This window comes from Elaeis guineensis, chromosome 6 (genome assembly GCF_000442705.2).
Source record: "Elaeis guineensis isolate ETL-2024a chromosome 6, EG11, whole genome shotgun sequence".
Lineage (NCBI taxonomy): Eukaryota > Viridiplantae > Streptophyta > Magnoliopsida > Arecales > Arecaceae > Elaeis > Elaeis guineensis.
This window is the reverse complement of record NC_025998.2, coordinates 34239168-34311256: the sequence shown is the minus strand read 5'-3', so window position 1 is coordinate 34311256 and position 72089 is coordinate 34239168. Positions and strand designations below refer to the sequence as shown.

Sequence of the window (72089 nt, the reverse complement as noted above, 5' to 3'; positions counted from 1 at the left end):
ATGTCAGATTGAAAAAAAAAAAAAAATTGAAGTTCGCTGTGCCCTATTCTGATCGATCGAGCGTGTGGTCAATCCTTCAATATTTTACCACCATAATCCAAATCCAATTAATACTTATCTTGTGGACCATACCTAATCAATGGCAGATGTGGGAGAGGCTAGTAGAGAGATGGGTGAGGGAGGAGGTGATGGTGCTTGTAGTTGGCAGCGGCTATAGATCAAAGAGTCAGAGGATGGACAAGGGGTGTTGGTAGCACCATTAATGGAAGTGGAGGTTAGAAGGAAGTGTGATGGCATTGGGGTCGAACACCAAGGGCTAGTCTGATGGCTTGGAGTGATAGTAATGGCTCGAGGGCCACCGACATCAAGGAGGAGAAGAGAGAGAAAGAATGGATGGTCACCATCAAGGTCTTCATTGTTGAGGTCACCACCATCTAGTTCATCACCAACTTCCCCTCCGAGATTGTGATTTAAGGGGTTGGAAGCTGGGTATGCCCTAAAACCCATCTGGTTACTTTTAAAAGTATAATTGAGAAATCATAGCCATCTCTTATCCATTCAGTCATATACACTACAAGTTTTGTCACATATTGGTCATAGATTCAAAAACGAGTCCATAAGTATTTCAAAGGTTTTTCCAATTAGATGAAGTATTTTTCATATGGAGAATTAGATATTTTTAAGTATTTATCCAAAAGGCTAGCTGAAAAATATTATTTGAATTTCTTAATCCTATATAAGTATTCAAGATATATCCTGTGTGTAGCTGATGTGGGACTAAACATATATTAACCTAAGATTTACCTAGTACGTAGTCAATACGGGGCTAAACACATGCCTGTATGAATCCTTAGAGCATCTATAAGAATAGATCTTAAGATAGATAATGACTTTGTGGAGCTCCTTCACTGAGATGAGACCACATATTGACACCTGGTGTGCTATCACACGGAACAATCTACACTAGGAGTCCACCTCATAAGGACGATCAAAGATAGAGGTGTGACTAAGATGCACGAGTTTTTAAGTAGTTCTTTAACCTAAAGGATAGGGCACAATGCTTGACTCTAAAATTATTAAATTTGCGGCCAAACCAATATATCAACCATGATACCTTAGACTTTGTGCGCTTGATGGGGAGCACCAATATACCAACCATGATACCTTTGAGTTTGTGCGCTTGATGGGGAGCACAATAAATTACCATATTCAGGTAAAAGTGAGGATCAAATTATCCAACTGAGAAACCAATATAATAGTATAGCATCCATATTAAAACAAAGGCAATGGTCAAACATATTAAACCAAGCAAAATCGTAACTTGAAATATTTTAAAAATAACTATATTGCAAAAATGTTATAGTTAATAATTATTATTTTTAAAAGAGATTTATGCAAACAATTTTCATAGAGATATGCAATATGATTTAAGATTCTAATGGGCCATGAAATTATATGACTAAGGAGTTGACAATTTTATACTCAATGATCAGATAGGACAATAGAATGCCGAAGGATTGAGCTGTAGGACGCATCTTATGTAGGTATAGAAAAACCAACCGGTTTTATCCTACTAGTGCAGGCAAATTGGTCCACAACATGTCAAATTATGCTTTTTAATTGCATGATAATACAAGAAGTTATCCTTGATTTTGAGGATGGCTCATTATTCAACTGTTGAAGAAATTACTGGCTTACATTGTTGAAAAGCTTTTTCTTTTTTTAGAAGCAGCAAAAACCAGCCCAATTCATTGAGGAAAATCTTGTAGGAACTAAATATATGTTTGAATGCATTACTTTTTTCAGTTTTTAATCAAAATATACCATCTTTACTCAAAGGCCTGTCCAGCTATAGGGTTAGCTGACACACATAAGCTGTAAAAACACTCTCCAAGATACCAAGCACGGCAAGTGATTACTCACAACCTTTTGGTATTGCCATTGCTTTGGTGTTTTTGTTTCTCTGCGAAATAGTGAAATACCAATAGATTGATATTAAAGATAGCACTAGTACAAAACTTCTGCTGCACTTCGCTTTTGTTTTCACTCCTTTTTGGAAGTAATAAATCTGTGCTCCCAAAGGTAAATTAAAAAACCAAAAGAGTTAAAAGATCCAGGTCATTCTGTCTAGTTCTTTTTAACTCTTGGCTTTATTTAAAACAAAACAGAAAACAAAAGCAATACCAAGCAAGTCCTTAATTTTTAGGATCTTGGCTTAGCATTAGATATCTCATAGGACCAAATGAAGTTGGCAAAAATTATCAGAAGCATTCAAACCCAAGGGAAACACCATTAGTTTCTGATGAACAAAGCTTGATTTGATATCATCTATTAAACAGGTCCACGGGTACATGTTACGCTTTGACACTATAGTATAGCTAAAAACAAGCACAAAATTAGAAGTTACATACAACCAGAACATCATGAAATCTTGTTTGAGTCACAAGTTATACCTGGCTGAAGGAAGGGCAATTCGTTTGTGTTCCAACACACACTTCTTGGAGCAGTGGATTTCTGTCTAATTCTGTCATCAGAACCTTTGCATGATGTGCATTTTTTTGTACAAGTTTTCATACTCCAAGGAGAAACCTTCAGAAGCTGCCTGTCACAGCCATGTTCCTATACTCCACTGCTGCTAAAAGCACAGGAAGAATCATCAGATTTCTTCCTGTTAAGTTTCAGCACATTCTCCTTCAGCCCCTCGACCACATTTGAGATGGATCTCATAACCACATCCGAGGCACTGGTATGCCCAACCCAAGCCCTGCTCCCCACACTCACAGCATAAGTAAGGGCCACCCCCTGTGTTCTCCGAGACCAAATTAAGTATGTGACGGTGAGCTGCATGGTGAAGAGTGCTCGGATAGCACTTGGCTTCTTCATCCATCCTTTCTTGAAGCAGCCTGATCTGAGCTTCAGTGAATGGAAATGCCATTTCCAAATGCAAGTTTATCAGATTTCTTCCTTCTCTTGTAACTGTTTTCCCATCAGGACCAATTATGATTAGAGCAGGAATTCCTTGGACATCGAAGTAGCGAGCCAGTGCTTTGGAGGACTCGCTATCATATGGCAATGCAAGCCATGGCATTTCACTGTAACATTGCAAGTACCCTGCTTCATCTCTGTCCATCGAAACAAATACTATTTCAAACTCCTCATTCTTTTCTTTCAGGTTGTTATATATGGATGCCAACTTTGAAGTAAACTTTGTGCATGGAGGGCACCGCCGAGCCGAGAAGTACAGTCCTACTGTCTTCCCTACCAATTCTGAAATTGGTACCTGCAACTTTTATTTACAGTGAGCATCGATCCTACCAAAAGGAAAGCACAGCTCAATCCTAAGTTGTGATACTTTTACCTGCCGCTTATGATTAATCACGCAATCTCTACCATTCAATGAAAGAAGCTTCTCTAAAGTTTGAGATGCATGTTTTGCTTCCTCGTCCGCCTCCAACTCTGCCATCTTCTCTGAAGTGAAAGGGAAAGCCCGGCATTCGTAGCGGTTGATAAGCTCCACACCGTCGGTCCGTATTAGTTCCCCTTTTGAATTGATTATTATTAGAGATGGAATGCCCTCAATTTGGAATCTTTGTGTCAGACTTCTCCTAGATTGCAGGTCGCTAAATGGTATCGCAGGCCATGGCATTAAGCTATGGAACCGCTCGAAGGAGGCATGATCTTCATCAGATGAAACAAATACAATTTCAAAATCGGACCCATCTTGTTTCAGCTGATGATACACATGGGTCAAGACTGGGGTGAATGCCTCACATTTCCAATACCAGTTTGCGGCGAAGTACAAACCTATGGTCTTTCCTTCTAATTCTTTAAGATCAACCTGTGAATTCTCATCATTGTCATAGATCAGACCAATAGAAAAAGAGATTTGGAGAGCAAATCCATGAATGGTATGCTTGCAATTTCTTTGTTTACAAATAAAAAAAAAAAAAGGGATAATAAAGTTGAATCTGACCGACAAATCCTCGAGTTTTTTTTTTTTCTTCTTCTTTTTTCCCTTGATTTAGCTCTATTGTTAATTGTTGCCTTAAATGGTTTATCACATGAATCCTTAGAGAACAGAACCATAAGGGAGCTAGAAGGCATGCAGCTAGATATTCCAAGAACCACAGAATCCCAAAGAAATAAAGGAAAATCCAATCTAAACATAAATTAGGAGAGAACTAAGAAAGATTTCTTTAAAGAATAGCAAACACTATACAGTATTCAATATCCTAGGAAGAGAAAACAAATATATGATCGAAGAGCAATCTATTCTTTCTAAGTCCCTGACAAAGCCTACATCCACCGGTGTGGCTTGAGATATAAAATATTTTAAATTCAAACTTATTTTCCCAAACCGTAACTAAAAGTACAAGAAACAAAAAGAAAACTTACAAAAGAGATAAATCCTATGAAGTTCAACTTTAAGTACTGAACATACCAACTTTTTCTTCATTAAGAACAAAACCATCGGGCGATTGCAACAAAAGATTACAGAAAGGAATCTATCACAAACTCTTTTATATATTAGGAAACCAAATCAACGACTTCAGGGCTAAATCGGCAGTGAGAAACTCTGATTAGATAGAGGAAATGATACCACTAGAAACAGCAAATAAGAAATAATGCAAACCTTGTTCCCAGAAGGAGAAAGCAGGACATCTGTGGACAGAACAGTGAAGAGGCCCATCCCATCTCCAGTAGTTGGAGCGTCCATCTTCCCTGTCTCCCCCTGCCCCCTGTTACCTCTCCCCCCTCTCTCTCCACCTCTCTCTTTCACAACTGTTTGTGCTTTATCATCTAGGGTCCTTAGATATGGTCACCTCCGGTGAGGCAGAGATAAGATTTAGACCTTTTTGTTTTTTTTCCAGTCCCCAGGTTCTATTTTTACTTCTTTTTCAACATATCACCTTTTTTTTTTTTTTTTCCTTTTTTTAATTTTTTCTGAAAACTATTTCTAAGTTTTTCTAACCGTACAATCTTAAAAAATAGAAAACAAAATTAATTTCTAAACACTAACATCGACTTTATCATCACCTCTTTCCGCTGCCGCTACCATCACTGTTGCCGTAGCCACTGACCATTGTTGCCGCCTTCAAAGATATTCTAAATTCTAAATGGTTATCAAAATATATTTCAAATTTTTAATTTTCAAAATAAAATAAAATTATGTTTTAATTTTAAAAATTAAAATTAAAAACTGGATGTGATGCCAAGTGTTATTTTGTTAGCTCGAGCTACCTTCAGTGACTGGTGAGATAAAATTTTAACACTAACTTCTGACTTGTTAATTCTGAAATTAGTACAGAGATTCAAAAATAATACATATAAATATAAACAAAAGTAAAAATAAGAAAACTTAAAACTGGCCCAACTAGTAGCAAAATTTATAAAAAATATTAAAAAATTAAAAAAAAAATTACATATCACAAATGGTGCAGAAATTCGCATATCGTCCACGATCATTGGCTCATATGTAAAATCGAATAGTGTGTAGAAAAAAAAATTATCGGCCTCACGATCAAAAGATTTCTCTAAAAAATAATAGTCTATCAGCTGCTAGGCTTGGACATGAATTTCTTACACACATAGAAGAATGCCAATAAGGTGTGAGTGAAGATTAGCTAGTCAAATTATGTAACTAATTCATGATGTTGCAGTAGTTTTATCTAGAATACCATTTCCATTCCAGTGACAGGATATAGTATAGATTTATATCGATTTACATAAAACGTTATTTGTTTATATGGAAAATGTTCATATTAATTAATAAATGTTTGCATACAATTTATCCATATTTACCACCTTAAAACTGAGAAAGCAATACATTATCGGGCAAAAACTTTTCAAAATCTATATAATTTATTATTAATCAGTACCATGCACTTGATGTCGTTTCAGCAGCTAAATTGTCCTCGGATTTTCGCTTCTAACGTCTTGGCTGTGGGACACTGCCGCCTTATCAAGCTGGAGAACCTATTTATATATTTTTACAGTAATAATAATTTTTTATTTTTATTGTAGGTATATGAACAAAAGAAATGTGTAGGGTAAAATTGAGATTGGGATCCCAGCCATCAATACTTCCTCCCATGATCATAATTGGTCATATTTCTACTCACATGCTTCATAGATGACCATCACCTATGTGGATGAAGTTATGATCTCCCCACCATTTTGCCACATTTGATGTAATTATAAAATTCTTAATGCGTATGAGCATTAAATCTATACTTTTCAGGTCATAAAAAGTAATAGTTGTATCATCTATATAGTGTTGTTTAAGGTCCCATATGCGTTACTCATACGATATAATGATGCTGCTTTTTTGTTTTAAAGATTAATTATCCCAATCTATTACAAATATATTCATAAAAATAAAAAATAAAATATTTAATAAATTAGAAAAAATATTTCATATAGTAATCTGCAACAAATATCTGTATAATTAGTCATATATATCATCATCCAATCCATGGTATTATTAGCTTTTTTATAAACATATATCACCTCATGGCAAGTAAATGATTCACCATTCTCCAACAATTTTAAGGACTAGCCTCTGAAGATGGTAAATCAAATACCCATTTAACCACTGTCAAAAAGACTTCAAATATAATATGAGAAGCCTTCAAAATATTTACTATATATTTCAAACATTCTCATGTAGTCAGTAGTTTTGCCATAGGAATTAGAGTATCAAATAGATTAAAACCTAATGCTACAACCAGCATATCACTAAATACTTATAATAATAAAGCCTGCTCCGCATGACTCTCGCTTATTTTGAACTACAAATTTTTTAAGCTATCAAAGATCCCTCTAATAGCTGCTCAATGAGGTAGTAATATTGTAGAGATAATGCTGGCTAAGTTATTACAATCTAGATCTTCAGTCAGAAAGATTAGTCGAAAGATATTATTTAAATTATTAAATTTCGTATAAGTATTTAAAATTTTTTAGTTAACAAATATGGGTCTTAACATATGTTCGTATAGACTTTCACATGCTCTTCCTGTTTAAGCTTATGAAATCCTCTTCAAGTTAAGAGTTCAAATCCATTCAAATCCAATTATAGATATCATGATCAGCATATATCAATCCAAATGATATTGTGCTCCAGTATATTATAATCTATATAAATTATGGACCGAATCCGTTATGATACTATTAATCACAATCTAGAACCTCATCTATAAGAGTTAGTTATAAGATAGTATTTGAATTTATAAATTCTATATAAATAATTCAAAATCTCTTCGATAAATTTTAATTAAATATATATCTATATAGCTCCTCGCACACACAGTCACATATTTGTTACTGTGATTCTTACAACTCAATAATTAAAAATATTGGAAGTATCTTTCTTTCTTTTCTCTCAAAAAAGTGAGAAAATTGACAACCAATGAGACGTGTAAATCGGGCTGGCTTGGTGACTATGTGGCAGTCCCATATTGTTGACCACATTGGGACGGATCAAGTCATCTTCAAATCTGGCCCGGCTCTTTTAGCTTTTTTTTTTTTTTTTTTTTTGCCCCATTATGATTGCCTTAAAAAAAGAAGCACATAGGCAATTAGAAAAATGGAACTTTTTCACCAAATCCGTCCATCCTTTGTTAATTACTATGTGGTTACAGGAATCAGCAACCCTATTAAAGAAATAATTCGTTCAAATCCCTTGGAATCTAAGTTAGAACTCGTTCACATCTGTTGATTTCTTCTTATCCTTTTTAGAATTTGGTCCCCTCCCACTCCACTCCAGATGGATCCATAAGAGGCTGGTCCCTCTCCTGTGTCACCGGTGGGAAGGGAAGAAACCCAGCATTTTTTCTCTCCAAGAACTCATGGGAAAAGGAGTTGCACAAAAATATTCCAACAGCACAAGTCTATAAACCACGCACTTGTGATGTTTTAGACGTTTGAAAGCAAATGACTCGAGAAAAGTTTTAAATAAAAATATGGAATATTTTTTTAAATAAAAGAAAAGCAGGAGTAAACTTTTTTTTTTTGTTTCTTTTCTTGTTGTTTCATATCAAGATTATTCTGCATTTTGAAAACTAAGGTTTCCTCCAATTAATGCTTGCTTCATCTTCGTAGCAGAAAGAGATTTCAAATTTAATTTTGGATGATATGTTTTCGGATATTTGAACTTGAATAATTATATTTTTAACAGTTCTTTCCTTTTCTGGGGAGACAACCTAAGTCACTACCCTCCCTCTCTTTTTTCGAATTATATATGATTTTTAAATTTTTGTATCATCTAAAAATATTTATTATTTTTATTATTATTCTTTAATAATTGTTTTGCAATGCAATGACTTGTGGGTGAGGTTATCATCCAATAAAATAGGAAAGGATTGATGTGATCGACAAGGTTTAGCATGATTTACCAAGATTTGACATCCATAACCATCAGGTTGGTGGCAGTCACATTGGCGATCGATCAGATGAGTTAGTGGTGTTGCATATTGATTTTTTTATAGTATATATCATTTATTGTTTTGATGAAGGTGATAATTATCCAACATTAAAGTTACATGTTAGCCTATGATTAACAAGCAAAATGAGATTCTTAAATGATATTAGGGCGCACACAATTCCAGATAACAATCTTAGAGCCGCACGTTAGTAGTCGATTATAGGTATTAGAAGATAAAAATTAGAAAAGTCAATTACCACTGCATGGGCTCTGGACAAATCAAGTTATGCTTGCTATTTTAGGTTAACAACTGCTTTTGTAATCTTTTCTCCATCCCAAATCCCATTTTTGTTAAAACACATCCTCTAACATATAGTTTAAAATTTTTATTATTATGAAAGAAGTGATAAGTTTTTGATTTTCTTTTTTTTTTTTTTAAGAAGAAGTTTCCACTATTTTTCAAAATGTACATGGATCCATCAAATATGTTATCTATATTATATCTTGAAAGGGAGACACCTTGTAATATTTGTGCCTGTTAAAAGGTGAAAATTAATTTTGGAGAGTTTTCTTCCAACCCGAACATGCTTTCCTAATGAATATGCATCCCTAGCACATCTAATGTGAATTAATTATATAGAAAATTGAGGGTGGGGCTTTTCTTTTTTTTTTTTTGAAAGGATTTATTTATTTTTTTTTCATGTAAAGAAAATATAATAAGAGAATTTCTTCGAGATAAAAAATAATTATTATATGTATAGAGAGAGAAATAAAGGATAGAAATAAGCATTAAATATATATCTAAGATAAAAATATAAACAAATCTAGCCACACATTTCTTATCAGATATTATGTGATAAATTTAGCAAATTTTGATCCTGGATGCATACCCGAAAAAAACTTTTTAATCTTGATCACACCATCATTTGAGAAATTACTAATTTGCAATAGAAAAATAGAAAATCTCTAAAAAATCATCAAAAATTTATTTTAAAAAACTTTAAAATTTTTTTACAAGAAAATATTATTTAAAATATTTAATAAAACTCATTATTGATGCATCACCGACAATCAAGTACTTATCTTTTATGAAACTCTATAAAATTTGTTAATAATAAAAATTTAGAATGAATTTGATTTACGGTCGAGAATGAAATGAATTGAAATAAAAATTAAAATATTTATATTTTTTTAATATATTTAATTTATGATTGAAATTTAAATTTAAATTAAAATAAAATTTGAATATTCCATGGGAGTTAAAACAATATCTTAAAAGATCGGAATATTTTTATTTTTTTTTAAAATTAAAATAAAAAATAATTTTTTTTCAAAATCATCCGTTTCTATTTTCGAGTCTAATTTTTTTTCCACTAAATACGGTCTGAAATCATTGGAGGATCCGACCGAGGAGTGAAGTGGGAAAAACAAAGTGGAGACATCCGGGACACGTGCACGCCTCGCGCACAGAAAGAGATTCCAAACGCAACCACCTTTGGGCGCAGGACGGTCAGAGAGCCCTCAAAGCCCAGCACGTCACGCACAGGGCCCACAGCACGAGACCCACGTGGCTCACGGGCCCCACTTGATGTTGTTGAACTGCTCCCCCCAACAAAGGAAGGGGCTCTTTCCCTCAACAAAGAGACAAAGCCGCAGGTCTTGGAGACACGTAGTCTCATGTTAGGTTTAGGTCTGCCTCAAGAGCTGGCATCAAGGGATGGGTTGATTTCATCCACAAATGATGGATTAGGTGCCATGCAATGCAAGGGCTCTTTTTGTGCCCACCAAGGAAGCTTGCTTTGATTTTCTTGTAACGCTTTTTCCTAGGCATCCTAACCCTAAATTGACGTGGCTAGAATTTATCCTCCACCTGTTTGAAAAAGGTATCACCGCATTTTAACCATCATGGATACTATCCTTCGGATCTAGGGAAGGAGTTTTCATTCAACCATAAGCAACTGCAAGGTTGGTTTATAATCTTTCACGTTCGGAGAATTTGAGCGATTCATGAATGATGATTCAAAACTATCAAATCTAGTAAAATTATAGGAGTTGCATCTCTAGCCGTATCGATCATTGCCTATTAATTTGTAATTTTGCTAGCTTCTATCTTATTTTAATAATTAATAGAAGAACCAACGGATCCAAAAAAACAAAAAAAGAAAAAGTTTTCCATCAAGACAATCAAGTAGGAAACTTAAAGTGGATCTCTTGATTGCACTCTTTTTTTTCATTAAATGTGAGATGATTTCATCATAATTTGTCTTGCAAGTAAAATAAATAAATAAAAAAGAATCTTGAACCACCACAACTTAACTCATAAAAGGAGATCCTAAAGATTCTCAAAGCCAAAACATATGTTAGGAACTTGGCACGCTTGCACTTGAAAATCTTTAAAAAGACAATAATATCTTTGTCTTGGATTATTTATAGGGTGTGATTTTTCATCCACAGCAATTGCATGGTGAGTGGTTTTTCAATGTTCGAGAGTTCGAATCAAACAAAGATGAGTCATAATTATCAAATCTAATGCAGTATAGGTGTTACCTCTTTAGATATTATCTCAAGCATCAATAGCACTTTATTCTGGTGTGACTGCCACCTGTCTTATTCCGGTAACCAATGAAAGAAACCACCTTATCTTGAGAATAAATTTTCCCCTAAGAAAATTCAACAAGCAACTTAAAATATACCTTGCTCATCTCTAGAACCCTATCCTGAAAGAAGATCCTGGAAAATCTTCAAAAGTTGAGAACCTAGCATCCAATCACTTGAAGGCACTTTTTTTTTCCTACTTTGGGAAGATCACTTGAAGGCACTTGAAAAGAAAAAAAAAAAAAAAAATCAAGGTCATTAAAATAACAATAGTCGTACTTTCACCACTATATATTAATCAAAAACAATAGTAATGGTAGTAGTTAACAATAATAATAGAAAGATATGCTTCGTCATAATCTAAAGTCATTGGATGCTAATATCAGTGACCTGGGTTTGAGTCTCGTCTTACCCAATCTCAACCAATCTTCTACCCTTCCTAATTCTATTTTTTGTAAAAAAAAAGAAAAACTCTAACGTATTATAAAGCAAGCTCTTTTTTGTATTTTCAATAGCTGTCTATCTCTTCTAGCTAGAGGATTTTGTGATCGTATACTTTTATATTGTATGTACACATCTTCTCTTAGCTTTTCTTTTTCATATAAATTGAATTCTTAGAAGTTCTAATTTTGAGATTATAGTCATTGAATTTGCTCATTATGTGCATCCTTTTTGCTCAACGCTAGTAATCAAAGCAATGTCAACATGAATAATAGCTACCACAACATAAGCAAGAAAACCAGTATACGATTCCTTCTATTAGTTTCCACTACCATTCAGGTAAACAATCTATTTCCTTTGTTATTTTTTTTTCTCTACATCTAATGTTGCAATCGTTGTTGATCAAGTCCATATCACAAACAACAGAGGCATAAGTCCTGACTAATATCTCTAGTTCCCTAATAAACAACACAAAGAGGTCTCATTGCCTATATTTTAGGCCCGGGTCCAGCCCAAACTATTGCCATTCATAACCCTTGGATCAGAATGGCTCGTCTTGGCCCGAGAAAGTGTCACCAAACAGTAGACGTACAACAGGTGTAGCCAAGATTTTGGGACACGCCACGTAAAGTTGGGTACGTGTCGAAGACCAGGGGCATCCACCATTTAAGTGGAGTGGAGACGGTGCCGAGCTTTTAGCCTAGCCATCTATTGCCAGAGACTATCAGGTTCTGCAGCCAAAATAACGATATCTCGCTCTCTAGAAGACCGCAAAGACTTCATCAATGAGTCATGGAGAGGTAGGTCATTCCTCTGCTGTTAATTACTCCACTCGTCTTAGTTTTCCATGGCTTCTTTGTGAATATTTTTGCTATCCTATGGCTGGTATGGTGATCAATAAAATACAGAACTTTCGACCAAGTACGATTTGATAAAAATTTTGACTCATGACATGCATGCTTACGATTTGATTAAAATTTTCTCATTCATCAAAATGATGGCTTTGTTTGAACACCAACACTGTCTTTAACAATTATCAACGTAGGACTTGTATCAGTTAAGTGTTGCTTTAAACTTAATACTTAATGCGACGATGCATAGAACTGCTTTAAAATATTAAGGTCCATCTAACAATTATGTCTTATTAATGTTTCATGTAAGGCGGTATACTCACCAAGCAATCTTAATTGAATTCCATTTCATAGTGGCTTATTAATCTTATTGTCATATCATGATAAGAGAGAGGAATAATGGATGAATATAACAGAATAAAATCATAAATGTTTGCGATCAGTAATGATTCCAGATATAATTTAGCATAAGGAGAGAGAAGAAAACTTCAAACTACATCTGAGTGAAAAAAATTGATACATTTTTGGCCTGCGTTGTGTAATGGTGTTCATGCTTCGCAGAACTGAACAGAAAAAGGGAAAAGTAGCGATCATTCTAGGTTATTTTGTTTGCAAAAAAACAAGAAGAAGAAGAAAAGAGGGGGGAAAAGAATCCAATTCATGTTGATAGTTTGGAATGCTATTTTCTTCAGTAAGGTTTTGCATGTTCAGCAGAACACTTTAGTTTGGAACATATATAGACTTAGTTCACTACTGTTCTATAAGTGTTCCATCATTTACTTTAGAACAGCTTTAGCACAAAAGCCTCCTCATTTTAACCATTGTCTTCTCTGCTAGGTAGGAACTCTGTATGATTCATCAGTATGCAGCACTGGAAAAGGCAAGAGTAAATCATCTATTAGAAAGGTCACATATGGCTTCCACTTGGTTGAGGGAAAACAAGGTCATGCCATGGAAGACTACCATGTTGCTGAATTCAAGCAGGTGCATGGCTATGAAGTCGGCCTGTTTGCTATATTCGATGGACATTCAGGTCAAGATGTTGCAAGTTACCTCCGTAATCATTTGTTCGACAATATCCTTCACGAAGTATATTTAGTTTCCTCCTTTTCGCTCTCTTGTTCGCAAAGTTTATTAAATTATTCAGAGGAAGAAAATAAAAAGACAATGTGATACTTCATACTTTGCAAGAGATTTATGTTGTTGATCTTTTGTAAACAGCCAGACTTTTGGACTGACACAATGAGTGCAATAAGAAGAGCATATCATAGAACCGATCGTAAGATTTTGAAGAGGAAAGCAAATGATGTAAGGAGAAGGGGAGGTTCCACTGCTGTTACAGTGATAGTGATCAATGGTGAGAAGCTGGTAGTTGCCAACATTGGCGATTCTCGTGCAGTCATATGCGAGGAAGGCGTCGCTAGGCAACTATCAGTGGATCATGAACCATTAAAGGAGCGAAGTCTAATAGAAAGCAAAGGTGGATTTGTCACTAATGAGATAGGTACCATAAATCTTACCTTGAAATTGGCTCAATATTATGTTCAGTTCAGATTCATATACTATTTTCAACAATTATGTTTTGGTCTAATAATCCCTCAGTTACTTCATTCTTTTTACCAATTACTGCACTTCTTTCTTACCTTTGAGTACATTCTTTTAATCAATTGCTGCACCTTTTTTCTCATCTTTGAGTAGGAAATGTGCCACGAGTCGACGGGCAATTGGCGATGTCAAGGTCATTTGGTGACAGGACCTTAAAGGAACACATCAGCTCGGATCCTGATGTTGTAATAGAGGATATTGATGAAGATGCTGAGTTCATTATTTTGGCCAGTGATGGTTTGTGGAAGGTAAAATGCTGCTATTGGTGATTGCCCAACTGTTCCATTTGGATAGTAACCTTAGGGTTCCTCATATGGCCCAAGAAATCTTTTCATGGCACCCCATTAGTTTTCCAACAGAATAGAGGATGATGGGGTCGCTTCAGACATTGTTCGACACTATTTAGGTGCGCTTGTAGACCGCAATAGGGTCCCTTCACATGCTGTACAATACCATTAAGTGGGTGTATAAAGGGCCACAAAAACTAGTCATCCATAACACAAGCTAGACTAGAACACATGATTAGTCTTCGCCCACTTGTATAATAATTTTCTAGGTCCAAATTTTTTTGGAGATGCACCATCTGAAAATTGAACCCAAAATCTCTGGTGGCTAAGTGAAGAAATGTGATATGATTAGCTAAGAAGATTGTATTATGATATACTATGTTGATAATTCATCTTTAAGATGCAGGCATAGCCTATACAGTAGGGTCCATGAAGTTGAGCTCTTTTGCATGAAACATTCTTATGATGCTTAAAGTTTACTCGAACCAATCTCCAAGGTAATGATCCTTGGTGATTTCTCTGCTCAGGTGATGTCCAACCAAGAGGCAGTGGAGACGATCAAGGACATCAAGGATGCTCGGAGGGCAGCAATGGAGCTAATCGAGGAGGCGCTTCTTAGGAAAAGCAAGGATGACATCTCCTGCATTGTTGTGCACCTATGCTAAATTCCATTTTAACTGCTCCTGGATTTGATCTAGAACAGAGACAATACCACTGGAATTGTACTAGAATTATAGTATGCATGTTATTCGGTGAATAGGAGAGAACTCGTCTAATATGCTTTGCTTTACTATAAGACTATCTCTGTTGGCCAAGTTCTAAATGATGTAAATGCTCCAATGGTTCAGAATCTTTACATTTAAAATTAGCGGTTGGATTGATACGAGTTCACAGGTTGTTATTGAGGACTTGATTAGCATCATAGTGAAAAGAGCTGAAAGGGAAAAGATAAAGCCGGCCAGTCCAAGACAACAATACCAGAGTAGAAAACAGAGGGTCCTGAGGGCCACTTTGCTACTATTTTCGGACGACACTAATATATAATATATGAGAACCTAACAGATCAGCTAGCGTATCTACGATTGACCACCCAAGATAATGACTACCAAAATTAAAACCAAAACATTTTTTTCCTCTTGTTTAATAGTTGGACGGCCATGGAATCATTCCTAACGTGCAGCATCAGGTGACAGTACTGTATCATGCTTTAACGTGGGGAATAGATGAGGAAAACTCCCCCTCTCTGATTCGTTGTGCATAAGAAAATGAGTCGGAGCTTTGTTTGGTTCATCACCCCTACTTAATAATAATCCCCACTCCTCACGAAACAACAAAACAACCCAATCAACCTATCTCCATCTCCAACGACCCGAAGACCTGGAGTCCTTCCACGGAGCCTCGTTCTTATCACTGTCCCACTGGTCCATAGACTCCAAAAGACAACGTTAGTACCCTCCATGATTCCTCTATGTAGAGGTATATAACCTCAAAGCACATATTATTTTTCTTGCATCACCATGGAGAATTCCCATTTGGACTTCGACGACGACACCGAGGTCTCGTTCTCGTGCATGGCCAATGGCCAGCTCCAAAACTTTCCCACCCAACCATGCCTTTCAACCGATCCCAACTTCGAATTCCATAGCTCCCATTCCATGTCTCCATCCCCTGCCGACCTCTTATTCTTCGATGGACATCTCTTGCCATGCTCGTACCCTATAAACAACCCCACCAAAAATAGCAGGAGCTCACCAACGTCAAATACTGCTAGTAGGAGCAATAGCCTAAGCAGTTCTGACTGTACTAGTGGCAGCAGTGGCGGCGGCAGTGCACGGAGGTGTTTGAGGAAGGGCGGCGAGAGGGTGCCGGCGGCGGAGCCAAAGCGAGTGACGTTTCAGCTAAGTTCGGTGGTGGATGGTGGGTGGCAGTCGCCGGAGCCAAGCTTGGCGACGACAAACTCTATGAGGAGTGGTTCAGGAAGGTGGTATAGAGCGGTGGTTGGGGGAGGGGAGGCAAGAGGCAGGAAGGAAGCAGGGAAGCAACAAAGAGGTTTGTTTGGGCGCATCGTGTCGGCGTGCCGTGAGTGCCATGCGCTGGAGCCATCCAAGGTTGTGGATAACAGTAACAATAAGATCATTGCAACCTAGATGAGGAATTTGGACAAGCAAATTGTTATGGCATCAACCTCTCTCTCGTCTTCTCTTTGAAGAATGTTAGCATGAATAGCTGTATCTGGTTACTATGATGGTTTGAGTCTATATGTAGTGGTTTGCATTGCCTAGCTAATTATATCTTAAAGAGGTTAGCATGATTGCCTACTCCTAGTATACTTCAAAGACTTGAAGCTTTCTAAATTGCCTGTCATCATCATCCACATGCGTGCCATTGTTCTTAGGGTCATGGAACTTGCCACCTGTCTCTAATCAACTAAAGGGTGGGGGTCAGCGTCAAAGGACCAAGAAAGTCATTAAAAGCATTCGTACCTTGATAACCGGGACAGGACTTTTCTTACAGAAGGAAAAAAAAATAAAAAATAAAAATAACGGGACCTCTAGTGCTACTGGCCATGTTTGTTCAGGATTCACCTTCCCTCCCATTAGTCACCGTCGGATTATGCAATATCTACTTTGAGAAATGTGTAGATGGATGAATGAAAAGATTCGGAATGCTTTGAGATCTGCGTGAAATGTGATCCAATGACCGGCGTTGTGAAAGAAAATCAGTCAAAAGATACGGCTCGAACCCGATTGCTGCTCAAGGGATTCGAATAGGAAATTATTATATTTGCTGTGAATGGTTTTTGCCAGCGCTAGGAAGCGGGTGGTTGGCGGACTTTGCGGAGGAAATCAAATAAAAAAAAAGGAGAAAATTATGAGGGACATCTTGTCGATTTATAAAATTTCAATGAACTCTTTAAACTTCGAAATTATTTCAAACTTGTCCTTCGATTCCCGACCAGCAGATGGCGTTCGCTTGCTGTAATATATGACTAAATTACTGTTGCCCTTTTTAGAGTGCGGCTAAAGGAAAAACTTCGAAATGCTTTGAGATCCATACAAATGTTCATTCTTATCTATGAACTGTATAGCAAGGATATTTTGAAATATATGTAGGTAGACGAATGAAAGAGTTTGGAGTGCCTTAAGATCTGCTCGATACTAATCCTTAACTATATATCATGCACTAAAAATGCTTTGAGATTTATGTAGGAGAATGAATGAAGAGGTTTGGTGTGTTTTGAGATTTGTATTACGGATAATCCTTAACTATAGCTCATATACCAAGAGTACTTTGAGATTTGTGTAGTAGATGATCTTTTTCTACAGGTTATATAGTAAGCATAGGGGTGAAAGTAGTATGGATATTTTTTATTCGAATTTGTTTTCGTATCTAAATTAATTTGCATATACACAAAAATTTAAAGATCTGACAAATATTCGTATCCATATTCGTTAAAGAAAAATGGATATGAATATGGATAGATAGTTATCCGATTCGTATCTGAATATCCGAATCTATATGTAATCTTATATAATTTTACATAGCACTTATTATTTTTTTAAAAATATAATTATATAAATATGTTACTAACTTGATTTATTATGTATTTAGTAATATCTTTGATTCTGTAATTATAAAGTTTAATTATCTAAATTATATCTTTAATTATATCCATACTTTCAGTATCTAAATTGTATCTGTATCTATTTAAAATAAATATGGATATAAATTTTTACATTTGAATAATATCTGTATCCGTATTTATATTCGTCGGATAAAATAAATATGGATATGGATGTACTGGTGTCCGACCCGTATCTGATCTAGCTAGGTTTAGCTTAAGTAAGCATGCTTTAAGATCTTTATAGCTAAATGAATGAAGGTGTTCAAAGTTCTTTGAGATCTGTGTAATTAGAGATGTTGTTACCCAAATATAGCAATCTAAAAGTGGGGAGCGTGAATTATATTTTTCAAAAAAAAAATTGAATCTTAAAAAAGTATATATTCAATTAAAATAAACTAAGGGTGCACTTTGTTAGCCATTAAAAAAGTATTTTTTTTTTTGATTTTTAAAAAGTAAAAATTAAAAAATAATGTTTGATAACATCATGAAAAGCCAAAAGTAAAAATCAAAATAATTATTTTATATGCAAAGCAAATTTTTTTTGCTTTTCAAAACTTGTTTTTCTATTTTTTTTGCTTCTCCGCATCTAAAACGCCAAATCAAAAAATAAAAAGCTCGAACCCTTCTCCTTCGTCGAGCTCTTCACCTCTCCATCCCCTTCTTCCTCCCTTTTCGAACCCTTCTCTTTCGTCAAGCTCTTCACCTACCGTTCCCAAACATTGCTTTTTCTTTTGTAACAACATAGTTACCAAACATACTTTTTATTTTTTTGCTTTTACTCAATAGCAAAAATCAAAAAAACAAAACATATTTTTTAAAAATTAAAATTAAAAATAAAAAAGTATAACTAAATGCACCCAAGTATATGATGGAAGTAATAAATATGCATAGCAAAACAAATAATAAATCAATGCATAAAATAAAAAGTAGAACAATCAACATAAACATAATAATTTATAGTGATTCGGTGCTAAACTCGACATCTATATCCACTCTTCAAATCTTCATACTTAAAAATTTCACCTTAACCTTTTTTATTATATTATGATTGTATTAATCGGGCTCACAATCAACTCAAGCAATTATTTTAGCGGACTAACAACCAATCTAGTTGATTTTGTATAAAAAATCAATCAAAATCTTTCCACCTAAGTTATCTCGAGACTTAGCCAATACAACCTCCAATTATGAACTTGAACAAGCCTATCCTATAAATTTCTATCTTAAAAAATTTATAAAGAAATAAAATATATAATAAAAATTAGAAAAAATAAATAAGAGCACAAGAAAAATAAAACTTGTTAAAACTTGATTGAAGTCGATAATAAATGCTCGTTGAAGCTTTGACTTCTCTTTTTCAATGAATGAGAGACTTTTCAATGATTGCTAAATATATTCTCTTGGAAGCTCACTTAATTAATTACACTTAATTCCTTTATCTTTGACTTACTTTAGGATATTTAATTCTCTCACTAATAACTTGAGTTTTTCTCTTTTCTTCACTATAGGATTTACCCCCTATATTGTAAAGGTTGTCCTAGTTTGATGTAAATCAATTTTTGAAAAGATATTTTTAAAATATTTTGATCATTATTTCAGATTTGATTTTATACATATTTGATATATGTAAATTTAATTTTAGATCTGAAATTAATGTATATGTGATGTATATTTGATTTAGATTTGAAACTACATATATTCGATATATGAAACTAGGTTTAGATCTGAAACAGTTTCAAGATCATAAGTCATTAATTGCATGCAATGAAATATAATCTAACAATCATTTTTAGATCTGAAATTATATTGTTGCATGTGGGTATGGGTTTAACAAATTAGGTCTAAGTGAACAAACTACAATTAGGATCTAATTGATTAGATTAGGCTAGAACCCGTCTTCGATTTTGAGTAGTTGATTGAACCTAATCGATGGATGATTAGGATTAGATCAAAGGGGCTCAAAGTCGATTTTAGTTGTAGTTGATCGCATCGATTCACATTTTGATGTGAGTTGATTGACTTAAGACCGAATTTGGCTCAATGATTCGGACCCATCTCAATAGGTTAATGTTGCCCAACTATGCAACCCAAGAAGGAAGATGAATTAGATTTTTGAAAATTTAAAATTAATTTAGAACTACAAGGATTAAGTAATAAAAGATAAGTTAGTTGAAGTGAGTGATTTAAGAAAAGTGAAGATATTAGATACAAGAGTGCAAAAAGAAAAACAAAATAAGATAAAGAACAAATAAGCACACCATAAACAACTAAGATTTATAGTTGTTCGGTGTCAATCTTGCACCTACATCCACTCCCCAAGCTCCTACTTGAAAATTCAAATCTACTAAACCGTATTCAATAAGAATACAACATCGGTATTTCTAACTCTAGCTATCCCAAGCTAGAACACTTATTTTTCAGGTACAAGCCAATCCAATACAATTCGATTCAAGGTTCGGATCAACCTTTCCACATTTTGAAACCCTTCCAAAATCAAAGATCAAGTCAAAATAGAGTATGTGAGTTAATCACACGAAAATACAAATTTAGCTCCTTTAATGAGCAAATAAAATTTTAAATGCACTTTACACAATAAGAAAGAAGCTTTTCTGATTTTTCTCAAGGTGATTGAAGATTTGAATGAGCTCTTGAGGGGTTGATGAACTTGAAATGAAAGCTTCTTAACTTCGAGAGAGCTTTTTGTGTAGGGCTAAATTGAATGCTTGAAAAGCCTCTTCAAAACCTTATTTTATTTCCTCCTTTAAGTGCCTTTTATAACTTCACTTGATGGTAGAGAGTAATCTGGATAGTTTTAGAGCTGTTGAAGATCATTAAATGAACATTAAATGCGTCAAAACTAGCTGAAAAACTAGCCGTTATGAAATTTTTTCATCGCAGGGGTCAACTCATAGGGTCGACTCATACACATGAGTCGACTCATGGGGTCGACTTCTATGGCACAGAACAGAAAATGATTGTTCTGTAATTTTGGCGTGCACAGCAACAGAGGTCGACTCATAGGGTCGACTCATGCACAGAGGTCGACTCATGAGGTCGACTCAATTGGGTGTGCCAGCCAAAGAATAGCATACCGTTCAGTCCCATTTGACATGAGTCGACTCATGGGATCGACTCAATTTTATAAATATTATTTTCTTTCAAAATATACATCCAAAAAGTGTAAAATTTTCTCTAATAGATTACAAATCTTCTGTTCTTGCTCTTGATGCTTTCGAGTTAGGACTTGATGAAATTATAATTTTACCTCAGAAAAATAATAAATCTTTTTCCAAGCCAAAATCATTAGTAACCCCCTCAAATACTTTGTAATCATCAAAATCAATTCAAGGAGCAACAGTTAATCTAATCGATCAATTTGGTGTCTAAGACAAGTATTTAGATGATGGTTATTTAATTGATTCCATTGTCTGATCTAGCCAATTTTGATTGGTATCTAAAGAAAACAACAAGAAAATCCCCATGCATCTTAACTTACCTGGCCATCTTGGAAGATTCAGTTTCGTGTTAGGTTACTTGTTGACTCAAGTTCACCCATGCCAACTAAGATGGTTAGACATATTGATGTGCTGACCTAATGTAATCAGTCGGATATCAGATCTGTTGATTTAGAAGAGACCTAAATCTAAATCTTCTCATTAAATATTAAGTCTAGAGGTCTTCCATCATTGTAGAGATGTGGGTACCTTCCTGGCATTGATCATTTTCGACTGGTTACAGTAGTTCGGTTGCATCGAAAAGGTACAACCACTCTATTGATATTTGATGTCCTGGGGTAGAGATGGGGTTGCGCCCAATAACTGTTAGATGAGGATCCCAATGATGGCTTTGCACCCGCTGGTGAATGATAGGTCTAACTTAACTAAGAAATATGTCAATAACCGTTAGGTGAGGCCATAGGACTTAGAGACCAAGCCTATTGCATCTTGCTTAATGAAGCAATGGACAAAGTGTTGTCTGCTCATCAGTCTGTACTCACCAAAAATAGTTAGGTGAGGTGTGTATACATTAATGGGACTACAGTACTCACTTGAAACCAATCGCGTATAGGTTTCTGTTTCTCCACCCGAGGAGTATGGGAGATTCGAAAAAATAGTGAGAGTCTTTGTTTGTTTTTAAAGTCCTTAGAACAAATATTTTTATGAGTATAAAATCTAACTAGAAACTGTTCTCTCTATAGATAACTATGTCGAGTTCAAACCCTTTAGTCTGAATCCTTGAGACAAATAGGCTGACCGACGTCAATTACAAAGACTGACTCCAAAATTTGAGAATTGTTCTCAATTCTGAAAAACTCACCCATGTCCTCGATCAGGAAGCACTTGTGTTACCTGCTCGCCCATCCGTTGATCAATGAATTGCACTTGAGAAGTGAATGGACGAAGATAACAAGGCAAAGTACTATATCTTAGCATTCATATCCAATGATCTTCAGTAGCAGCATGAAGATATGAGGACTGCCAGAGAGATGCTGATTCACTTGTAAGAGTTGTATGATGAATAGAATCGCACAACTCACTTGAGATCTTTCGGAGACTTTTCAGAGTGAAGATGCATGATGGACAGGCCGTCAATGATCATTGTTTGATAATGATCAAGGACATAGAGGAGATTCAGAAGCTCGGGATGAATATGGATAAGAAATTACAGGTGAATTTGATCCTTTAGTCTCTTCCTGATTTATATGGGCAGTTCATCATGAACTACCATATAAATAAGATTGATGCTACTTTGTCAGAGTTATTGAATATGCTGGTGACTGCAGAAGACACCTTGAAAAGTTCAAGGGGCACAGTTTTTGCTGTGAAGCGAGCTTCCTCCAAAAGAAAGTCTTCTTTCAAGAAGAAGAAAAAGCTCATAAAGAAGCAGAAGAATGAGATCAAGCTCAAGAAATAGGTTTCGAAGAAGGCTGATGACAAAGAAAAATATTTTCATTGCAATGTCGAAGGCCACTGGAGAAAAAACTATCCGTCCTACCTGATGACTGTCAAAAGCAGGAAGAAGGAAGGGCCTTCTGAAGGTACGTCTGAGTTTCTCGTTGTTGAAATTAATCTAACGATTTTCTCTTCTTCTAGTTGGGTTCTTGATTCTGGTTCAAGTGCTCATTGTGCACTTCAATGCAGAGTCTTGAAAAAGTTAGAAGGCTGAGGGAAGGCGAGATCACTCTCTGAGTCGGCAATGGAGCAAGGGTTGCTACTGTGGCCGTTGGGACCTACCCTCTGCGACTACCGTTAAGATTTAGTTTACTTTTAAAAGATTATTTTTATGTACCTATAGCCAGTAGAAATTTAATTTCTATCTCTGTGCTGGCACAGGATAATTACAATTTTTATTTTAATAAAGACATGTGTTCTATTTATTTTGAAAATAAACTTGTGACATGTACTTTCTTGATTGACGGTCTTTACCATTTGCATACGGATGTAAGTATAAATATTAACGAATAAATAGTGAATACCATAGGATCTAAGAGATCTAGAGATAGGATCAGCCAAAAGTATCTATGGCACCTTAGGCTAGGCCATATTGGAGAAGACAGACTCATCAAACTAGAGAAAGATGGTCTTCTTGGACCATTGACTTTCGAATCTTATCCAGTCTGTGAATCGTGTCTTAAAAAAAAATGACCAAGCTGCTCTTTGTGGGACAAGAGAAAAAGGCCACTGAGATATTAGCCCTAGTACACACTGACGTGTGTGGTCCATTTTATGTACAAGCCAGGGGTGACTATATCTACTTTATAACCTTTACTGATGATTATTCACGGTATGGGTTCGTGTATCTGATACATTAAAAGTCTGAAGTCTTTGAAAAGTTTATAGAATTCAGACATGAAGTAGAAAAATAGATCAAAAAATCAATAAAGGTTCTTCAATCAGATTGAGGAGGAGAATACCTTAGTGGAGAATTTCAGACCATCTCAAGGACAATTGCATAGTCTCACAGTAGACACCTCAAGGGACACCTCAACTCAATGGGATATTCGAAAAGAGGAATCGGATCCTATTAGATATGGTCCGATCTATGATGAGCTTCACAGACCTTCCTGACTTTCTCTGGGGACATGCTTTGCTTTCTGTGATTCATCTCTTGAATCAGATTCTCTCTAAATTGTTCCTACCATACCATATGAATTATGACATGGTAAGAAGCCAACTCTTGAATACCTCAAGATTTGAAGATGTCCAGTCTATGTCAAGCAATAGTAGGCGGACAAGTTAGAGGCTAGGTCCTTTAGAGCTCATTTTATAGGGTATCCTAAGAAAATCATGGGATACTACTTCTATCTTTCTGAGGATCATAATGTGATTATGAGTCAGCATACCATCTTCTTAAAAAAAAAAGTTTATCCAAGATGGAGGTAGTGGGAGGAAGATTGAGCTTGAAGAGAAAGTTTCTGGAGAGCATCAAGTTCAAGGACCTGAACCTAATAATGATCTAGTAGATGTGATACCTCCTCCATCTCGTAAATCAAGTAGGATCTCCGATCCTCCTGAAAGATACTTAGATATTCTTACAGAGGATTTAGAGAAAGCATTCCTTGTGGGAGATAGAAACATTAGGAATGATCCCAAAATCTATGATGAGGTAATGTTAGATGTAGACTCCGAGAAATAGATAGATGCGATGAAGTCAGAAATTGACTCTATGCATTCCAACCAGATTTGATCCTTAGTAGATCCACCTGAATGTATTGTACCTATTGGGTGTAAATAAATTTACAAAAAAAAGATTGGATTGGATGGTAAGGTAGAGACCTATAAGGTAAGGCTAGTTGGGAAAGGTTATAATCAACGCAAAGGCATCGACTATCATAAAATCTTTTCATCCGTAGCCATGCTGAAATCTATCCGTATTCTGCTTGCCATAGCAGCTTTTCATGATTATGAAATCTGATAGATGGATGTGAAAACTGTCTTCTTAAATGGATATCTTAAGGAAGATATCTATATGGAGCAGCCTCTAGATTTCACGTCCAGTGATAGTGATCACAAGGTCTGTAAGCTACAAAGGTCTATATATAGACTTAAGCAAGTATCTCGAAGTTGGAACACTCACTTCAATGATGTGATCAAAATATTTGATTTCATCAAAAATGAAGAGGAGTCGTGTGTGTACAAAAAGGTCAGTGGGAGCGCTGTCACATTCCTCGTATTGTATATGGATGACATCCTTCTGATTGAAAATGATATTCTCATGCTGACGTCGGTCAAAGTATGGTTGTTGAAAGAGTTCGCTATGAAAGACCTAGGAGAAGCTTCTTACATTCTTGATATAAAGGTCTATAGAGATAGATCCAAGAGAATGATAGGACTCTCATAGCATATGTACATAGAGGAGGTGCTGAAGAGGTTCAGTATGAAAAACTTCAAGAGGGATCTTTTGCCCCTTAGACACAACATTTATCTCTCCAAAAAGATGTGCCCTGACACACCTGAGGAGATTCAGTGCATGAGCAAGATCTTTTATGCTTCGGCAATAGGGAGTCTCATGTATGTCATGTTATGTACACACCTTGATATAGCATTTGCCGTGAGTGTCACAAGTAGATATCAGGCGAATTCAGATGAAGAACACTGGTTTGCTGTTAAAAATATCTTTAAGTACTTGAGAAGGACTAAGGATTTGATGTTGGTTTTTAGTGGAGGATCAGAGCTAAAAGTTGAGGGATACATCGATTCAGACTTTATGGCTGATGTCGATGATAGAAAGTCTACATTAGGGTGTATCTTCTTGTGTAATTGTGGTGCGGTTAGCTAAAAAAAGAGTTTCAAGCAACCAATCATTGCAGATTCGATCATAAAAGTCGAGTACATCGCCGCCTCTGAAGCTGCTAAGGAAGTCTTTTGGTTCAAGAAGTTCATTGCGGAGCTGAGTGTGATGCTATCAGATGCCATTGCACTACACTGTGACAACAACGGTGCTATAGCTCTCGCTAAGGAGCCCAGATCTCACCAGAAGTCCAAACACATAGAGCGACGGTTTCACATCGTATGCAAATACCTCGAGAAAAAATTTGTCAAGGTGTAGAGAGTCGACTCCGCACTAAATGTGACAGACCCACTGACCAAACCTCTCAGCTAGCAGAAGATCGAAGCTCACTTTGAGAAGATGGATCTTAAGTATTTGGCCAATTGGCTTGAGGCCAAGTGTGAGTTTGTTGAATTTGTGCCCTAGAAGCCAATTGTTGGCTGAAGCATTATGTAATTCTAGGGCCTATACTTGTAATTTTTTATTATCAATGAAGGACTTTTTCTTTTCAATCATGTTTATATATCCATGATTTGTCTTAGAAATTAACAAAGATGATTTTTGTATATTCTTAAAGAGTTAAGAATTTGAGATATACATTAATTAGTAGTTAATTTCTAAATACTCTCGATCAAAAGATCATCACGAAGGACAGTGATCAATCCATTTGAGATCGGTGCACGGTTCACCTCTCTTGTGGATAGATGAGTCTCAAATCTGTGGTGTAGAGACACTGGGATGAAGGTGCAGGTAGTTGTTAGAGAATAACTTGTACTGAGCGTGACCAATATGAAAACCATATGGATGTCTACTCACTCGTCAGTGATCTTCTCGATGCTGCAGTGGTGTGAGTGGTCTTTTGACCTGCGGTGTCATTGGCTATTCGCAGCGAGGCTACTGAATTTGACTACACGTTTTCTTGATCCCTAGCTATTCGGATCCTTGCTGTGTATGTTGGCTTCAGTAGATTCAGATTCGCTATTTCGAGTAGGATGTACCTAGATAAAATCTATCGATCTTGGTAGAAAAAGAGAAATCCTATGCGATTTATGAGACTGAGTTCAGAAAGTCTTTGGTCAAAGTAACTATGAATACTAGAAAAGAGTTTTCACGGGATTTACAAATGAACTCGAGTCGAGCCAATCTAGCATATGACTGATGATGGAGTCTGACGAGCTCTCCATGACCTCCATCAAGTCGAGACTTACGATAGAAGGATTGAATCATATGATAACTATACCTAAAGATTCATACTTTCATCATACTGAGTTACCATTATATACTGCTAGATGTTACTAGTGGATTGTGAGACTCATCGAGTGTCATCTTGATGATCGATGGCCCTCGAAGTGTAGAATTGAAAATACTTCAATTTATCAAAAAAAATTTCGATGATATTGTGATAGAGATCACAATATATCTCACTACTAGATAGAATGAAACCTATGAGATCACACATTAAGAGATCTCAAATTTATCAATTGGACTTATGAAGTTTCAATTAGGTTAGGGTTTATTGAAATCCTATTAGGTTTATGAGAACTATGCTAGCATACGGTTAAAACTAATTTTTTTCGAGACTTTGATTTGATCAAGTCTATAGCCTTGAACCTAACCTAAATTTATTTAGATTTAATTAGGCTCTTAATTGTAAGTCCCAAAAGATTTGATTAAGTCAATTAGTTGGCATAATTATCTTAATATTATCTCTTCTTTATCTCCTAATTATCTCTAAGTATGCATGTAGAACAGATGAAAGAATATGTGGTGCATCTTTTTCTTTTTGAAAATTATTAGGAGCCATATCCTAGAGCGGCCCACCCCCTCTTATGTATCATGGCATGGAGGAGAGAGAGTGGGGTCCACGCTCCATCTCTTTTGGCTAGAGATCCCTTTGATGGGTGCCAACAATCACCTGACATGTATCCATGGATGCCTATTGTACATACTTAAAAGGACTGATTAATTACTATTTATATATAGTTTTATTTAGCATAAATCAAATTTAAAAGGTAGAAGATTTTTATGAGATAGAAATCTATCTTTTTAAGTTGATAGGATTTCTGATATGTGTTAATACAGTGTCTATATGTAAAGGGTGGTCTCTAGGGTTCCACAGAATAAAATTTTTGATCAACAAAAACTCTTCCCCTCTCCATCTCCATGCCTCCTCTCATCATTTTCTTCCTTTTCACACTCAAAAGTTGGGTGATCTCTCTTCCACACGCCTAAAAGAAGTTCAGATGATTTAGAGATCAAGGATCGAGAAGGAGAAGAAGAAGGCTGCAGATCAAGGAGTTGATCTTGCAGTTAAGATCAAAGGAGTTGATCAAAGCCTTCAAGGCTAAGATTTTTCTTGAGAAGAAGAATCTTATACAAGAAGAAAAAGTTCAAGATTGATTCCAGTATATATCCATAGAGGTCGGATACGTGTGCAGCTCAACCTTCTATGAATCCGAGATCATCAATAGTGATGAATTTCTTCCCATGTAAAGGTAATGAGATCTGATCTCATAAAATTTTTTTAAATTTCATATTGATAATATGTGCTTTTCTTGGACTTGGATAGGTTTGGATATGGTATCTAGCATGTGGGGTTAAAGGATTTAACCCATTTTATTTTTCACTGTCTATTTTCAAAGTTTTGAAATCTACACATACTGCCTACTCGATTTTCTAATATAGGATTCATTCTTCTGAGCTTCTCTATGCTTCTTTAAACATTCAAACTTATTGTGTTCTCCATAAAATAAATTAACTTCTTCAAGAATATACAATCATTAGTATCATACTTAAATTTTTTATACTCATTAAAATTAATTCTTGGGTCAATAGATATGCAACCAAATTTGTCAAACTACAAAACTAATCCAAACTATTAATTTTAGTTTAGTTTGGATATGATTTTTTCAGATTTGGTTCGATTTAATATAAAAGAAACTGAAAAAATTAGTCTGATTTTAGTTTAGGTTTTAAAAGAAATCGATTTGAATTGAACCAGCCTGTATATATACACATATGATTCACTAATCAAAATTTTGGTTCACTTCATTTTTTCCTACATTGGGCCCTAGCTGCCTCAAGGCCCTTGCATCCCCAAATTCTCTATTGTATTCGTGCCTCCTCTCTCCTTCCACTCTAATGGCTCGTGCCTACCCTTTTCTCCCACTCTAGCTCTGGCTCATGCCTCCCCTCGCCTCCCACTTAGGCTCCAGCTTATGCCTCCCCTCTCCTCCCACTCCTTTGACTCTAGATCGTGCCTCCCCTTAAACCCCTCTCTTCCTTCTTTGATTCTACTTATTCCAATTCCACCAGTCTACCACACAAGGTTGTCGTTTCTATTTGTAATAAGCTATCTATTTAGTCCATCTTATTGTTGGACATATGCCTTAGAAGCTAATCTTGACTGATGCATATCATATTACTAGGACATGATTTTATACTTAAAGGGCACTTATATTACCATTCATACTTTATGGTTCCATGAATCATCCAAAAGATTAACAAGATGATGACACATATTCTTAAAGTATTGAGAATTTGAGATATGTGTCATTGATGGTTAATTTTTAAATTGCTCCTGATCATAGGATCATCATAGGGATGGTGATTGATCCAAATAGATCAGTGTACAGATCATTTCCTTTGGGCAAATGAGTCTTGAGTCTATGGTGTAGTGACACTGGAGTAAGAGTGCAGGTGATTGTTAGAGAACAACTAGCACTGAGCATTATCAATACAAGAAGTCACATGGATGTCTGCTCACTCGTTAGTGAATTTCTCGATGCTGTAGTAGTATGACTGGTCCTTTGATCTGCGGTGCTGCAGCTGCTTGCAGTGAGGCTACTGAAGTTTGACGACATATGAACATTGACTCAATGAATCTTTGTAGTGGATGTTGGCGATAGTTAGTCTACTATAGGAGTAGGATATACACTTAGATAGAATCTATCGACCCTAGCATAAGGGAGTAGTCCTATGAGATTTAAGAAGCTAAGTCCTTAAGTCTATGACCATAGCAGTGTGATTGATGAAAAAATTTTTTTATGAGAATTGTTGGGTATAAAATCTCCCCCAGCCGAAGTTCGTGTCAGGAGTGACCATTCAGGGATTCTACCGATGTCCGACCTTCGGCGACTTCTCTCCTGCGGTCGAGTCTCCGCAGCATTTTCGAGTTCTGCCGACGGATAAACCCCCCACCAGCGTCGACCAGATTCTTCACGACTGCAGGAAGACTTCGTCCGGACTCCTACGGGAGCCGGACTTCATCTCCGATTCTGGCTGTAGGTAGACTTCGTCCGGACTCCCACGGGAGCCGGACTTCATCCCCGACTTCAATTGTAGATAGACTTCGTCCAGACTCCTACGGGAGCCGGACTTCGTCCACGACTCCAATTGCAGGTAGACTTCGTCCGGACTCCTATGGGAGCCGGACTTCGTCCCCGACTCCAATTGCAGATAGACTTCGTCCGGACTCCTACGGGAGCCGGACTTCATCCCCGACTCCAATTGCAGGCAGACTTCGTCCCCGACTCCAATTGCAGATAGACTTCGTCCAGACTCCTACGGGAGCCTGACTTCATCCCCGATTCCAATTGCAGGCAGACTTCGTCCGGACTCCTACGGGAGCCGGACTTCGTCCCCGACTTCAATTGTAGATAGACTTCGTCGGGACTCCTACGGGAGCCGGACTTCGTCCATGACTCCAATTGCAGGTAGACTTCGTCCAGACTCCTATGGGAGCCGGACTTCATCCCCGACTCCAATTACAGGTAGACTTTGTCCGGACTCCTACGGGAGCCGGACTTCATCCCCGACTCCAATTGCAGGCAGACTTCGTCCGGACTCCTACGGGAGTCAGACTTCATCCCTGACTCCAATTGCAGATAGACTTCGTCCGGACTCCTACGGGAGCCAGACTTCGTCCCCGACTTCAATTGCAGGCAGACTTCATCCGGGCTCCTACGGGAGTCGGACTTCGTCCCCGACTCCAATTGCAGGCAGACTTCATCTGGGCTCCTACGGGAGTCGGACTTCGTCCCCGACTCCAATTGCAGGCAGACTTCGTCCGGGCTCCTATGGGAGCCGGACTTCATCCCCGACTTCAATTGCAGGTAGACTTCATCCGGACTCCTACGGGAGCCAGACTTCATCCCCGACTCCAATTGCAGATAGACTTCATCCGGATTCCTACGGGAGCCGGACTTCATCCCCGACTTCAATTGTAGGTAGACTTCGTCCGGACTCCTACGGGAGCCGGACTTCATCCCCGACTCCAATTGCAGATAGACTTCGTCCGGACTCTTACGGGAGCCGGACTTCGTCCCCAACTTCAATTGCAGAAAGACTTCGTCCGGACTCCTATGGGAGCCAGACTTCATCCCCGACTTCAATTGCAGGTAAACTTCGTCCGGACTCCTACGGGAGCCGGACTTTATCTCCGACTCTGACTGCAGGAAGACTTCATCCAGACTCCTACGGGAGCCGGACTTCGTCTACAGAAAGCCTCTGACTGGGCTCCTACAGCAAATGGCCCCCGCCTATAATATTAACGCTCAAGGCACCCAACGGTAGACAGCCCACCAATAGCATCCGAGCTCCTCTCAGATGGATAGCCACCTCTCTTCGCCAGGCGCTTCAACCGAACTTCGATCGACAGGCCTGGACTCCCTAACAGGCCACAGTAACGGCCACGACTCTACTCCACCTCCTGCGACGAATTCTGCACGGCTCCATCACTCCCTGTAACAGGCCCCACGCGGCAGGCCGCAGTAATGGCCACGATTCTGCTCCACTTCCTGCGACAGATACTGCACGGCTCCACCACTCCCTGACGAGTCGCGACAACGGACGCCGCTCCACTCTCCGCAACAGACTCCACATGGCGAGCCATGGTGACAGCCACGACTCCACCCCATTACTCTTCATAATAAATTTCTCCTGGCCCCGAGCGGCCCACTACTAGGTGGGTACCAACGTCGCTATCAATCCGTTGCTCTCTCTGCCTATAAAAAGGGAGGCCCCAGATACATTATTCTCTAAGCTCTACTTTCTATCCCAAAACTCTGCTAAAATTTTTGTTCGAGCACTCCATTCTTGTTGAGGCAGAGAACTGACTTGAGCATCAGAGGGTCTTGTCGGAGCAACCCCAACTCCAGTTTAGACTTCTTTTGCAGGTCCCGGTGGTGACCGCGACTCCCTCGACTCCAGCTTCTCTGACGCAGGCGAATTTTTGCACCAACAAGAATCATGCATAGACTCGAGCTAATTAAATCTATCATATGACCGATGATGAGGTTTGACGATTTATTCATGACCTGTCATCTGATCGAAACTCATGATAGAGGGACTATATCATATGTTAACTGCACCTAGAGGTTCATCACCTTTTATTCTGCTGGATTGTAACTACATACAGCTAGATGTCACTAATGGATTGTGAGACCCGTGAGCATCATCTTGATGATCGATGATCCTTGATGGGCAGAGTTGGAATAGTTCCAACCCATTGAAAGGAGTTTTGATGATATTGTGATAGGGATCATAATATATCTCACTATCAGATAGAATAGAACCATGAGGTCACACACAAAGAGATTTTTGACTGATCAGATGGTTGAATTACGATTATGAATAGTGATAGGATTTAATTATCAATTTAATTAATGATTAATCCAATTCAAAAATTGTACTTAAGTAACTCACTAAAGAGTTAGTGAGTTATAGGAGGATTAATTAGCAATTGGATCGTTAATTGGCTCAATTTGATTGAGCAATGGAGTTTGCATCAAGTCTAATTGAATTAGATTCAATTTTACTTGACATGGATTTGATTATCAAGCCTAATTGAGATATGAGATAACCAAATTGCATGGAGGAATAATTTTTTATTTGATTAGGATTTGGGTTTGACTAATTCCTAATTAGACTAGGATCTAATTAAAGAGAGTTTGGATTCCTATTTGGACTAAGAGTTCTCTTCTTCATGGATGCACTAAATCCTAATTAGATTAGGATTAAATTGAGTTTGACTGAAGTACCAAGAGAGAGTCCAAAAAGACTAGGACTCCTCTAATTAGGTGACTTCTAATTCCTAATTAGATTAAATTTTAATCTAAATGGTTTGAGCTCTTAATCAGATTAAGATTTTAATCTATTTGGATCTAATCAATTCTTAATATGATTAGAATTTATTAGAATTTTAATTGGTTTAAATCAGTCACTTAAAGAAGAGTCCTAAGTGGTTAGGACTCTCCCTTTCCATGTGCTATAAACTAGCCCCACGCCCCACTTTTATTTGCGCCTATTTTTTTCTCTTTGGCATGAGATTTTTAGCATGAAAGGAGTTCATGCTATCTCCTTTTTTCATGTGATATATGGGTGCAAAAAGAATAGGTGTTGGGCGGCATAAAAATCAAGAGTCCTAGGATGTTTGGACTCTTATCTCTAACCTAAAACCTTATCTTTTCTTCCTATTTAAACATGGCATCATATGGGGCATTGTGATGGCTGATGGAGATTAGTTTTTGATGCCAAAAGGAAGAGAGGCGTGCATGAAAAATTCAAGGGAGAGAGGCACGGCGTGATGGTTCATGACGTGAGATATGTTTGGCTCTTATCTTTTTTTTCTTACCAACAACCAAAGATTGATTGTTAGGGCCTCTTCTCTCTCTCTTTTGTCCAAGTTTGGATATGAATTTTTTTCTCTCCTCTTTATCCAAGAGTTGAATAAAAATTCTTACATCTCTAGCATGAAGATTTGGTACATGGATTTTAGAAAGAAAAGAGAAGAAAGAGATTCTTCTTATGATCTTTAACGTAGAGATCTTCATCCTCTCATTCTCTTCTTCTTCTCTAAGAGAGTCTTGAGAGAAAAGAAGAGTTTTCAACCATCAAGATGCGATCTCTGCAAGAAAGCTAGCATCTCGATGAGATCAAAAAGCTTCTGATTAGATCGAAGCCTCGTGTGGATATCCATGGAGGTCGAACACTTATGCATTTTTAAAAGACCTTCGAAAGATATCCATGATCAACAGTTCGTGGTGTAGATCGACCCACGTCAAGGTATGAAGATTAGATCTTCTCTATTTATTTATTTTTATTTGATTTCTGTATCTGAATCCTATCTCACATATGTCAATCTTGTTTTATGATTTTAAGATTTGATCTTGTGTATGCTTAGATTAAATTAGATTTAATCTAAATTTTTAAAATTTTTGCTGCGTACTCATATCAAAATTTTTTGCATGCATGAAATCATAAAATTTTAATAGTAGTATCAGAGCCACGTCATATACATAAGATTAGGATTTAGATCTGAAATCTATAAAAAAAAATTTTAGATCTAAAAATTTTTTATGTCGTTCTGACATAAGGTTGCGCTGGCATAACTTGTTATACTGTATGGTTGTCCTAGAATGATATTAAAATTTTTGATTAAAATAAAATTTTAGATCTAATTTTTTAGCATATATGTGATATATGTTTTATTGTTTAGATCTGAAAAGAATTTTGAGATTTATTTTGATTTATATATATGATATATGAAAGCATGTTTAAGACTGAAATCTGTTTCTATGACCTAAACTTTATTCATATATGTAATATATATTTGTATGTATGATCTGAAAATTATTTTGAGATCAAAATGTGCTTTTCATGCAAAAAATTTAGATCTAAAAGTTTAAATTTAAGATCTGAAATTAGTATTTATGCATGAGGGATTGGTCATGGGTAGATCGAATTAGGTCATGTAATTGGATTACATCTAGAGTTTCTGATTTGATCATAATGAATCTAAATCGATTTAGCAGTTGATCAAATCAAGTTAAATATTGATTAAGGTTGGATCAATAGAGCTTAAGATCATACAATTATTGTTAATCGAATCGATTGACACTCATATGTAGAATCGATTAACCTAAGGACCTAATTCAACTTTATGGCTCGAATCTGATTCACCTAAGCTAACTTATTCGGACCAATTAAATAATTGATGTTTAAGGAAAGTAATTAAAAGGTGATTATTTAATTGATTTCATTCATTGACCTGGTCAATTTATTGATGTCTAAGGAAAGCAACGGGGGGACCCCCACCAATCTCTACTTATCTGGCCAATTTAAAAGATTGAGTCTCAAATATGGTTGCTTGACGATTTGATTTAGTCTATGCCAATTAGATCAATCATGTGATGACTGATTAGATGAGATCTAAATTCAAATCTCTCCATAAATATTAAGTCTAATAATCTTCCACCATTATAGATGTGCAGGCGTGCTATCGACGTTGATTGTTTACGGCTGGTCACAGTGGTTCAGTTGCATCGGAAACACGCAACCACTCTATTAGCAAAGAGTTGCTCTAGGATAAAGATGGGGTTGAATCCAATAACTGTTAGATGAGAGATCCAATGATGACTTTGCACCTGCTTGTGAATGGTGGGTCTAACTTAACTAAGGAGTGTGGACAATAACTATTAGGTGAGCCCATATGACTTAAAGATCAAGTCGCTGTAACATGCTTAGAGAAGCATCTAGATAAAGAGTTATCCACACATCGATGTGCGTGTTACCAATAACTATTAGGTGAGGTGCATGGCATCGGTGGGACTGCAGTACCCACTAGAAATTCAGTTGTTACGTTAGGATTTTTGTTTCTTCATTCGAAGAGTGTGAGAGATCTGATAAAATAATGGGAGTCTTTTTACATCTAAAATTTTTTAAAGTAAATTATAAAATAAATACAAATATCTAATTAGAATCTTTGCTCTCTACTGTTTATTGTGCCAGCTTCCAACCCTCTAGCTCAAATCCTACATATCAACCATTTAACCGAAACCAATTACAAAAACTGGCTCATAAATCTAAGAATCATTCTTAAGTTTTAAAAAAATTGAGCAATGTTCTCTACCAGATTATTCTGATGTTAACAGCTTGTCCAATCCAAAGTCAACGAGCTATACTTGATGAGTGGATGGACAATGACAATAAAGATAGGTGCTATATGTTGAAGTCCATATTAGATGAACTTCAACATATGCATGAGCACATGTTCACTGCCAACGACACATTGATTCATCTACAAGTATTGTGAGATGATCAGAGTCGCATAGCACATGAGATACGTGATGGGCAGTCAGTCTATGATCATTATTTGATAATGGTCAAGGACATTAAGGAGCTTAAAAGGCTCGACATGACCGTGCATAAAAAATTACTTGTGAATTTGATCCTGCAATTTTTTTTTAGTTTATATGGATAGTTTATAGTAAACTACTATATGAATGACTATTTTGGCATCTTATCTGAATTGGTCAAAGTGTTAATAGCAAAGAAACCTAGAAAGAGTTCAGATGTATATACCTGAAGAGCTTAAAGAAATAAGGACACGCCTTGAGTAGGCTTGTCGAAATTGCTCAATACTATCCTTATGATTTTCTCTTTTTCCAGTTGAGTTTTAGACTCTAGTTCTTTTTATGCACTTTAGTATAGAGTCTATGAGAAGGTAGAGGGCTAAGAAAGTAATCCATAAAATTGATAATAGAGCAAGAGTTGCTGCTGTGGCAATGGATTTTTATTCTTTATGATTATCGTTTGGATTCAGTTTTTAGAAATAATCTCTATCATTTACATGATGATGCATCTGTGAACTTAATTGAGCAAGCAGTGAATGCCATTGGACCTGAGAGATCTAGAGTTGAGATAAACCTTAAGTATATATGGAACCTTAGACTAGATCGTATAGGAAAAGAAATGATTAACAAACTGAAGAAATATGGGCTTTTGGGCTCATTAACTGTTGAGTCACATCTAGTTTGTGCATCATCTCTTTGAAAAAAAATGACCAAGCTACTCTTGTGGGACAAGAGGAAAAGGACCACTGAGATACTTATCCTAGTACACATTTGATGTGTGTAGCCCATTTGATGTACTAACAAAAAAAATTATCTCTACTTCGTTATCTTTACCAATGATCAGTGTTGCCCAGATATGGAGCCCAAGAGGAGGGGTGAATTGGATCTTTTTAAAATTTGTGTAATTAGTAAACTCAAGAATGTGCTATACTTATTGAGTAAAATGAATAAATTAACTAAGAAAAAAAAATCAATCTCAAATAATAAGTAAGCAAGTATAAAGTACAAAGAATAAATGAAGAGATGCAAGTGCAACAAATACAAGAGATTTATAGTGGTTCGATGCTAATCTTGTATCTACATCCACTCCTCAAGTTTTACTTGAGAATTCAATCCACTAAAAGAATTACAAGATACAACTCGTCGGATAACACCGACCCTTGCTATCTAAGGAAGAACACTTATTTTTCGGATACAAGCCAACCCACAATATTTCAATTTCAGGTTCAGATCAACCTATTCAAGTTTTAGAACCCCCTAAAACTCAAAATCCAAAATATAAATAGTAAGAACACAGTGTACAGAAATTTTAGAACAACAGCCCCTTAAATGAGCACAATAAATATAATAAAAATATAATACTTAAGGAGAAGAAGCTTTTGCTGAATATCCTCAAATGATTGACACACTTGAATGCAACTGAAGAGTGGTTGGTGAGCTGATTGATTGCTTCTTTTCTTTTTAGAAATTTTTATTACTTTTACGAATGTGAGCTTGAATGAATTAATCTTGTTTGATTTCCCACCTTTAGAGAGCATTTATAGCCTCCATTTGGACTTAAGAATATTTTAGTGTTAGTTAAGAGTCGTTGGAGAGTATTTAATGCATATTAAATACATCAAAAATAGACTGAAAACTAGCCGTTACGAAGCTCGCCCAGAATGGGACATCCCATGAGATGCCTCACTGACAATGGGACGTCCTATGGGATGCCTCATTTGGTCAAACAGAAAATGGGCTCTCTGTTTTAATCTCAGGACCTCAGGAGTCAATCCACATGGATCATCCCACTACGTGCCACAAACCAAAACAGTGCATGTCGACTATCCAATAAAATAGAATGATCTAAGTGGGTCACCCTATTTTGTTCCAATCCAATTTTTCATATATTTAAAATTTGAAACTTACCAGAAAACTACCAAATGCTCTTAAATGAATTTAAGTCAATTCGACACTTTCAAAAGGCTTTAAAAACTTCTCCAACTTGCAAAATTTTCAACTTTGATATATTTGATGGAGCTTTTCAAACTCAATATTTTGGACTATCTGAAACATCACTAAAACATTCTCCAAAGATAAGAAACTCATTAGTAGTCTCCTCAAATAGTTTGTGATCATCAAAATTAAATCTTGAAGCAACAATCTCTCTCTTTTTGATGATGACAAAATATTTGAATGTTCAAAAAAAAGATCCATAAAGCTCAAGGAATTGAGTTTGTGAAGCACTTGTAGGAACATGCCAAAGATTAAGCATAGAATATCATGAGATATATATTTATAGCAACTTGTAATGTTTTAAATTATTTTGCTGAAAATTATTTGTGAAGATATCAGAATTTTTCAGAAATTATTTTTAATCAGCAAAATTCACTCCATTCTTATATGAAAAAGGTGAAAGTAATCATTTTGACCATTTTGAAAAAAAATTCACCCCCTTTCTTATATAAAAAGTGATCAAGTTGTAAAATTTTTTTTACATTTATTATCAGAGCAAAAATGGTTCATAAAAAAAAAATTCTTTTTCTCTTCCTTATTTTTAGTATCAGAGCAATATATACATAGAAAGAATCTTTCATTCTCTTTTTCTTATTTTGGTATCAAGGCAAGGATGAAAATATTAGAGCAAGAATCAAAAGAGGATGCATTAGAGCATTTTGTAAAATCAAAAGTAGATGTATCAGAGTATTTTGGTATCAAGACAAAAATGAAAGTATCAAAGCATAAAAAAAATAGATGTATTAGAGTATTTTTCAAAAAGTGTCAAAATGAAAGTAAAAATAGACATATCAGAGCAAAAAAATGGACGTATTAGAGCAAAATTCTATATTAGAATAAAATTCAAGAAAATTCACAAAAAAAAATTCAAGATAGACTACCTTCTTTTCCTTTTTGACATCATCAAAAATAGACTAGAGAGAGTAAGATTTTTAATGAGCTATGGTGATACATCAAGTATCAGAGTAATTTTAAATATAATAGACATTCATTTATTCATATATGAACAGAGGTTGGCCATACAAAGTAATGATAATAGATAATCTCGTATATTAATTACAACAAAATAAGAGGTTACAAGAGTCAAGTACATTCATTCATTATAATGATCAAGTCATAATATATATCTATGAGCATAAGGCTCTCAAACATTTAACAGAACAACAAGTAGTAAATATGATAACTAAGTAGTATGAGACCTAAAAAGACTAATACAAAATAATCAGATCGGTGAGAATGGGCATCGAGCTCGAGATCAAGACAACTGAAATATAATCAGTCTTGGCCTCGACTAAAAGGTCTGGTCCGAGTGAAAGATGTCGGGAGATGGAATGCAATAGGCTGGACAAAAATAGGATCACTGGATGTAGAGGGCCTAGACTGGAGTTGAGTTTTAATGGCATCTAGTTGGGACAAGACCTCCCTTACTAAAATTCGAAGCCCATCAAGATCAGAAGAGACGAAGTCCCTCGAGTCTCTGATATCTACTCGGATCAGCTCAAGTGTAGAATGAAGCAGGCTGTGAAGTCTCTTTATCTCGAGCCAAAACAGCCAACTGAGATGAGAGGTGCTCGAAGTGCTCGCTCCTGCTGATAGTGAATCCAGTATCAGTCTAATCTCCCTCTCAATATCAAAGATCCTGTCACTGAATCTGAGTAGGGAACTCTCTACACTCTAGTCTAGCACTCAGGTTAGACAAAAGCTATACCAATGAAGAAATGTGGGGCACGACTGAAAGATCCGAGGAAGAGGCAGAAAAAGAACTCAACTGAAGCTGATGATACTGCTACTGCTGCTGCACCTGCTGGAGGATCTGCTGCTGATACTGCTGAAACTGTTGGAGTTGCTGAAGAACCTACTCCTGAAACTGCTGCTGCTGAATAGATAGAATACCTGCAACTCTCTCAGCCAACAGTCCCATCTCATCCTCTCTCAAACTAAAAGATGGCATGGTACACCTCGAAGATGGAGGTACACTGACTGAGGATCCTGCCTCAGGCTCCACTACTAAGTGATCATCAGGGCTCTGCTTGGGCACAGGTGATGAAGAGGGACCCTTTCCCTCAACACACTCTTCCTCCTTATCCTCCTCCTCCTCGGCTTCAGCTCCTCGGCCTTTGGTCCAACGACCATCCACTCTGATAAATCTCATGCGTCGAAGAGAGTAGTCGTTGTAGGTATCAGTGTTCGATAATTTGCAGATAATCTCTCCATCAAAACTTACTTCAGACTCCCTAAATATCATTGTAAGAGCCATACCATAGGGCAAGGAAGCCTTAGATCTGTTCAAGGCCTCCTTCATGGCATCGGTCATCAAAAATGACAGATTTAGGAAAGACTCGAAGACTACATGGTGCATCAAGCAGATATCTCGATCAATCATCAAATCATATCTTTCTCCTCTGGGAAAGAAAATTCTGGACACCATGTGGTGGAGCAATCTCATCTCCACGCTCAAATCTTTGGCCTCAATTTTTATAAACCCCTCCACATCCTCTCTTCCTAAGATGGTCCTAAGCTCGATTTCTTTTCTTGGAAGCTCATCTAGGCAGCTACCTTCATAGGACATCTGAAGGAGTCTACCTAGCCTAGAAGCATTAAGTATAATTTGGACACCCTTGACAATTGACCTCAGAACTCCATCAGTGAAAACTAGATTAGAATAAAACTCCTTGACAAGATCAATGTATACGGGCTCGGACAAATTATAGAAAAATCTCCATCCTTGTTTAATCAATTTTTTACCAATAGAAAATCCATCACTTCTCAAGAAATGAAAATCAACATTCATTCCCAAGGCTACCTTCCTTGCAGACAAAGAGATCTTACTTGGGGTGATCGGAGGAGAGGTTTGAACAGATGCTTGAGCAATTTTCTTCCTTCATTCCTCAGCCTCCAAGGACCTCACTGACTTCCTTCTCTGTGGCAACTTCATTTTGGAGGCCATTGTCCCAAAGAGAGTAGGAGAACCGGTCAAGAGAATAGAGAAAGATGAAGGATGGATAGAAATGAGGAGAAGAAAGGATTTTGGGGTGATTGTCTCGAATTTTGGAGATTAGGACTTGAGATTTTGATGGAGAGCAAGAGGAAAATGGTTTTGATTAAGGATATGCTGAGAGAATGTGTTTGCCTTAGAATTTGAGATAGAAATTCAAAATTTTTGGATGGTTAAGGGGATGGATTTGTGGCCGGTGGAGAGTTAGAAGAAGAGTTTTCGATTTGAGATGAGAAGAAGAAGAAGAAGCATAGTAATTGAGTCGCCCCACTTAAATTTTAAGATAAAAATTTAAACGAATCAGCTCACACAAAACCTATTTGCCCGAACAATTGAGACGCCCCATGGGACGTCATCCAAGGAAAGATCAGGCAATATGAAAATAATTTAAAAATGATAGAAAAATCAAGAGAAAAAATTTGAAAAGGCTTATATCGACTTGAGATGATCATGAAGAGTCTAGATAAATTTTGGTATGATTTTTGATGGAGTATTTCAATGAAAAAAATCTGAGATTATATTTGAATAACACTGATGATTTTTTAATTGACTTGAAATAATCTAAAAAAAAATCGATAGATGCCTCCCAAAATTAAGATGATGAAGTCGAGAGATTTTGGATAGATTTTGAAAATAAAAATATGATTAGAGATCAAGCAGAAGGATCTAAGATGCCCAATTTCCTTCTAATTTTATAAAATTTATTTTTATTTAGTGCTTTGGTGAAAATATCAGCTAATTATTTTTCAATATTTATGTATTCAAGAGCTACATCATTATTTTGAATATGTTCTCTTATAAAATGATGTCTAATTTCAATATATTTTGACCTAGAATATTGAATTAGATTTTTGGTCAAATTAATGACACTAGTATTATCACATCTTATAGGAATGTTTTTAAGTTTAACTCTAAAATCTATGAGCTATTGCTTAATCCATAAGATTTGAGCACAACAACTTCCGACTGTAATATACTCGACCTCAGTCGTGGATAATACTATCGAATTTTGCTTCTTGCTAAATCAAGAGATTAAGTTTACTCCTAAAAATTGACCAGTTCCACTAGTACTCTTTCTATCTAATCTACATTCAATAAAGTCTGTATCTGAGTAACCTATTAAGTCCAGAGAAGATTGCTTTGAAAATCAAAGTCCTAGATTTTGTGTTCCTTTTAAGTATTTCAAAATTCTTTTAACAACATTTAAGTAAGATTTCTTAGGATTTGACTGATATCTAGCATACATACATATACTGAATATTATATCAGGTCTACTAGTAGTAAGATATAACAAAGAGCCTATTATGCCTCTACAAAGCTTTGAATTAGCATTCTTGCTATATTTATCTTTATCTAATTTACAAAAAAAGATCATAGGTGTACTTATATTTTTGGAGCTCTCCATTCTAAATTTTTTTAATAGTTTTCTTGTATACTTACTTTGGGTGATGGAGATCCCTTTCATCATTTGCTTGATCTAGAGTCTGAGGAAGAAAGTGAGTTCTTCCATCATGCTCATCTCGAACTCCCCCTACATGAGCTTGGCAAATTCTTGACACAAAACTTCATTAGTAGATCCAAATATAATATCATCAATATATATTTGTATAACTAGAATTTCTTCATCTTTTTTTTTTATAAAAAGAGTTGTATCTACTTTTTCTCTCGAAAAACTATTTTCTAGTAAGAACTTACTTAATCTTTCATACCAAGCCCTAAGAGCTTGTTTTAAACCATACAATGCTTTGTTTAACTTAAATACATGATCTGTATATTCATAATTTTTAAAATTTGGGGGTTGCTCTACATATACTTCTTTAGCAATATAACCATTTAAAAAAATATTTATAACATTTATTTGAAATAATTTAAAATTTATGAAATATGCAAAAGCAAGCAGCATTCTTATGGCTTCTAGCCTAGCAACAGATGCAAATGTTTCATCAAAATTAATTTTTTCTTGTTGATTATATTTTTTAGCAACTAATCTTGCTTTATTTCTGATTACATTACTATCTTCATCTAATTTATTTCTATATATCCATTTTATTTCGATTATTGGATGATTTTTAGGTCTAGCAACAAGAGTCCATACATTGTTTCTTTCAAATTGATTTAACTCTTCTTGTATGGTAATTATTCAGTTATGGTCTTTTTCAGCTTCATCTATTATTTTAGGTTCTAGGTGTGAAACAAAAGCTACATAATTACATATATCTCTAAGAGTGGATCTAATTCTTACCCCTTATGTCGGATCATCAATGATTAATTCTTTGAGGTGATTGTAGACATACCTCCATTCTCTTGAAAGATTACTTGTATCTTGAGGTTGTTCTTGAATGTTTAGATCATTGATGCTTTTATCCTCATTTTTTCTTTCCATTGTTCTTTATTTCACTCATTTGAGTCATTAATGGTGAGCTCTTTCATTCCATCTTCTATGATACCTGCATCATCAGCACCCTCTCTCTTTCTTGTTGAAAGATTATTAGCTTCATCAAAAACTACATGAATTGACTCTTTCACTACTAGTGTTCTTTTATTAAATATTCTAAAAGCTTTGCTAGAAGTAAAATAGCTGAGAAAGATAGCTTCATCAGATTTAGCATCAAATTTATTTTAGCTATCTTTGCCATTATTTAAAACAAAACAGCGACAATCAAAAATATGAAAATATCTTATGTTAGGTTTTCTACCTTTCTATAATTCATAAGGTGTTTTCTTTAGAATTGGTCTTATTAAAGTATGGTTTAAGATGTAACATGCTGTGTTGATTGTTTCTGCCCAAAAGTACTTTGGGAGCTTGCTCTCATATAGTATGGTATGGGCTATTTCTTCAATGGTCCTATTTTTTCTCTCTACTACTCCATTTTGTTGTGATATTGTAGGTGCTGAAAAATTATGATCTATGCCTTTTTTATCATAAAATTTTTTAAAATTTTTATTTTCAAATTCAGTGCCATGGTCACTATGAATTGAAATAATTGATAAACCTTTTTCATTTGAAATCTTTCGACAAAACTTAAAAAATACTGAAAATACTTTATCTTTAGATGCTAAAAATAAAATCCAAGTGAAACGCAAAAAATCATCAATAATTACAAAGTCATATCTTTTACCTCCTAGACTAATTATCCTTGTAGGACCAAATAAATCTATATGTAAAAATTCTAAAGGTTTAGAAGTTGAAATAATATTTTTAGATTTAAAAAAGACTCTTGTTTGTTTACCTAATTGACATGCATCACAAATTTTGTCTTTGCCAAAACTTATTTTTGACAAACAAAAGTCAAATCCTTTTTAATGATTTTAGAAAATGTGTGCATACTAATATGTGCAAGCTTACGATGCTAAAGCCAACTAGTCTCATTGATTTTAGCATTCATGGCCACAAGACATTACATATTTTGTATGGAAAGATTATCCAAATCAATCATGTAAATATTACCATATCTATGCCCAATGAATCTAGTACTATCATCAAAAGGACTAGTTACAATGCACATAGATGATTCAAAAACTACTTTATAATCTTTATCACATAATTGACTAATACTTAAAAGATTATGCTTGAGACCATCTACAAGTAATATATTTTCAATACAAGTGGAGGGAGCGATATCAATATTATCAATGTCAATAATCTTCTCTTTGTCATTATCCCCAAAGGTAACCATCCCTCCATTTTTAGCTTCCAATATGATAAATTGAGATTCATCATCGGTCATGTGTCTTAAGCACCCACTATCAAGATACCACTTCTATTTTATTGTTTGGGATACAAGACACACCTGTACACATAAAATTAAATTTTAACTTTAGGTACCCAAACTAATTTGGATCCTTTGGGATTAGTCACAATGGTTCCTTTTGAAATCCATATTTTCTTAATATTTTATTAACAAATTTATTTGATAAGCATGTATAAGCTTTATGTCCTACATTGTCATATTTAAAATAAATAATATTTGATAATTTACTCATGGATGCATTAACAAAAATATTTTTTAAAAACTTTTATTTTTTAAGAGTATTATAGTCAAGTTTGATTTTATCATACACAGCTTTTTTACTATCAATAATCATTTGAAGTTTATTTGAACTTAGAGTAAATCTATCAAATATTAATTTTAATTTGGTTACCTTTTCCTTTAGATCCTGATTTTCTTTTATAAGAGCTTTGTTTAAGTTCAAAACTTGATCTTTTTCTTTTAATAGAGTTTGATTCTTTATTTTTGATTTTTTATTTTTACTGTCAACTTCTTCTTTTTCTTGAGCTAATGCTTGGTTTCTTAATTTCAGATTTTTATTTTTCAATCCTAATTTTCTTAGATCATTCAAAAGTTCATGAAAAGCTTCTTGCAGTTCATCATAAGAAAATTCATTTTGAGTTTCAGAGGTTACCTCATTTTCATGTGCCCTAAGACACAAGTTGGTTCTTCATGAGATTCTTCATCTGAGGTAGAGTCATCACTGTCGCTCTACATGGCCATCATTGCTTTTTTCTTGTTGAACTTCTTCTGATCTTTCTTGAGCTGGGGACAGTCCAATCTAAAGTGATCCAACTTTTTGCACTCATAACAGATGACAGACTATTATTTTTTCTTTCTTTACTTGGCTTTCCATTAGCTGGTAGTCTTCTTTTGGTCTCTTGTCTTATTTTTCTCATAAAATATCTGAATTTTCTGGTGATTAAGACTAAGTCCTCATCTTCTTCACTGTTCTCTAATTTTTTTAAATCTTCTTCTTCTTGAGCTGTTGATTTGAGAGCTATTATCTTCTTTCTTCTGGTCTCTTCTTCATAATGTTGCTTCATGGTTAGCTCGTGGGTCATGAGGGATCCAAGTAGCTCATCTAAAGGTAGAGTGTTTAAGTCTTTGGCTTTTTAAATCACAGTGACCTTTGCCTCCCATGATCTTGGTAGAGACCTAAGCACTATTCTCACAAGATCACTGTTAGAATAACACTTATCAAGACTTTTTTAGATCATTTATGATATCAGAAAAATGAGTAAATATTTAAATTATTGACTCTTCAGGTTTCATTTTAAATAATTTATAGTTATGCACAAGTATATTAATTTTAGACTATTTTACTTAGTTTGTGCCTTCATGTGTAACTTCTAACCTATCTTAAATTTTTTTAGCTGAATTACAAGTAGAAATACAGTTAAATTCATTTATATCTAAGGTACAATATAAGATATTCATGGTTTTCGCATTAAGCTGAGTCATTTTCTTATCAAATTCATCTAATTTACCTTCCAGCTTAGGAAGAGATACACTATCAATCAATTTAGTGGGTGTGTGGGATCTATTTACTATGATACTCCACATATCATAGTCAAGTATTTGAATAAAAATTTTCATTCGAACTTTTCAATAGGTGTAGTTTGATCCATTGAAAAGTGGAGGTTGGTTTGTGAATTGCCCCTCGGCTAAAGATGTGCCAAATTGGGCTGCCATGAATCTTTGGCTCTTAATGGTTAAATCAAGCAAGGGCTAGAGCATCGGGCTCTGATACCACTTATTGTCTAGATATGGAGCCCAAGAGGGGGGTGAATTGGGTCTTCTTAAAATTTGTGTGATTAGTGAACTCAAGTAATATGCTATACTTGTTGAGTGGAGTGAATAGATTAGCTAAGAGAATGAAATCAATCCCAAATAATAAGTAAACAAGTATAAAGCATAAAGACTAAATGAAAAGATGTAAACACAACAAATATAAGAGATTTATAGTAGTTCGGTGTCAATCTTACACCTACATCCACTCTCCAAGTTCCTACTTAGAAATTCAATCTACTAAAAAAATTACAAGATACAACTCATCGGATAACACCGACCTTTGCTATCCAAACAAGAACACTTATTTTTTGGATACAAACTAATCCACAACAGTCCAATTTCAGGTTCGGATCAACCTATCTGAGTTTTGAAATCCTCCAAAACTCAAAATCCAAAATACAATAGCAAGAACATAGTGTACAGAAATTTCAGCACAACAGCTCCTTAAATGACCACAATAAATATAATAAAAATATAATACTTAAGGAGAAGAAGCTTTTACTGAATATCTTCAAATGATTAGCATACTTGAATGCAGCTGGAGAGTGGTTGGTGAGCTGATTGATTGCTTCTTTCCTCTCTTTTCAGAAATTTCTATTACTTTCACGAATATGAGCTTGAATGCATTAATCTTGTTTGATTTTTTATCTTTAGAGAGTATTTATAGCCTCCATTTGGACTTGAGAGTGTCTTAGTGTCGGTTAAAAATCGTTGGAGAGTGTTTAATGTGCATTAAATACATCAAAAACAGATTGAAAACTAACCGTTCGAAGCTCGTCCAGAATAGGATGTCTCATTGGATGCCTCACTGGCAATGGGACGTCCCATGGGATGCCTCATTTGGCCAGATAGAAAATGAGCTCTCTGTTTTGGTCTTAGGATCTCAGGGGTCGACTCACATGGGTTGTCCCACTGCATACCACAAACTAAAGCAGTGCGTGCCGGCTACCCAATAAAAGGGGATGACCTAGATGGGTCGTTCCATTTTGTTCCAACCCAATTTTTCATACATTTAAGGTCTAAAACTTACCAGAACACTATCAAATGCTCTTAAATGAATTTAAGTCAATTCGACACTTTCAAAAGTCTTTAAAAACTTCTCTAACTTGCAGAAATTTTAACTTTAGTACATTTGATGAAGCTTTTCAAACTCAATATTTTGGACTACCTGAAACATCACTAAAATATTCTTCAAAGATAAGAAACTCATTAGTAGTCTCCTCAAATAGTTTGTGATCATCAAAATTAATTCTTGGAGCAACAATCAGTCATGGTATAGATAAGTGTATGAGATACAAATCTAAAATTTTTGAAAGATTCAAAGAATTCAAATTTAAAGTAGAGAAGAAAATCAAAAAATTTTTAAAGGTACTTGGATCAGATCGAGGATGTAATACCAAAGAAAAAAATTTCTCAGTTATCTCATAAAATGATGTAGTTCCATATTAGACCTCTCTTAGTATGTCTCAGCTCAACGAGATAATTAAGAAGAGTTATGGGTCCATATAAGATATGGACCGATCCATGATGGACTTCACTAATTTATTGTTGTTTCTTTAGGGACATGCTTTATTTCTATGGAATTGAGTTCTCTCTAAATCTGTTTCTACAACACCTATGAGATATGGCATGGTGAGAACTGAATCTTAGTTATTTTAAGATCCAAAGATGTTTAGCCTGTGTCAAGGATAGTAGACGGATATATTAGAGAATAGGCCTATAAAGCTCATTTCCAAAGAATATCCTAAAAGAGTTTGGGATACTATTTTTTTTCTGAAAAGATTACAATGTGATTATGACCCAACATGCTATCTTCTTAAAAAATTATTTAACCAAGATAAAGCAGTGGGAGGAAAGTTAAGCTCGAAGAGAGTGTCTCTGAAGAGCAGCGAGAGGACCTAAAGAATCTATTTATGATGAGTCAGTATACGTATATTCCTCCTCCACCTCATAGATACAGTAGAATCTCCCATCCTCTTGAAAGGTACTTGGGTATACTTAACAGAGAATATAGAAAAAAATTATTTCTCATAGGAGATAGGGAACATAGAGATGATCTCAAAACCTACAACGAGGCAATGTGAGACATCGACTCTAAGAAAGAGATGTGAAATAGCTTTCCTAACTGGATATCTTTTGAAGATTTTTGTATGGAATAGCTTATGGATTTTACTTCTCATGATAATAGATCACTAAGTCTGTAATAATCTTGGAGTTGGAATATTTATTTTGATGATATGATCAAATTGTTTGATTAGAAATGAAGAATTATGTGTTTCTCAAAGGGTCAGTGAGAGTGTCCAATACTGACATCGGTTAAAATATAGTTGTATATAGAATTCTTCATGAAAGATATGAAACAAGCATCCTATATTCTGAGAATATAAAGATCTATAGAGATAGATGCAATTGAATATTTGTATTTTTATAGATAAAGTACAGAGAGTAGATGCTGAAATGGTTCAGCATAAAAATTTCGAAGATGGGTCTGTTACCCTCTTGGGCATAGATGTATACCATGTAACATACTTGAATTGATATAGTTAATACTGTAAATGTCAAGAGTAGATATCAGTTGTATTCAGGCTGAGAGTGCTGGATTGCTGTAAAAATATTCTTAAGTATTTGAGAAGAACTAATGATTTATTTTTAATTTTGAAGAAGGATCAAAGCTATGAGTAGGAGGATACACCAATTTAGATTTTATGTCTGATATTAATGATAGAATGTCTACTTCATGGGTTGTTCCTGTGTATTTATGATTCAGCATCTTAGAAGGATTCTAAGCAATCGATCAATGGAAGCTGAGTACATTGTAAATATATAGGATACATTCTGATTCTAATGTTAGTTGTAGAACTGAATGTCATGCCATCAGATACCATGACACTATACTGAAAAGACCATGGTACCATAATCCTTGCTAAAGAGCCTAGGTCTCATCAGATATCCAAGCACATAGAGCAACAGAATATGTGACTACCTCAAGTAGAAATACATAAAGGTGCAGAGAGCAAACTTTACATAAGATGTGGATAACCCATTGATAACTTACTTAGCTAGCCGAAGACTAAAGCCTGTCTTAAGAAGATGGGGCTTGGTATATGATAGATTGGCTTTAGTACAAATAGGAGACTGTTGGATGTATGTCTTAGAAACCAATCTTGGCTGATGCATATTATATTATTAGGACATGATTTTGTACTTAAAGGACACTTATATTACCATTCATATTTTATGTGTCTATGAATCATCCAAGGGATTAACAAGATAATGACACATATTTTCAAAGAGTTGAGAATTTGAGATATGTGTCATTGATGGTTAATTCATAAATTGCTCGTGATCATAGGATCATCATGGATGGTGATTGATCTAGATAGACCAGTGTACGGATCACTTTTTTCGGATAGATGAGTCTCGAGTCTGTGGTGTAGTGACACTGGAGCGAGAGTGTAGATGGTTGTTAGAGAATAACTAGTACTGAGTATGACCAATACGAGAAGTCACATAGATGTCTGCTTATTCGTTAGTGACTTTCTTGATGCTGCAGTAGTATGACTGGTCCTTTAACCTGCGGTACCATAGTTGCTCACAGTGAGGCTGCTAGAATTTGACTACACATAAACATTGACTCAATGAGTCATTATAGTGGATGTTGGCGATAGTTGGTCCACTGTAAGAGTAGGATGTATACCTAGATGGAATCTATCAATCTTAGTAGAAGGGAGTAGTCCTATGAGATTTAAGAAGCTGAGTCCTTAAGTTTTTGATCATAGCAGTGTGATTGATGGAAAAGAGTTTTCATGAGAATCATACATGGACTCAAGTTAATTGAATCTATCATATGATCGATGATGAGGTTTGACGATTTATCTATGATCTGCCATCTGGTTGGGACTCACGATAGAGGGACTGTATCATATGTTAACTGTACCTAGAGGTTCATCACCTTTTATTCTGCTGGATTGTCACTACATACAGCTAGGTATCACTAGTGGATTGTGAGAGCCGCGAGCATCATCTCGATGATCGATGATCCTTGATGGACAGAGTTAGAATGGTTTCAATCCATTGAAAGGAGTTTTGATGATATTGTGATAAGAATCACAATATATCTCACTACCAGACAGAATAGAACCTATAGGATCACATACAAAGAGGCTTATGACTGATCAGATGGTTGAATTATGATTATGAATTGTAATAGGATTTAATTATCAATTTGATTGATGATTAATCTAATGTAAAAGTTGCAATTAAGTAACTCGCTAAAGAGTTAGTAAGTTATAGAAGGATTAATTAGCAATTGGATTGCTAATTGGCTCAATTTGATTGAACAATGGGGCTTGCATCAAGTCTAATTGAATTAGATTCAATTTGACTTGATGTGGATTTGATTTGATCAAGTCTAATTGGGTTATGAGATAACCAAATTGCATAAGAGAATAATTCCTTGTTTGATTAGGATTTGGATTTGACTTAATTCCTAATAAGACTAGGATCTAATTAAAGAGAGTTTGGGTTTCTATTTGGATTAGGAGTTCTCCTCTTCATGTGTGCACTAAATTCTAAATAGATTAGGATTAAATCAAGTTTGATTCAAGCACCAAGAGAGAGTCTAAAAGGATTAGGACTCCTCTAATTAGGTGCCTTCTAATTTCTAATTGGATTAGGTTTTAATCTAAATAGTTTGAGCTCCTAATCAGATTAAGATTTCAATCTATTTGAGTCTAATCAATTTATAATATGATTAGAATTGATTAAAATTTTAATTAGTTTAAATCAGCAACCTAAAGAAGAGTTTTAAGTAGTTAGGACTCTCCCTTTCTATGCGCCATAAACTAGCCCCATGCCCCACTTTTATTTGCGCCTATTTTTCCCTCTTTTGCATGAGATTTTTAGCGTGAAAGGAGTTCACGCTATCTCCTTTTTCTGTGTGATATCCGGGTGCAAAAAGAATAAGTGTTGGGCGGTATAAAAATCAAGAGTCCTAAGATGTTTTGACTCTTATCTCTAACCTAAAACCTTATCTCTTCTTCCTATTTAAACATAGCATCATATGGGGCGTTGTGATGGCTGATGGAGATCAGTTTTTGATGCCAAAAGGAAGAGAGGCATGCGTGAAAAATTCAAGGGAGAGAGGCACGGTATGATGGTTCATAGCGTGAGGTATGTTTGGCTCTTATCCTTTCTTTCTTACCAACAACCAAAGGTTGGTTGTTAAGATCTCTTTTCTCTCTCTTTTATCCAAGTTTGGACATGAATTTTTTTCTCTCCTTTTTGTTCAAAAATTGGACAAAAATTCTTACATCTCTAGCGTAGATATTAGTGCATAAATTTTAGGAAGAAAAAAGAAAAAAAAAATTCTTCTCATGATCTCTAGTGTGGAGATCTTCATCCTTCTATTCTCTTCTTCTTCTCTAAGAGAGTTTTGAAAGAAAAGAAGAGTTTTCAACTATCAAGATACGATCTCTGCAAGAAAGCTAGCACCCCGATGAGATCAGGAAGCTTCTGATCAGATCAAAATCTCGTGTGGATATCCGTAAAAGTCAGACACTTGTACGGCTTTAAGGGACCTTTAAAAGATATCCATGATCAACAGTTCGTAATGTAGATCAACCCACGTCAAGATATGAAGATTAGATCTTCTCTATTTTTTTTTTTTATTCGATTTCTGTATCTAAATCTTATCTCACATATATCGATCTTGTTTTATGATTTTAAGATTTGATCTTATGCATGCTTAGATTAAATTAGATTTAATCTGAATTTTTAAAATTTCTGCTGAGTATTCGTTTCAAAATTTTTTGCATACATGAAACCATAAAATTCCAACACCTATAAATTGCCTATTTAATATAACTAAAACTTAACATGAATAGCAATTCATTTAACCCATCCTATAAGCTATGCATTTGGCAAAAATCAAATTAGCCAACATCGATTTTTTTGGACCGATTTAAATTATTTGGTCATTTTATTTTCAGTTTCGATTTTAGAAAACTAATTCAAATCAATTTGATTGAAAAATTAATCTCAAACTGACTCATGCACACCCCTATGTGCAATGGGTGATCCTTAACCACTAATTATAGATATTAATGATGCTTTGAGAACTACATAGATGGATGAATTGAAAGGGTTTGATGTGCTTTGAGATTTACACGACAATTGATTCTTAACTGTAGATCATTCATTAAGGATGCTTTGAAATCTATACAAACAAATGAATGGCGTTTGAAATGCTTCAAGATTCATCCAATAGATGATCTTTAGCTATGAATCATATACTAAGAAGTTTTTAATATTTGTGCCAATATTTCATCCCACAAACAACTGATTTGAAGGATATTTTGGTCGTTATATAATTTTAGGCCACCATATGATGATCGCATGATAAACGATAGAACAGATTTGAAATAGTTTGAAAACTTGATCCATTTAGACCTTTCTAAAATTGAAGAAACATCTCTGGGATAGGTCTCATCGAAGTTGAGAGATGTCCCTATGATTTTTTCAAGAAAATCAAATATATATCTTTTTGACAAATGATTAGTTTGGTCCTAAATCATCAGGATAAATCAAAAAATTCAACTTCACACAATGAGTTTGGCACCATTGACTGCAAGAATTGGATGTTAGGATAACTATAGCCATGGTTTATCGTTCATGAATCTGCAAATTTGAGAATCTTGATTGCTAGAGGTGGTTTAGCATCAAACTTGGAATACTTTTTTCCAATTGTAAGAACTAAATTGGAGATCCTACACATCCTGCCTGCAAATAGGGCAAGAGCCATGTCTCGCTAGCCACCCATCAATGCAGAGTGCGTGAAAGAAATGCCTGCAAAAGGGTAATCTTCTTGCACTCTCTCCATTCTTGAAATCCTGGAAGAAGGAAAGGGGAAAAAGTTAGAATCTGATTATAGTGGCAAATTTTTAGTACATAACGCATATTTTGCACACCAGAAAGAAAAATTTTAAAATTGATAGTAGATCATTCAAATTCAAAATTCAAATCATTTTTTAAACATGATATGTACTATGAGAAAAATATTTAAAACCAAAATTTATATATTTAGGATCTCTGACCTAAGTATTGAGATGGTAAACAAAAAGAATGATATCAATTTTACTAGTCTTGTAAACTACAAAATATGGCAAGCAAATTGACAATCCATTCTATGGATCATGATCTATATATCTTAAAACATAGATATATTTAAATTCACTAGATTTTGATTACAAATCATCATAAAATATTGTATTATGTTATTACAACTGTTCACTGTGACATCTATTTGTTGATTAGATTAGAAACCATCAAAATATATGAAATTTTGACTTCCATTTTTTTGTACTGCAGATCATGTCAACTACTTGGATTTTGAATTTAAATAGTCTATCATTGATTTTGGATTGTTAATTCGTAATGTATATGCTCCCACTAAAAAAAAATGTTGGGGAGACCTTAGTACTTGAAATGATCATGGAAATAAATCACCTAGCTAGAGGGCTAGACTTAAATGATGCATGCATGTGCCATTGATTATAGTCAAAATCATGGTTTTGCAGTAAATCACAAAAAAGACACCCTAAAAAATTGGATTATTGGTTATAGAAAGGCCACCATACCTGCAGGCAAACAGCACAAGAGATCAACTCTCCGCATGAATTGATACTGTCATTACTTTTGATCACAAACTCAGGAAGCCTCTTGATGATATGCGGCAGCAAACCTATGCTTCTACTGACATCGAACAGATCGGCAGCCTCCCAATTATTAGCTTCAATTGCATTAATCTATAAGGTTCAATTAGCTATCAGTCATTACTAAGTCATTTGGATTTGCTGGGATAGTGCCATGGAAGTAAAGGCATGCAACTACTGTAGCTTCAACTGCTACTTACTTGCCACTGGTATGCTTTGAGCATTGCTGGGCTCACCCACTCTTGAAATATCTTCCCATTTAGTAGGCTGCCAAATATAGCCACCTGCATTTATGTAATTAAAAAGAAAAATAAATCAATGCACACCTATTAGTGGAGATTGGATAGAGACCATAAATCTTTCAACAGCTATTCCTATACTTAATTCTTACAGCTATGTGAACCATGGAAGTTAGAGGAGATATTTTCATAACTGAATGCAAAACCAAGAGTATATGTTTATCTACCGGTTCCTTAAGAATGGCTCCACCGATTTCCCAACCACCGCTGACCAACAAGAGAGAGCTTTTTTTTTTTTTTTAAGGGGAAGGACAAAAAAAGAAAGGCCTATCCCAATAGACGAACCACTAGGTCTACAAATAAGGATATCAACAGGGATGGGTATCCAAATATTTTACTTATTCTTGAACCGAATGATGGTTTTAGTGATGGTTTTAAATTAAAAATCGTTTGATTTTGGATTCGGTTTCAGTTTTGGTGAATTCTCCAATTCAAATCTGACTCGAAATTGAACTCAAAATTAAATCTGAAATCAATTCTGAAACCAAAAATACCTGATGGTTAATATCCTTAGTATACTTGATATTCAATATGAAGTTAACTTAGGAACTTTATGAAATAATCTAGATCATTTCCTACTCTGCTCACTGATAAATTTAGATTAATTGTATATTATTTTTAAAAATATTTATTAGATAAATGATGTGGCTTATAATATAGAAATTATGGATGATATTTTTAATTTTGTTATTTACATGTGAAAACTTTGAAATGAATAAAAAAAATAAATAGTTTTGTCGGTCTTTTAATTTTAATTTCAATTTCGATTTCATTTTTATTTATTTTTTTATGAAAGTTACATAATTTTTTGATTTAAAAAATGATGCAAGTTTGATTTTAATCTTTAAAAATAATAATAAATTGTAGATGCGATTTTGATTTTTTTTTACAACCCATAGCAAATCGGGCAGGTTGACATCCGTATCTACAAACCGGTTCCAGTGATGCCTACGGGTCGTCCTACGACTCAAGTCTACGTGCAGGGCCACAAGACTTGAATCACGAGAAAAGGATGACGTCCCTGGTTTAAAAAGTGCGGCATACAGTTACAGAACTAATCACATCACATAACTACTACCAAATCACCCTCCCCACCCCGCCCCAAAACACCACCACCACCAAAAAAAAAAAAAAAAAAAAAAAAAGAAGAAGATGATTTTTTAATGGTGATGTGAGCTGGTAGAATTAAAGCAAAATGAAGGTTATGAGAAAGTAGATGGAAGAAACAGTGATGATGCTCATCATGTTAATGTTAATGTTGTTCTAATTACCTTGGATGACAGCTCTCCTTGGAGGCAAGACTCCAGCACCTCTACGGAGAGGACCGCGCCGGCGACCGCCCCGATCCCCGCGCCGCGGAAGAGCCCCGTCTCCGTGGTCTGCCCTTTGAGCGCGCCTGAAATCATCCCTATCAACGCTCCACCTGCTCTCCGATAGTCCAGTTATTGCCCACCAAATTATAGGACTTCAACAAGAAAGAAATCAGGATGGAAGATACAACTCGAAACACTACTCAGATATTAATTTGGTTTTGGATAGATGAATCCGCTTCTTTCTCCATTACAGAACTTTTGGAAAGACTACGAATAGTCTTTCCAATCCCCATGGATATTATGCCAAAGTATGCAGTGAAAGTTTTAAGTGTTCCATGAGCGTGCTACGTATAGCTTTCTTTGAGGTGCAAGTTAATTAGTACACAATGAGTAAAATACTTGGTTTCTTACGGAATTTAAAGGTTACAGGGATGGCTAGAAAGCATGGACTCACATATAGAGAGAAAGAGAGTTAGTTCTTACACAGTGCGAAGGTGCAGGTAAGGCCTGCAAAGGCTACCTTCCTCAAGGTACTCAAGCAAGATCCAGCTCCAAAACCAGAAAGCTTCCACCAACAGCCATCCATTTTTATAAATCTCAGAGAACTAGAGAGCTGCTCTTCTATACCTTCCCTCCAAGCTTGCCTTCTCCACAGTCCAAGAAAAAACTCCTCGAACAGAAACCAAGCGCAAGAAACCGACGCCCAACCCAAAGAAAAAAAAAAAAAAAAAACACTGGGAATTAAGCGTGGAAGTAGAAATGAGGGCAGCTATAAGCTTAAGACAGGGCTAGATGGTAGAAAAGTAGTCTACACTGCCGGTGTGGTTTTGCGCACTTACGAGGGGCGTGCCAGAACCTTGGGAACCTCAAAACCAGGTGCCCAAATCTGTGGGCCGGTGTAGGAGCGTTACCTGTGGAGGTAGGTCATTTGCTACTTGCCCACAGGTAGGGTTGGCCTCTTCAATGTCACTGATCATTTGAGGTGGGAGTAGGCGACAACTGCCTGCACTCGTGGTCACACGTTTCTTCAGAATGACTTATATTAAATTTGCCAGACACCAGAATATCTTGTTATGCATGGTACGTTGCCAACTTCCCATGCATCACATAAATGCCTTTGAACAGGTGGTTGTACCAAATTATGCTACATACATGCATGATTCTTTTGCCCTTAACCTGCCCCACTGGATGATCTTTTTGGTCTCCCTTCTCCTGCCAAAAAAACTGAATGAGCCAAAACTTGAAAGAAAAGTCCACTTAAGGTTGGATGGTGTATCAGAGTAGCTCAAAGGTTAGAAAAGAGAAATATTGAGGCTATAGTAAAAGAAAAAGGGAGCTTCAGTGTCGCAACCAATTTTGAAATGGCACCAGTGAAATAGATATATTAAACGGGCAGAGACTGTGGCATATCGGATGGGTATAGAAAAGTGATAGAGAATATGTGTTCATAATAGATTTTTGAGTGCTATTGTTAAGAGTATTAGTTATTTTATGAATGAAAGGAGAGAGGAAGAAATCAAAAGGACGATTCGTTGGAGGCTTGGTTGCATGTCTTACCGTCCTAGTTTAGAAAGAAGGCAACCTAATTCCAAACTAACCAACGGACTCCATTGTTTATGACGGGAAGAAATTTGGTCAAGGACAAAGGCAAGTTTTCTTCTTTTTCTTTTCTTTTTTTTTAGATTTGGAATTGAAAATATCAATTATATTTGTAGGATATACTTGGCCGTGTGGCTGGCTATACGTGATCAAGTTTCGATATGCTATCTAAACTAGCTCTATTTTCGGAAAGTAGTTTCATATATTTATTTGATTTTTAAATATGTGAAAAAAATTTTGTCATCTGTTGGGATATACCAATCGGTCTCTCTCATGCCAACTCACCGTCGGATCCGCCTGATCGGTGCCTGACTCTACCGACCGACGACTGCCGACGCCATCCGACCGAAGGTATGTCGGTAGGGCAAATCCTTTCCATTTCCGACTGATCGAACGACTGAACCCGACCTCCGACTTTCGCAACGCATCAGACTAACCGTCGGAGGGGGGGTCCCTGAGTCTTCACCTGACATCCCAGCTGGTCGGCTCCCTCAAATGCCGTACGACTGCTGAGGACCGCCGTCCTGACAAAAGCATGCGGTATAACCGTCCTGGGACATTGTCCTGTCAAGGACATAGATTAATCCCGACAATTTGACAACCCACGGTGATTTGACAGTCCGTGGCAACTCTGACAACTTCCGACGATTTGACAACTCCCCCCAGCTGTCTGCACCATTAATGACGGCACCACGCCGCGCTCTATTATAAAAGAGGGAAAGCAATAGTACTGCGCAGGGTTCTTTCGAAGTCCCTGAACTCCCCCTCTCTAGTTCTCTCTCTCGCTGAACTCTCCTGATTCTTTCCTACTGTTGCCTAGTCTCCTCTCTGACTTGACCGTCGGAGGGTCCCCGCCGGAGGTATTTCCGGTCAGTGTGGACTTCCCTTGCAGGTGCTCGTTCCCGGCGACCAGACGACGAGGGGATTAGCCGCAACATCATCTTTTAATTGATATCATCTTAAAATTAAATCCATGTTATCAATAAACCTAACGTCAACTTTTTTAAATTTATGCAGCCAAATGAAAAATAGGATTTTGATATTATTTGTATACAAATTTATAAAACATAGATATAGATTTCTTATTTTTCTACAAAAACAATTCATGAAGAATATATATAAATTGAAGTAAAACCACAACCAGTTGATATTCACCATTGCTAAATGATGCAAAATTATAACCAATGAAACCAAGCATCCCTCATTTACCATTCCATTAATTTTGATTATCTTTTTATTTGTAATTTAGTCATCTCTAAATAATTTTTCCTCTCACCTAATGAATTTTTTCATACTTCGAACTAGTTTCAAGCAATTCTTATAACTCATAACTATCACCACCACTTACTTTTCTATATCAACATTTATTGTTTTTTTGAATATTTACATGATCTAATAAAATGAATTGTAAGATAAATTTTAAGTTTTATACTTCTCATTTTATTTTAGTCTAAAAGTTTTTTTTTTTTTTTGGCAAAAAAAACTAGGCACAAAGCCTAATCATATTTTTTAAGAATTAAATATGAGGATCAAAATCCTCCTAAGATATAAGAGATGGGTTACATTGTACAAAATTATTGTTCAACTGCCACTAATATAAAGGATTCAAAAGGATTGTTCTATCTGAAATCTCCTCATTTTTGTTTTCAATTCAACATCCCCTCCCAAAATTTCTTAAAATTTTTTTTCCAAAAATCATCCCTTCTTATCTCTACTTCCATCTCATAAACCCTCGTCCTTACCAACTACTCTCTCCCCATTATGAAGTGCAATTGAAGGTAATAACTTTTTCAAAAAATATTAGGAAATGGCCACTCCAATTTCAGATGATGCTTAAAGATGAAATTCATTCATCTATGTATTTTCTTGTAGTTATATGAAGCTTGGGGTCTGAGACAAGTCATTCAGTATGGGTGTGACGTGCATAAAGCTATGGCTTTCATATTCACATTGGGATTATATCCGGCAAATTGTAAATTTTCCTTAGCTTAGGTTGACTTTCAACGGGAAGCCTATTAATGGCTCGGCTTAGTTGCAGTATTTTCGACCGGGCTAAGTATGAGGGAGACTTCAAACATGCATGGGCTGGTCGGTATTGCTAGGAGATCTCGCATTACAAATTGAGCTCAAAATATTAGAAACATTTCAGTTGAAATCCTAGCTTAAACCAATGTTTCCTGTCGCCTCTCCTCCCAACCTAGGCTCTAATGATGTACTTTTATAATACTTTTTCAAAAGGCTTTCAATGAAAATGAAGTTGTGATTTAGACCTTCCAATTCTGTTCATTGATGAGTACAAGCAGCACTAAGAAGCAAGGAAGTACAAGAAAAAAAAAAGGACTAGATAGCCATGTTTAAACTTTTGGCAGATTTGATGATCTTGTTTGCAATTACAGCTATGCTAGTATTGCATGATAGCTATAATGCATTAGATCTGGTGTATTACTCTATCTCATATACAATATAAGTTCTAATGCATCAAGCTTATTGTGTGATACACGTACGGGTGCGATCTAAGCTTTCTTTTTATTGTTTCTCACCGCTATCAAATCCAAGAGGAATTGGGATTTTTCTGTTCTAGGATCTTTTGTATCTCCAATGTACCTTTCATCATAACAAATCATCCTCTACTTGTCCCCCGACCTCATAGCAGAACCAATCCTATGCACGGTCCTTTGTCCCCTTGACATTCCACCCATTTGGGGTTTACAGGTGATGGAAAGGCCACGAATTTCATGCCATCACTTCGAAGGTTTTTCTTCTTCTTCTTCTTCTTTTTTGAGATGGAGTTTATTTTCAATCCAACTCCTGAGCTGTATTATTTCTATTCTCTTTATCTTTTTTCTTTGGATTTTGCTTTAGATCCTATTTTAGAAATTTTTAGCAGCATTTACTCGTGGTGTTGAGCATTAGGACCAGCACCAATTTTATCTTCTTTTCAACTTCAATATTATTATGCTTTAATGTGTTCTTTTATTCTAATTTTTATTTTCTTTCTTCCCTTTTTCAGTTTGTTGGTTTTATCCCTTTGTGTTTCTTAACAGTGCATATATAAATCTATGTATGGAAACTGCCATCGAAAAAAGAAGTTAGGTTTGCCTTTGTGAGAAAAAGTTGTAGAAGCTTTGATATCTCTCTACATCCATTTTCTTGGGGCTTTTGATAACTTGATAAAACTCCCTCCCGTTGGAATTCGAGTACTTGAATAAATAGATAGAATAAAAACTATGCTAACAATAATATCAAAGACTCAGAGAAATCACACCAATCACAAAAACACTAAAATTTTTTCATGATTCAGTCGAAGCCTACGTCTCATAGGGATCAAAGTAAGAAGAAGCTTTCACTACAATAATTGTTTAGAGTAGAAAAAAAAAATTCTAACTCTATGTCGGGAACACCACTTCTGATACAAGAAAAAAAAATCTAAAGATTAAACAAACCTCTAGAAGAATCTTTCTTGATGAAATAATTCTAACCCAAGGTTGAGTGAATACCTTCAATCGACGATCTTCAATCTTCTTTTTTGAACGAAGCACCATATCCAAGTCTCTCTTCTTCTCTCTCCCTCTCTACTTTGATGGTTCACGGTCTCCTCACAGCCTTTCCTTTTTTTCTTCTCGTGTTCTGCCCCTCCACACGTCCACAAGGCCCCGTTTTATACGACAAAGGCTAGAGTCCTTTACAAACTCTTTTGTTGCATTACACAGTGTTTCGTCGATTTGGTTTTCACCATGCTAAGCCTCTTCTGCACATCTCGCACTGGTCTCCGCACGTCTTGCACTGGTCTTCACGTACTTCCGCGTGCTACCCAGGTTTCACGTGAGCTTTTTTTTTGCTTTGTTTAAGTGGTGGGTTCCATTGAGGAGGGATCACCCCAACAAATCTCTTTCTTCCGACTCATATGGGAGGTTCCATCAAGCCTGCAATGCCTTGCACTTCATCAGTTTCATCTTTGAAATTGGCTTCATCAACATATCAGAACTATTTTCTTCAGCATCATCTTTTTCAAGCTTGAACTGCTTCATCTCCAACGCATCTCGAATCCAATAATATTTGACGTCGATGTGTTTCATCCTTGAATGACATGCTGGATTCTTACGAAATGGATGGCACTATGGCTATTGACGTAGATGACGTATATCTCTTGCACCCTACCAAGCTCCTCTAATAATTTTTTTTAGCTACAATACTTCTTTATCGGCCTCCATTATGGCAATGCATTCTACCTCTGTCGATGACAGTGCGATACACTTTTGTAACTTCAATTGCCACGATACTGCTCCCTCTAAAAATATCTTCAGATAACCTGATGTGGATTTCTGTGTCCACATCTCCCATCATGTCTGCATCTGTATAAGTCTGTAGTACAGGATCTCCGCTGTCATAGCATAGGTATGTCTTGGATGTCCCTTTAAGGTACCTCATTATCTAGTTCATTGCTTCCCAGTACTCCTTCCTAGGGTTTGAAAGAAATCGACTGACCACACCAACTACATGAGTAATATTGGGCCTGATGCACACCATAGCATGCATAAGACTCCCCACGACAAAGGCATAAAAAATTTTACTAACTCCACTTGATCCTTCTCGCTCTTCAGACTTTGCTTTTTAGTCAACTTAAAGTGTCCTGCAAGCGAACTTATTACCGACTTCGCTCTGCACATGTTGAATCGATCCAGCACCTTCTCAACATAGGCCTTCCGTGACAACCACAGCTTTTTGGATCTCCTACCTCGGATGTTTCTCATCTCCAAGATCGTTCTGGCCCGCTCCAAGTCTTTCATTGTGAATGTCTGACTTAACTTCACCTTCAATTTTTTGATTTTGGCAATATTATGTCCCACAATCAGTATGTCATCAACATATAGTAAGAGTATGATAAAATTATCATTAGAGAATTTCTTCATAAACATGCAATGGTCAGAACTTGATCTCTCATACCCGTTCTCTATCATAAAGGAATCGAACTTTTTGTACCACTATCGCAGTGCCTGCTTCAATCCATAAAAACTTTTCTTCAAGCGGCACACCAGGTTCTCCTTGCCTTTAATTTCAAAATCTTTTGGTTGCTCTATATATATCTCTTTCTCCAAGTCACCATGAAGGAATGCTATCTTCACATCAAGTTGTTCCACCTCAAGATCTAAATTGGCAGCAAGATCGAGGACAACTCGAATAGACGTGAGCTTCACGATGGGGGAGAAAATCTCTTCAAAATTGATGCCTTTTCTCTGACCAAAGCCTTTCATAACTAACCTCGCCTTGTACCTTGGTTGTGAATTATTCTCCTATGGCTTCAACCTGAACTCCTATTTATTTTTGAGTGTTCGCTTTTCTTTTGGCATCTTCACCCGCTCATATGTATTATTTTCCTACAAAGAATTTATCTCTTCCTTCACTATCTTCAACCACTCCTCACTATGCTGGTGCTCCATAGCTTTGGAGTAAGACTCAGGCTCCCCTGCATCCGTCAATAGTATGTAATCCTGTAATGGGTATCTCATGAATGGCCTCTACTCTCTTATAGATCTCCGAACCTCTTGTGCAGGTGGTTAGTATGCGGCCCAATCCGAACACCATCCATACTCTCCTCAGCCTCATGATTGTCATATATACTGTCATCTGCAGTTGCTCCTCCATCATTAAGACTCCTCGAAGAAGTATCTGGGCACAAGTCTACAGGGCTACTCGAGGTCGATTTTGGCTTGTTAGGCTTCTCGAAGTCATCGATCGTCCGATCCTCCAAGAAAATAACATCACGATTGCATAAGATCTTTCGCTCTATTGAAATTTGATGCTTTGAATTCGATTTACAAAAACGAATACCCAGATGCAGAGAAGTCTAGCTTGAAGAGCATATCGTGAGGAGCCCAGAGACATGGCCCACAGCATGCGGCCTAATGGGGCCCGCAAGAGCAGCCCAATGGGTGCGTAGAGGTTGATTGTGGGTGCGTTGCCCAATGCAGATATGTGCGGGCTCACCCAAGCCAGCCCAGTGGGTGTGCGACCCATGGCAGCTTCTTGTGGTCCATGTGCGAGGCATAGATTGGGATGGTTTCCTCGCATGTTTCACACAATCTGTGGTGGACTGAAGGGCATTTCCTACCCATTTGTCATGGCTCACAGGTGTTTGTGTGGATCAAGGCAAGAATCATGGATCGTTTGCATGATCGGACTGTGGCTGGAGTGTGTTGGGTGCGATCTGGCGCTAGGAGGCTAATTTGAGTTGCATTAGGGCTTCCAAATTAAGTCTAATTCATGGTCTGAGATCTTTAAGAAGACCTATAGCAGTGAGAATGAGGGAGGTTCAAACAGCAGTCGAGAGAGATAGAGTTTGGTGAGCACCAAGGGTGTGCAATCAACAGAGCAGACACAAGCAAAGCTCTAGCAGGGGGTCGATGGCAGAGCAGAGCATCAGGCAGAGCACGGCAGAGGTATGATGTAGTGGTTTGCATCACAGAAAGCATCCAAGAGTGTCGAGAACTCTGGTACTGGCAGGTTTGTAAGTGGATCTCCTTAGAGGATTTTAAGAGAGCTTTTATGAAGATAGCTTCTAGATGAAAGAGGTTTGTATACGAAGAGTTGAGAGTGTGAGATCTCTTTTTGTACTTATTTTCTCTTTCATAGTGAAGTTTGCATGCCCTGTGGAAGTAGGACTTGAGCTATTTCACGTACTTGATTGTATGTTCTCTATTTTATTTTCTTTTTTCATGCTGCAACGAGTGGTACTAGATCCTGTCCAACAAGTGGCATCAGACCTAGGTGGTGCCAGGGTGGTGTTGGATCCCGACAAGTAGTATCAGAGCCAAGAGGTATCAGCGCAAGGTTGTGGCAGCGGTGATCAAGATTGAAGATGGAGAAGACAGATGCAATCAAGATAGAGAGCAATCATGAAAGATTGATCGATGCTCTCTTGTATAAGGAGGAGCTGTCTACATGAAAGATGCCAGTAGGAGCCTAGTACAAGGTAGAGCTCCAGGTGGAGATGGATCGGGCATGAGACAAAAGACTTGGAGGATGATATGCGACGTCGCCAGGAGGCTACCTCGAGTAGGTCTCAAGTCATACAAGACGGAGATGGGATCGAACGGCCTAGCTCGACTCTCATGTTTGTCCATCAATGAGTAGCAGGTGTTTGTCCCACGACATAGAAACGAAAAGATCCAAAAGCTTTCAAAATTAGGTGGAGGCTGAATATCGAGTCAAGGTGGAGTTTATTGAGATATGACACCTCAAATTTGATCTACAGGAGTGAAAACTCAGATGCGGAGAAGCCCAGCTCGAAGAGTACATCAAGAGGAGCCCGAAGATATGGTCTGCAGTGCGCAGCCTAATGGGGCCCACAGCATGCAGGCCCGCAGGAATCCAGCAGGCCACAGACACGGCCCAACGGGCATGCATAGGCTAGCCGTGGGCGTGCGGCCTAGCACGAATGCACGCGGGCCGATCCAGCGAGCGCACGAGAGTGCGGCTCGTGGCAGCTCCATACAGTCCACACGTGAGGCATGGATCAGGATGGTCTCCATGCATTTCTTGCCCGTTTCATGTGGCTCACATGTGTTTGCATAAATCGGGATGAGAATCACGGATTGTTTATGCAATCGGATAATGGTTGGAGTGTGTCGGGCGCGATCTGATGCTGGGAGGCTAATTTAGGTCATGTTAGGACTTCCAAATTGTGTCTAATTTATGGTCTGAAATCTTTAAGAAGACTTATGGCAATAGAGAATGAGGGAGGCTTAGACAACAATCGAGAAAGAGAGTTTGGTGAGCATCAAGGGTGTGCCATCGATAGAGCAGACATAGGTAGAGCACCAGCAAGGGGCCGATGGCAGAGTAGAGCATCAAGCAGAGCACAACAGAGGCATGATACAGTGATTCGCATCACAGAAAGCATCCTAGGGCATCGAGGATCCTGATACTGGGAGATCTGTGAGTGGATTTTTGTTACTCAGCTATGCAACCCAAGAGGGGGTTGAATTGGATTACTAAAAATTTTTAGTGAGGAGTGAATCATAAAAATTATACTTTGAATGTGATATGTGATGTGCAAGGACAATAGCAAAGGATGTGCCAAATACTAACACCATTAAATAAAAAATTAATGTAAAAAAGTAATAAGAGAGATCAACACATCACAAACAAAAAAGTTTATAGTGGTTCGATGCCAACTTTGCACCTACATCTACTCTCCAAGCTCCTACTTGAGAATTTCAATCTACTAATTATTTTCAATGATTGCATCATTGGATCCCATCGATCCTAGTTATCCTAAGTTAGATACTTATTTTTTGGATATAAGCCAACCCAATATACTTCAATTTAAGGCTTGGATCAATCTTTTCTAAGTTTTGGAATTCTATCAAAACTTGAACACTCAAATATAAAGTGAGGAAAAGAGTTTTACAATGAATATCACACTTAGCTCCTTAATGAGCATAATAAAACAACAAAAGCACTTTACACAATGATGAAGAAACTTTTATGAATACTCTCTGATGGAATGGAGAGTTGAATGAGCCTTAAAGAGATGGTTGAACTTGAATTGAAAGCTTCTTTTTGACTTTAAGCTGAAAACTCATTTGAATGCTTTTCTCTCTTGATAAGTCTTGATTTTTTCTTCTTTTGAATGTCTTTATATCCTCAATCAATGCTAGAGAAGGTTTACTAACCATTTAGAGCCATTGGAGAGGGTTTAGAAAGTATTTAATACACCAAAATCGGATTGAAAACTACTCATTGTAGATTTTTCTATCGCAAGGGGCACCCCTTAGGTCGACCCTTAGAAAAGTGTCGCCCCATGGGTCGCCCCTTTTTCTTAGTCAAAAAATGGCTTTTTGTTTCGTCTTAGAAATAGCTGGAGATGACTTAGGGATCGCCCCTTTTCATATGGGATGTCCTAGGGGTTGCTCCTTTTTGCATGTCACTCTAAAAATCCTGTGTGCTAGCGTGCCATTTAGAAGGGATCGACCTAGAGGTCATCCCCTTTTGTCTAAGCTTGCTTTTCTTTAATTTTTAGACTTTCAAAAATTTTGAAATTATTTCCAAACAATTTGATATCAACTTGAATGATCTTGAGGCTTTCAAAAAATTTCAATTACATCTCCAACTTGATGAATTTGCTACTTTGGCCATCTCCAAATATTTTTACAAATCAAAAAATTCATGCATCTCTTGAAATTAACTTTTAAAATATCTTCAGAAATACAAATCATTAGTATCCCTTTCAAATATTTTGTGTTCATCAAAATCAATCCTTTGGGGCAACAATCTCTCTCTTTTTGATGATGATAAAATATTTGAGTATAAGCAAAATGAAGTAAATTTAACATTGGAGAAAAATAGTACCATTTGAAATGAAGGAGTTAGAGATCAAGATATATGCATATATGATCAATTCAATGCATCTTGTAAAAGCATTCACTTTTATTTAGCAATTTTCTTTTTAGAAGAGATAAGGGGTCATGTATGCAAGTATACATTTGTGCTTGTACTATATTGCACCAAGATTCTCCTCCTTTTTGATATCATCAATGTAGAAAAATAAATTTATATTTTTGGTTAAAATATTACTCTCTAAAATTTTCAAATTGGTAGAACCTACTGCATAAATGGCACAAAGCATACAATATAGGGCCAATAAAAGTCACATTTGCATTCAAGTTTCAAAAAAATATTATCAGGAGTTCACATCAGTTCACAATATATAGTTTTACTAAGAAGTACCATATCCTAGAAGGGTTACACATAAGCATAAAATGTCATCTCCATAACAAAATACAACCAAAATATGACCAAAATACAAAAAAAATCAACATCTATAGTTTCATCCAATAAAATAGAATATTAAAACATACATCGAGATAGTATAAAATAGCATTTTCAAAACCGACTTGAACCACCCGATTCGGGACATTTCGAACCAAACTGATGCCTAACCGATCCGATTCGGCTGTAGATTTCGACACCCAGATCAAAAAAAAAAAGGGAACCATCGGGTTTGAACCTGGAATTGAGCAGTATGCAACCTAAACCGATCGATTCAGCCCTGTTTCAGACTGAACCGCTCGGTTCGGTGTGTTAAATAAGAGAGAGAGGCAGAGAGGAAGCCTTTTCGGCTTCCTATCTGTATTCTTCATTTCTCTGACTAGATCCCTCACTCTCCCACTTCAAGAATGGAAAGAAAATAAAGGAGCAAGATGGATTAGAGATATATTTTCTTTCCTAGCTCCCTTTCTTCTCTTCCCCTCTTCTTTTTTCTTAAATCCATAAAAAATAAAAAAATAAAAGGAAACTATGTCAAAATTTTATTTTTTTATATGATTTTAATAGATATTATAGATCTGTGGATGATCTATACAATGATACTAAAATTATTAATTTTCATTAAATACATAATTTTTAGAATTAAAAATATATTTTTAAAATAAAAAATTATTAAAAAAAATTAAAAAAAAATTATAAAATTAGATTATTATTGAGAAACTTACAAGCTACTTTCGACATAAATTTGGTGTTGATTTATTAACATTGTGATGCATCTTGTGCATAGTATTTTAGGCCTAAATTTTAAAAAAAATAAGATTTTATGCATGTTCACAGACTAAGAAATTTATATGTAGCATCAATGGTAGAATTCTTCACAGATCTAAGATCAAATTATTTTTTTATATTTTTTTATTTTTAAAATATAATTTTAAAAAAAATATAAAAAAAAATTAGATAAATAAAATCTATCATTTTTACATAATTGTTAAAGTAATGTACTTATCAATTTTTAGGAATGGATCCATTACAAAAAATGGATCCAAAGCATGATATTAGTTGGGAGCATAGGGAGATGCTCTTAGGTCGGCATCATTAGAGATGTAAATGGTATAATATAGAATTCAAAAAAGGGGTCACATGGTTGAAGCAACATTTGACTGGTGGCTATCCGAATGTAGCTATATATTGTATGTGTCCATAGGAGATCCGTCAGTTGATGAAGAAGCAATTTGCTAATTTTAAAGCAGCGAAGAAAAAAAATTTGAAGAAGAAGATAGAGGTAGACCGTCGAGCAGTAGAGCCACCTTCTTATCACTTTAGGGAGTCAAAAAAATGATGTGCTTCAAATGATGAGCAGGTACAGATCGATGCAGCCTTTCAAGCAAGTTTAGATGATCAGTGGCAGTTAAAGAAGCTGGCCAAGTATAGAGCTCGATTTGGACCGTCAGTTTATGAGGGCAGATTAGGCTCAGAGAGCACTATAGCAGAGTTTGAGTCATAGTTTAAAAGGACATTCTTAGTTAGAGAGCCCTCCAGTAGAGACACCAACCATGTTGCATCCATGTTGGGAGCATTTGATAGTAGAAAAAAGTCCTCTAGGGAGATTCCAACAGGAGCCACTATTCATAATTTGGATCCGCATGCCTTTTCTAATAGAGATTCCAAGCAACAGAGGATCAATAGTATATTGAGGAAAGATAAGAAGAGGGATATGTGAAAAACTATTGGCTCTTGGTTTCACTTCAGTCACATCCCAGCGAATGCAGCAGACAATCCATATTATTGCTCTGCCATTTTATCTATACAGGCTGTCGGTTCAATTGTTGATCCTCTAGGATCAAGAGATATTTATGGTGAGCTTTTTGACAATAATAAAGAGGATTTAGAGAAGTGGATTGCCTCATTTCATAGTAAGTAGCCTATATTGGGAATAGTATCCCAAAGTCAATCGTCAGCCTATTGACGGTTGTGCTCATTTTTGTATTTGTACATGAATTATGAATTAATAAAAATTATTTTGATATTTTTCATCATAAAATATTTCATCTTCTAATGAACTCCTACGGTGAAGTCCTTAGGACTATTTAGACTTGACAAAGGAGGATTTATCGTTTAGTCCTTAAATCTGTTCGCGATCAAATAATACGTTGTTACCAAAGACGACAACGTTTATCAAGCATAGGTCATTGTGTACCATATAAGTTGGTTATCCTCTTAACCAATGAGTGTGGAGATACTGGTATGGCATACAGGTGAGATGTAAGGGTATATCTGTACTGAACGTGACCGACTCTGGAGCTATTTTTGCTGTCAAGATTTGCTCCGATGAAATATGGATATAAATATCCCTCCGACCTGAGACCACCATGGTGACTTGCAAGCAACTCACTGCACTTAGGCACTGGACTACCTGAATTTTTAATTCAGTGATGGAAGGCTGCTGGGTGTAGTCAAGTACTTGACTTGTCGGTGCGTGTGTCAAGATGGGATTGATCACTCCAGTTAAGAGCTGTGTACAGTTGTATTTTAATTTAGCAAAACTTTAGCCAGGGTAGTCCTTGTGAGGAGTCACAGGACTGTTTGAGTTGAGCACGATTCGGATGATCTGATCAGGGTTGACAATTTAACCCTGAGTCATCCTAAACACAGGGGTCAAAATGATGAATTATACAGTAACCATATTCATGTAGGTTCTGAGTGTTGTGATTGTGACTCTTTGACCTATCCGAACATCGGGTACCATTACTAGATAGTCACTTTGATTATTACAGAAATTGGTTCCTGTGCTACCGGCTTAGGTTCGAACCTGCGGGGTTACACACATTAGAAGTTTCTATCTGATCTGATGGCTGATGTAGAATCCTACATGTTTGGAACTCAGTGATCGAGAATCAGGATTCTCTGATCACGAGTTCCACACATTATGGGTATCGGGGTCAAGAGTCCCACTGGTTGGGACTTTTCGATCAGGGTTACATATCGATGAATTTTGATGCCCGATTGCCCATCGAATTTGGACTCAGTATTTATGAGAGATTTAATTAGTGATTTGATCACTAATTAACTCAATTTGATAGAGTAATTATTTTTGGATCAAGTCCAATTGAATTGGATTCAGTTGGGTTTGATCCGATTAGATTAAGAGTTGACATAATCGTCGAGATGGTTTGGTCCCTAATTTGATCAGGGGTTGGGCTTAGTCAATTCCTGATTTGATTAGGATTTTATTGAGCTTAATTAAGCCTAATTTAGTTAGAATTAAATTAGTCTAATTGGACCTAAATTATTTGGTTCAATTATGTTGGTTTAAATAATTAAACCACCTTGATCCAATCTCCATGCGCCACCTCACTTCCATTGCACCCATTTGAATTCATGAGAAGAAACTTCTCATGAATTATTTTCTCACGCCAAGCCCTCTCCACGCCCCACTTTAATGTGCCATATGAATGGATAAGGATGATTGGTTGGCCATTCAAATTCAAAATAAAGTTTGAATTTGATTGGGTAATCAATCTTTGCACCTTATCCCTTTTTTTACGTCCCATTCATTACATGAGAAAAAGTTTCTCATGAAATCACTCCATGCACAATTTAAGCCATGCCTCACACCTTTAGTGGATAAGGGATGAGTTGGTGTCCATTTGAATTCAAAATTTGATTTGAATTCAAATATGTAATTACTCATCTTTATTCTTTCTTTTGGATAAGACGTTTGACGTTGTTATAAAAGGAGGAGAAGAGTGGGGCATGCAAGAAGAAGATTTTTGAAGAAAAATTTTGGGATGTGAGAAGTCTTGTGCGTGAGAAGAAAGTCCATATCCTTCCAAGAGAAAAAGAAAGAAAAGGGGGTGAAAGGTTTCCGGTGAGTTTCCTAGAGTTTTAGCCTGAGGTTTGAAAAGTGAAAAAGTGAGCTACGAGTATTGTGAGCCCACAAAATCTCAGAGAGATCTTCAACATCCTCTCAAGTACGTCTGTTGATGATTCAGAGCATCCAAAGAATCGACAGACATCGATCGAAGGAGTTCGATCAGCATCGATCGTCAAAAGGGCTCTACAACGAGCTAGCACTTGTGAGGAGTCGATCAAATCGAAAGCTTTATGTGAATGATCCGCAGAGGTCATACACGCTGTGTGGCTGCATCGTGATGATCAGACTCTTCCGACGGTGATCAGATTGCAGCGATCTACTACCCGCACAAAGGTATTGTGTTCTGAACACATTACAGTAAAGTGTTTACTGTTCGAATTTGAATTTCAAATTTAAATGAATGTATGCTATATATCATATTTAGATCCTAGTGTAGGGTAAATTTATGTTAATTAATTAGATTAATTAATAATTTTTGTTGTAAAATTATAATTTTAAAAAAAAATTAAAATTATTATTTTACCCCTGCACTGAATTTTCCTTACAAATGGTATCAGAGCAGGTTCTTAGATATGATATATATATTTGCATGCATAGATTAAGTTGTAATCTAAAAGTTTAAATTTAAAATTTGAAATTCAAAATTTGAAATTTAAAATTTAAAATTTGGTTAAAATTTTAAATTTAAAATTTAAAATTTAAAATTTAAAATTTAAAATTCAAAATTTGAAATTCAAAATTTTGAAATTTGAAATTTGAAATTTATTTGAAATTTAAAATTTAAAATTTAAAATTTGAAATTTAAAATTTGAAATTTAAATTTTAAAATTGATATATTTAGATATACTTGATCCAAGTAGTAAGTAATCGAATTGGGTTGGTTGCCATGGCCGTCCGGTCATAGGAGAAAAGCAGGGTTTAAAGGCTCTCTCCTCCCATTCGATGGGGTCTCCTATGGCGGTAGGGGTGCCGCTGCAATTATATCCCATGCAGATGAAGCAGCGAAAGGAATTAATTGTAAAGGTATAATTGTGAAATTTATCATGAATGTGTTAGATTAGATCTAAAAGAATATTCATGATTTATTTTGATTGAGTTATTTTCTGTTATGTAATTAGCAATAGGATTGCTATTTATGAAATGTGCTGATCTATTTGTGAAATGAGTCAACATATTTGGTGAACAGAAAATAAAATCTTTCAAATTTAAAAATTATTTTTGAAATGCCAAACCCTGATCCA

At 36.1% G+C, this 72089-nt stretch overlaps 3 protein-coding genes across 6 annotated transcripts; 1 reads left to right on the top strand and 2 right to left on the bottom strand.

The window, feature by feature from the left end:
- Window positions 1–2296: 2296 nt before the first annotated feature.
- On the bottom strand, window positions 2297–4788 carry LOC105046862 (probable nucleoredoxin 2). Its single transcript, XM_010925603.3, has 3 exons — window positions 4634–4788; window positions 3359–3838; window positions 2297–3280 (listed from the first exon to the last, which is right to left on the bottom strand). Exons 1-3 carry the CDS (start codon window positions 4715–4717, stop codon window positions 2672–2674), a joined length of 1173 nt encoding a protein of 390 aa, XP_010923905.1. The 5' UTR covers window positions 4718–4788; the 3' UTR covers window positions 2297–2671.
- A 7347-nt stretch (window positions 4789–12135) lies between these two features.
- LOC105046861 (probable protein phosphatase 2C 62) lies at window positions 12136–15053 on the top strand. Its single transcript, XM_073260016.1, has 5 exons — window positions 12136–12262; window positions 13151–13398; window positions 13531–13813; window positions 14008–14162; window positions 14729–15053. Exons 1-5 carry the CDS (start codon window positions 12244–12246, stop codon window positions 14864–14866), a joined length of 843 nt encoding a protein of 280 aa, XP_073116117.1. The 5' UTR covers window positions 12136–12243; the 3' UTR covers window positions 14867–15053.
- A 37851-nt stretch (window positions 15054–52904) lies between these two features.
- On the bottom strand, window positions 52905–56591 carry LOC105046860 (NEP1-interacting protein 1). 4 transcript variants are annotated; one of them, XM_073259462.1, is made up of 6 exons: window positions 56447–56591; window positions 56091–56274; window positions 55566–55717; window positions 54196–54279; window positions 53921–54088; window positions 52905–53173 (listed from the first exon to the last, which is right to left on the bottom strand). In XM_073259462.1, exons 2-6 carry the CDS (start codon window positions 56191–56193, stop codon window positions 53051–53053), a joined length of 630 nt encoding a protein of 209 aa, XP_073115563.1. In that variant the 5' UTR covers window positions 56194–56274; window positions 56447–56591; the 3' UTR covers window positions 52905–53050. The 4 variants fall into 4 exon arrangements, with proteins under 4 accessions (XP_073115563.1, XP_073115564.1, XP_010923903.1 ...); XM_073259463.1 differs by having other exon boundaries at window positions 56091–56251; window positions 56447–56590; XM_010925601.4 differs by lacking the exon at window positions 56447–56591 and having other exon boundaries at window positions 55566–55759; window positions 56091–56414.
- Between the last annotated feature and the right edge of the window lie 15498 nt (window positions 56592–72089).

Bases quoted from the DNA above. Each gene is read 5' to 3' on its own strand.
- LOC105046860 (XM_073259462.1), bottom strand. From the start codon at position 56,193: ATGGATGGCTGTTGGTGGAAGCTTTCTGGTTTTGGAGCTGGATCTTGC. The intron at 55,718-56,090 runs GTAAGAACTAAC...ATCGGAGAGCAG, and splicing joins TACCTGCACCTTCGCACTGT to GTGGAGCGTTGATAGGGATG. The intron at 54,089-54,195 runs GTAAGTAGCAGT...TGAACCTTATAG, and splicing joins TCAAAGCATACCAGTGGCAA to ATTAATGCAATTGAAGCTAA.
- LOC105046862 (XM_010925603.3), bottom strand. From the start codon at position 4,717: ATGGACGCTCCAACTACTGGAGATGGGATGGGCCTCTTCACTGTTCTG. The intron at 3,839-4,633 runs GTTTGCATTATT...GAGAATTCACAG, and splicing joins TTTCTCCTTCTGGGAACAAG to GTTGATCTTAAAGAATTAGA. The intron at 3,281-3,358 runs GTAAAAGTATCA...TAAAAGTTGCAG, and splicing joins TGATTAATCATAAGCGGCAG to GTACCAATTTCAGAATTGGT.
- LOC105046861 (XM_073260016.1), top strand. The intron at 13,399-13,530 runs GTATATTTAGTT...TTTTGTAAACAG, and splicing joins TCGACAATATCCTTCACGAA to CCAGACTTTTGGACTGACAC. The intron at 13,814-14,007 runs GTACCATAAATC...ATCTTTGAGTAG, and splicing joins ATTTGTCACTAATGAGATAG to GAAATGTGCCACGAGTCGAC.